Source organism: Pantherophis guttatus, chromosome 8 (assembly GCF_059756535.1).
Source record: "Pantherophis guttatus breed Tessera chromosome 8, ASM5975653v1, whole genome shotgun sequence".
NCBI lineage: Eukaryota > Metazoa > Chordata > Lepidosauria > Squamata > Colubridae > Pantherophis > Pantherophis guttatus.
The window spans coordinates 27,513,184-27,585,272 of NC_142070.1; the positions used below are offsets into that span (position 1 = coordinate 27,513,184).

Genomic DNA, 72,089 nt, shown 5'->3' on the forward strand with positions numbered 1-72,089 from the left:
TTATTTTCACATTTCTTCCAAAGCATGAAAAATCACAACAGTAACTAAGGTAATAATTCAGTGAAAATTAAGTTTGCAGAAAATATATTTAAGATTTTGACATTTGAAATACATTACTTCCCCCTTTGAGGGAAATTACAAGTTAAAACAGTTTGGGTAATTGACAAAAGGCTAATTAATTTTCAACTACCGTTTAACTATTCTCTGCTGCCCAGAATTTTTATTTTTTTTATTATTTGGTGACTTCTGGTCAGTGTTGAATCCTGGAAACTGCTTGCACAAGTCCCAGAAACCCCTGCAACTAAACTGACTCCAATTCTACTCTTTGCAAATCTTTTAGAAGTTAACATTTTCTGCTAATTAGACTTAAAGTGTATAACATGATCAATCAGTCTATAAGAGACTGATCTTATCAGTCTCAGTTCACCAATCAGTGGTGAAATCCAGCTGGATCTATCCGGCTCATACAAACCGGTAGTCCCAGTGGCAGGAGGCTTTGCCCACCTGCCGGGACATCATTATGTCCTGTTTTTGACCCGAAGCGCATGCGCTCCCATTCCCAAACCAGTAGTGAAGGTAAGTAGATTTCACAACTGAGACCAACTAATAAGCACAAATCACTGGTCTTCTTTAATGCAGAATACAAATATCTTGATTGTTCACTTTTCACTGCATAGCATTTCTAGGTCACTGATCTTTGCCAGACACAATCCCTAAAGGCACATGTTGCTATAGTGGAAATATCTCCATTATTTTGGGCTATTATGATTAGCATATTGGGCTAAATCACTGAACCTTATATATGAAGAGGCATTATTATTCACAGTAGGAAATATACTTCTCTAATTCCCTTCATAAAAGTTTGATCTGAGAAAGCTGGCTTTATTGGAGCAGCTATGTTAATAAGTAATGAAACTAAAATGTTTATATTCCAGTTGCATATATGAGCCCCGAATTAGCATGAAATCGTGCCTAAGCAACTTCAATTTGAAGATGCTAAAAATCAATGGTTTTATACCACTCCTAGGTCTGTCCTTTTTTCTCAACAAGAGGCATTATTCAAATTTGATCAGTAACTATTTACAGTATATTCAACACTCCCTAAGTGCAAGATTCCTGCATAAATAAAACATCTAATTTGGATAAATATCAGTATTTGTAGCTAACCATCCACCAATGTTCCATGAAGTGAAGAAGCTACTATATCGATTTGAAAAATTTATTGACTTTTTTGCCATACAAAACGAAGTTTTGAAGGGGTATAAGATTAACAGTTAAACATCCAACATATAAATAAAATTGCATAAAAATAAAACAACCAAAATCACCCAGTTAAACCACAAAGATAAAAATTAATTCAAAAAGCAATAAAAATAGAGGGCATTATTTATAAATGTTAGGATATTTCTAAATAATAATCTCTGGAAGATGTCAGGACAGAGATAATCTGTCTCGCATAGATGTTGGGATAAGTTTTCATTGATAGTGCTATTTTGAAATTAGTAAAGTAGTACAAAATTAAACATCTGGCACACATAAAAATTACCACCAGTCAACTGCAACTGTTTCTTTGGAACAGTTTATATTCTGCAATGATACCTTTAAAATTATTTTAAAATATGTTGTTCCAGGTCCTTAGGAATGGCTGGCTGATTGTGTGACCAACCATAATCATTTATTAAATCTATATGTACCTCACTCATAATGACTCTGGATGGCAAGAATGTAAAGATGGAAGCCAGTGAAGTGAATATTTATGACTACCATTGAACTTTAGCTTAAGATGGTAGGAAAGTATGTAGGTAGGTAGATGAATAGATGAAAGAAAAGGAAAAAAGGTAAAAAAGAAAGAAAGGAAGGAAAGAAAGAAAGAAAGAAAGAAAGAAAAGAAAAAGGAAGGAAGGAAGGAAGGAAAGAAAGAAGAAAGAAAGAGAAAGAAAGAAAGAGAAAAAAGAAAAAAAAAGAGTAGGAAGATTCCACCAACTATGGAAGCTCATTGAATGGCTGAGTTGCTCATTTCCTTTGTAGCTCAGGGAAAATAGGAAGTGTGCACCAATATGTTCTCCTCAGTGAAAGGCAAGATATAAGTACAATAAAATCAAATAAATGATTTTACTAATCAATTAACTAATAAAATAATTGATTTACTATAGTTTGCATCCTAATAGAGAGTCTTGAGTTTCTTCATGGTAATATTTGTCAATGAAACCTCCAGTTTATAAGAAAGGGCTTCTAAAGATGAGTCCTGTCAGTTATCACCTAGATCAATTGGCCCCCAACATTTTGGGGACCCGGGAATGGTTCCATGGACAGATTTTTCCGTGGACTGGAGGGGATATGGTTTCATGTGCTGCCTGTATCCTGTGGATGAGGTTTCAGTTGTTTGTGCGGCCTGGTTTCTGGCATGCTGCGGACCGGTGCCAGTCCATAGACCAGGAGTTGGGGACCTCTGACCTAGATCATTAATACTTCCTTTTGAAGCATGTGTTTAAAGAACAATTTTTCTATCAACTTTAACAACTATTCCATACCGGTATTAAGTTACAAAGATAGAAAAATTGCTGGTGCTATAGTTTCAAGGCATCTTTGATGATATTTGGGTTATTGCTTAAGTCTGAATTTGCAATTGGATTACTAGATAACAATGCTTATATATGGATACCCTTAGTTGTACATAGAATACAACACACTTGGGCGGTTTGGTAAGGAAATCTGAAAATTAATTGCCTTCCAATAGTTAAAATAAGGCGTTATGATACACTTGATCTAGGCAAAAGAAAAAGCACTTCCTACTTGGGTTTTTCAATACCTGTTCTGATTTGGCAGCTGAAGGATGACTAGGTTAATATAACTTACCAGTAAATGAAAGAGTTAAAAAGTGTACAATAGAGAGGACACATTATAAATAAATAATGCAATCTTTCACATTGATATTATACAAAGCTTGCTTTTTGTTCTCATCGGGCTCAAGGTTGACTCAGCCTTCCATCCTTCTGAGGCCGGTAAAATGAGACCCAGATTGTTGGGGGCAATACGCTGACTCTGTAAACCACTTAGAGAGGGCTGTAAAGCACTGTGAAGCGGTATATAAGGCTAAGTGCTATTCCTATTATTTTTTTACTTATTCAGGTAATGTTTAGTCGGTAAATCCCTTGCAACTATTTGCAAATATGAAAGCAAAAGCAAGAGAATTGTGAAACTTAAAATGAGTATTATTTTAAATGCAACTTAAAAAGCTGATAATAGTTGACTGAGACAAGTCTGCCAAGGAATGAAAGCTTTTTTCCTTCCTTCTAGATATGTTGTCATGAAGATACCAGGCAAGACGTATGGTAAGGATATTACAAAAATAAAAGTACTTTGCAAGGAAAATTAATTTCCTTTTCAAACGTTGGATCTTTTAGGTGATAGTGTCTAGAAGAAAAACCTCTGAGACTGATCTCTCATCAATCAAGCAAGAAATAGGGCCTATTCAAATAAACATCCTCTTCATATCCTATCTATTCAGAGCTCCAGAACCAACATTTTCAATTGGACTCGAAAGCTAAGTAGCAATTAATACATTCCAGTCAAGTGGAATGATATGTTCAAAATCACTATGTCTTTTTCTCAGTGCTATGAATTGACTGGAGTTTAGGATATATCTTCACATATAGCTCTGCATATAACATAACTGCAGTAATCCAGGTTTATTTTATAAGGGGAAGCTAAAATAGAAGTATTGCTTAGAACAGGGATGTCAAACCCCCATCATCACGGCATTGTCACGTGATGTATTGTGACTTCCCCCCCTTCGCTAAAATGGGCGTGGGTGTGGCCATAGTGTGACGCATCTGGCCCAGAGGCCGCGAGTTTGACAGCCCTGGCTTAGAAGAAAAATGGAAGAAGGTTGGTGTTATGGAGGAAAGAAGTTGAAAAACTGTGGTTTGTATTCTAAGACATGGGAAAACATCAATTGTCTATTGTTTGGTTTCATAATCCAAACTATAGAAAGCAGATCAAAGGTTTAAATACACTATCCAGCACCAGTTGCTCAAGTTTGAAAGAATTAGGCACTGTGCAAGTTATTAATTACAAGTCGTCTTTGCAATTAACAAATATAACTAAAACAGTTTCTACAATTTCCAGGATTACTGACATCCAGCACAGCTGGGATAGAACAAGTTGTCAATGTGTATTAAAAACAATGTTTAAAAACCTGCCCAACATAATCTAGTGCACACTGAGTTTATGAATGTCTAATACACTATGGCAGTTTATGGGGCTTCATTTTACAATCTTTCTTACTATACTGTCAATGCATTTGCAATTCTCAGGAGATTTTAAGGAACATTTGAAAACCAAGAATCCGTTTTTATTACATTAAAATAGTATAATGGAATTCAAAAGACATTAACATTTAAAATATACAACCTGTCAAAAGATCAAATTATACACAAGAAACAATAAAAACAGGCAAATGTTATTTTAACTTTTATTTTTGTGACACTTTTAATTCCATTTTAAGAAGTTTAAGAACTTTTTATACTCCTTTCAATGTGTTATCATTTTACTTTGCGTATATTTGGTTCAAATACTTTTTTTTTTTTTTACTTTTACATTGTGGTTGTTTACAAAGGCAAAACTTTCAAAGGATTTACTTAGCATTTTTGGTCTTGTTTCTCATTACTATGACCTCTATATTAGCGGAGCCAATTTTGTATGAATAAATTAACAGAAAAATAGTGAATGCCAATTTATTCTTGTGGTAGAAACAGGTGTGGTACCAAATCTGGCTTGCTGTTTCTGCTTCATTATATAAAGACAGATTTAGGTTTAGCAATTGGAGAGTTGATTAAAATGGCATTTGATGCAGAATCACGATCCAGTAAGCACAGTACTTTCCTTGAGTCTTTTCTCTTTGTATCCCTAATGTTCACAATCTACAGATCTACCTCAAGTTACTACATATATTAATCTGGTTGTATGGCAAAATATATTCCTTTTTTACATGGATATTTATTATTTCTTCCTTTTCATAAAAGCTCAAAATAAAAGTAATTGAAGTATCTGACTGATTTGCAAAACTGCTCACTTACACAATATATAATACAGCCAGTGATGCATGGAGGGAATTCCTTTCGTCTTTTCTGTCTTATTATATTCTATTTAGTACCCAAGTCCCTTTATTTATGCCCACCCATTCAAGATGTATTTTCTGCCTCAGTGACACATCTTCATTTAATGAGTTTTGGTGCCAGCAGCAATAACAATTAAGCCTTTGCACTATGCTTCCTAGCTTTGTCACTAAAAAAGGAATACTCAAATTTAGCCAAAAATAAAAAATAAAAGAATACAGGCCCCCAAATAGTTCTGACATATTCATAGAAGAAAGGTTTAATTAGAATTTTGTATAGGCACTATTATTATATATTAGTATGACTAGGAATGCTTCTTGTGACTCCTATTTACTAGTAATTAATTGCACTTGATTTTCCTATTTCATGAATTTATTCTAGACCATAACTTCTAAAAGTATCATAACTTCTAAAGTAGGTCACTGGTCATACTGACAGCAGAAGAGAAAAACAAAGGGAAACACTTGGTAAAGAAAATATGGCAAAAGGAAGTTGGAAAATATATCTTTCTCCTATTGTCCTACACCAGCATAATTTACAGTGATTAACATGTCAGATTAGGATTAAAGAGACCGAGTAATAAAAATTCACTAGTGACTTTGAATGAGGCACAGAAGGAATACTTATTGAATCAGAAAAAAACTGGTGGGATAGCAAATATCAAGATGATACTTCAATTACTATTATATATAAAAATATTGTACTATCACTAATGTAGAAGATTGTGCAATGATGAGAGCAGGAATAGCTGGAGTTTTTGGGTTAGACATTTTCTAATCTAGTTTTATAAAAGTTGATATCTAGAATAACATTCAGATCACGTTTCATAAAGATTGGCCTGTTGAAACTGCTATGCCAACGAACAAAAGGTGGCATACATAATTTGTTTCTAATTATATCCATGTGCTATAGCATGATGCAGTTGAAATATGAGAGTTCACCAGATACAAACACATTGGCAGAATATATTTGTTTGGGGTATCCTTGGCAAAAAGCATTCATTCCTGGCAGAAGGGGTGGAAGGGAATGAATGATTAGGTTTAGAGTTTATAATGGGAAGAATATTAGTGAACTATTTACCCAAAAAATTGTAACTTAGCTACTGCGTTATAATGCAGTAAACTGCATTATTGGATGCATGGTTTATAGAATACATAGTAAGAGATAGATCTGTTCGTACCCAGTTAATGGGATCACTTCTCTAATAATTCAGATACAGTAACTACAAGTTCAGGAAAAAGATCTGTAAATGAAGCTGTTTTTAAATAATTGTTAGTTAAATAAAATGCTTAAATATGATTATTAATAAAGTACTGAGAAAGTAGTTGAATATCTTGATGGAGCATTCACACTGACATATAAGAAAGCCTACTGGTCACCTTCTTTTTTGCAATCACATTATATATACATCTAAATGATGTATGTATATATAATTATCTAACACAAATTATTTAAGTTTCCTTAACTTTCTCTAGCATTGAAAGAATGTAAAACCAATTTCAACACATCACAAAAGTCTGAAAGGACAGTTGGGTTTCAAAATCTCCAGTGGTTCATTTAAAAGTTATTATAGACACTAATGAAACTAAGCCAACAGAAATCTGGCTAGACTTCAGGGCAATTTAGATGGCATCCAGTAACTGGAAAACAAATCTCTTAACATCTCTTCAAAAATGTTGTATCTTCCATTTTTATCTAACTTTCCTTTTTATAACATTAGTTAGTGAATATCCGCAACTGTTATGCCTAACTTCTAATGTATTTTCAGCAGGCTTATTTTTTCTGAATTAAAAGATACTGAATGCTATACCACCTTCTAAATTAATTAGGATTTTTAAATTATTATTTTCTTCAATATTTTGATCAGTAATTAAATCAATATAGGGCTACCTTTTGAGAGCCGTATCTGTTCTTTATTATCTAAGCCTGCTAAGTGAATAGCCAACATTGCAGAAAGGAATCAATATGCAGTGAAAGGAGCAATGGAATTAGGCCTTTAATGATGGAAAATGAAAGGTTTTCTGAGGTAAATTAACTGTCTGGTGATTCTCTTTCATCTATGGCCAATTCCAGTCAGTGTTGGTGGGAAAGGAGAGGCTGAGTCCTAAGCCCTTGAAATGTGTAGTGCCTCAGAACGCAAGCCTTTTGTCTTTCCTTTTAATATCTACATGAAATTGCTTGGGAGGCCATCCATCAGTATGAGGTGTGGTCTTATCAGTATACTAACGATAATGTGTAAGCCAATTATATACCATCTCTACCCCTAGTTGGACAGATGATGCTGTAGCAATGTTGGCCAAGTGCTTGGAGGTGTAAGGGTCTGAATGGGAAGGAATTGGTTTTGGCTCAACCCTGGCAAGGTAGAGTAGTTCTCCCCAGATCTACATAGTCTTTGACTATGGATGGGGTTGCCCTCTCTCAGACTGAGTTGGTGCACAATTTGGAGATTCTCCAGCTGGTCAAGAAATAGATGACAGCCATTGCACAGATTCATCTGGTGCACCCTTTTCTGGGCCAGGTGGTTTTGTTCATGGTCACTCATCCCTTGGTCATTTCCCATTTAGATTACTGCAATGTGCTCTACCTGGGGCTGCCTTTGAATATCACCTGGAAGCTATAACTTGCTGTCAATTTCCTTGTGGGTACAATTCAAAGTGCTGATTATCACCTTTAAAACTCTACGTGACATAGGGTCAGGTTACCTACAGGCCTGTCTCTCCATAAGACATCTACCCATCCTATGAGATCAGCTAGGGTAGGCATACTCCTAGTCCCCTCCCTGAAACATTGACACTTTTCCTGCCCTATGCAACACTCTGTCCTTTGAAGTTCAGCAAGCCTCTACCTTCCTAGTCCTCCAAAAAGCACTGAAGATCTGTCTTATCTCCCAAGAACTAGAAAAGGATGCGATGAGAGAAGATTTAAGAGAGAACATATGTCTGAAGTAACTTTGATGTCAGGTTTTTAATGTTTATTGTTTTAATACAATTTTGTATTATGTTGTTTTATTATTCATATTGTTTTAATTGTTGTTTGGAAACCACCCAGAGTTTGATCTAAGATAGACGAATATAGAAATGCTTAAATAAATTATGGATTGATAGATGTATCGTAAGAATCAATCTTGCTACTTTAAATGAATCTATGTCTCTCAAACCAAATGAATTATGCACCAGGGTATTGAAAGAACTAGCAGGAATGATCTGTGGACTGCTGATTGTAATCTTCAAAATCTTCTAAAGACTAAAACTTCCAATAATGTGCTGGAAGACTTATTCAACACAGGGAAGAAGTATTTGGCAAGCTATGGATGAGTTAATTTAAAGTCTGTACTAGAAAGATAATAGAATTGATTGTCAAACAGCATGTCTGGCAGTATATAGAAAAAAAAATGGTACTTTACAAGGAGAGAGCACAGAAAAAAAATTACCTTATAAGGAGCCAGCATCGTTAGTCAGGAACAATTTTTTGGGGGGATGAATCGCTCTTTTTATGGCAGAATGATTAGTTTAGTAGAAGAATGGGATATACAGTAGATTGATCTTGATACAGCACTTGATTAAGGATCTCACAATGTTCTTGTGGATATTAAATAAATGTGAGCTAGAAGATACTGCAGGCTGTGGATTTGCAACTGATTGGATAATTAAACAAAACAGCTGTTTGTAAATAGTTCTGCTTCAACCTGGTGAAAAAGTATCAAGGGACCCATGCTGCTCAACACATTTATTAATGATCTATTGGCAGATATAAAAATAATACATTAATTTTGCAGATGACCCCAAGTGAAGGGGTTGTCTAATACTTTAGAATAAAAAACCATGAATGAAGTGGTTTGAGTAGCCTAGATATTTACTAATGACAAATATAAGGACTTGCATCTGATAACAAAAATTCAAATACAAAAATAGTGCATGTGAAAAGCATATGCAAAGTAAGGAGGTTCCTCTTGAAACTAGCAATTACTGGATATGTCTTTAGAGTTGTAATAATGTTCCGAATGAAGTTTCTCCTCAAGAAGAAATGGCAGACTAAAGATCACTAAAAGCCAACGACTATAGCAGAATGAAGAACTGGCTCTTCATAATTCTCTGCACAAGGAGATGACTTGATATTGCTCAGAATTGCTCCAGATATTGGAGTCAGTAATTTTAAAAAGACACTGGGTTCTCATACTTCTTTCTATAATCATTTTTGGAAATTGTCTGCTTTTCAGCTATTAGGGACCTTTGGATTGATATGTTTTATATCATCGGGTGAATTCCCCTTAATATTTAGTGGCAGAAATATTAAATACAAGTTTAATGACTTAAAAATTAGGAGGGAGGACAGAAAGGGATAATTTTAAAATATTATAAATGGACTAAGGTTCCAGATAATTTAGAAATAAGATTTTGGAATTAATTATAAGAATCCTTCCCATGGGAAAATACTTTTGACTTGAATTTTGATTTTCAGAAGTGGACACTAGAGGAAATTAGAGGCAACAATTAAAGAAAAACAACACTTAAATTTGAATTAAAAATAGAATGTTGCAAAATATTTTAGTATTGGATAGTATTTGAAGAATAGTTTTGAATAATGTACACAGATGTCTACCTCTATAGATTGTGTTTAAAAGATGCTATGGAAAAAGAACAAGTTTTACCTGACAAGGCTGAGACTGATTTGAAAGTGGATTTAAAAATGACAGGCTACAAGAATGAAATGAAATAAAATATGGACATACAAAGGAACCAGCAGGTTTCTTAATAGTTATAAAGGGTATATCAAACTAAGAGAGTGACCTGAATAATTTCCCTATGTTGGATTTTCAAAAAATGGTTGCTAAAGTTTGGAAGAATTTTGTGAAAAAGGAGAAAGGAAAATACTAAATGCTAAAAATACTAGTATGGAAAGAATTTTAATAATTGTGAACAGAATTTTAATTCAAATTTGAATTGATTCCTATACTGTTTATGACCCTTCTTTTGATCATCAACATGATCCATGTTGATCAAAGTAACCAAACTAAAAAGCTATGTTGCAAAGATTGCTAATCCACTTCCTCCTCTAGTAATTAGTGACCAGACTAAACTAATTAACTTATGCAAATAATAGCAGACAGGGAAAATCCTTTCACAATACAGAATTTCCCCAGGAACACAAATTATGTACCTGATGACCAAAACCACCACATAGGCACACATCAATGAGAAGCAATTCACTCAGCAAAATAAGATAACATTTCCACCACACCTGCACACCCATCAAATTAAACATTACTGAGTGCAAGTTCATATAAGCACCCACCTATCCTATAAATATTATCAGCCTCCGTAGCACAGTTTGTAGCTACCTTCAAGGGCTGCCTGTATGCTCTTAAATAAATCTTTTCTTCTTCAAACAGCTGGGTGTACTATCGTTCCTATGCAAATCCCAGCTTGAACCGGGGTCCCAAAATTCTTATGACACTAGTTAGATTTATTCAACTTAATATGCAGGATTATCAGTTTACAAACAAATGATAGTCATTCTGCTTATTATTTACTATTAAATAATTTGTGAGTATCTAAAACCCTGCAGTTCAGAAATTTAAAAAGTATAGTTGCCTGACAGTTTAGTGAAAAATCAGAGCACTTACTTGCTTGACTTTACTTTTTTAACTCCAGATTTATTTTCTCCATCTTCTCTAATCTCCCATTTATCAATATATTGCCAAAGCTTCCCTAACAGGATTAATAGGTGAAGAACACTTGACTGTCCAAGAAACAGGCATTCGATTTTTTTTAAAAAATGTGCAATATATATTTTATGTTTGCTAAGTGGAATCTATCTAGGCCTGGCATTGTAATGACCATACATGTGCTAAGGAACATGTATGCTTAAATGCCTTAAGGCCTCCTGGCTCATCACTGTTATACTTTTGACAGATGAGGGAGACTGTTTTAGGAAAGCCTTATTAATTTTTCAGGTGGAATACATAGATTGACAGTTGTGGTTATTCCCTACAATAAGACCATTCAGATAGTACTCAAGGCTAAGCAGAACAGAAATGGGATTTGACCTTTCATGTATCTTGTAGCAGATCATAAGGAATCAGTTAACACTTGTATATTTGAAAGCTTACTCCGTGTATAGTAATATATACCTACATGAACAAGACATACACAGGTGGTTTTGAAAAAAAAAACAAGTTATGTGCATAATTATTATTAATTATTATTCTGATCAATTCTTGCCTATTTTGCTTGGCAATTGCCTATTTGGATCTTCTGAATATTAATCAGAAGTCATTTAGGTTTAAAGTTCCAGAACCATCTCAGCCATAGAAGCTAGTAAAGAGGAAGCAGATTCTGAACAAGCATAAAGATATTATTAGCTCAGGTTTTGTGGATCTCTTTGATTCTAAAGTATAAATCAATGCATTCAAAAGAACAAAGCTATTAAGTTTGTTTCGATTCCGTGTCCCATTTTTCTTACTCTTATGTCATGCTATCCTACTTTCACAATTTTGTGACTTTTAAAGACTAAAAGTATGTGTGCCTATGTGTATATACACACATGTACACTCACATACATGGACACACAAATGCACACACATGTATAGACCTACACACCTAAATACACTACAGATATTTAACTATGGCCTTTTTGTGCACAGCTTTTCTCACACTGAGATGAATTCATTTGAAAAAAAATGCCTTTTTAGGGTACTTTCTCAAATACAATCAGAAAAGAGACTCAAATTAAATTTATTTGTATTTTTTAATACTACAAATAAGCCTGTGTTTTTCTCAATTATTTTGTTTTCAGGTATCTTACTTGTTTATTATTATTATTGATTGAGTCTCGAAAGTTACACTTGGCCAAATCCCCTTCAGATCCCGTAAAATAATCTGCACATTCTTATGATACGTTGTCATTGATATGCATATTTTGAATTGTTAACTACATTGCAACCTTCTAATACTAGCATAAAACTATTCTATTCTCCTAGATTATAGAACTGCAAATTCATATTCATATGTTCATATAAACATAAGCAAAAATATTTCTTTAATAAGACACTTTTATTGCTTTAACTGTAGTTTAGTTTTTTAAAAATGTATTTATTTATATGCCGCCCTTCTCCAGAGACTCAGGGCGGCTTACAATGCGTTAAGCAATAGCCTTCATACTTTTATATGTTTTATACAAAGTCAGCTTATTGCCCCCACAAACCGGGTCCTCATTTTACCTACCTTAGATAGAATGGAAGGCTGAGTCTAACTTGAGCCTGGTGAGAATTGAACTCGCAGTAATTGCAGGCAGCTGGAAGCTAAATACTACCTTTAACAGTAGCATTAGTCTGCTGCACCACTCAGGCTCCTTTGGGTTATATGACACAGTAAAATGTATTAATTTAGTTTTTTAAAAAATAACCCGGACATTAAATAAATACAGATGTTGATTTGTTGAATCAGCCATACTTAAAACATAAATGGCTCATTTTTAATGGTTTACAAGCTGTAGGACAGAATTCTGGGAGTTGAAGTCCACAAGTCTTAAAGCTGCTAAATTCAAAGACCTCTGCTGTAGGATCTTATGGTACTGAGTTTGGCCTTTATAACCAGGTTCCACTCAAAGGAACACAGCATCATGAGGTAATTGTCTCATGCAGGTTGCATGTAAACCTTCTTCAAGGATAAAATACAAAGCAGTTTGTGATATTGCTTGTCAGGTAGGATTGCCGGGGGTGGGGGGTGGGTGAGGAATATCAGAAGTCACATGAGCAAAGCCCCCACCCCTTTATAATATGCACTGTGATGCATCCAAAAAGGGGATTTCATTCATCTGATCATGGCTACCATTCGACTTTTTTTAAACTTGACCCTCTGTGGGTGCCTCTCTTATTTGTTGCGTTGTTTCTTTTTTTTTCCTTATATCTAGATGTTTGATTTGTTGTATATTAAATAGCTTTGCATTACTTTTAGCATTTCTGCATGGCTACTTTCGAACCTTTTTACAATTTTGAAAATAGAGTTGATCTCTCTGTCAATCTAGTTTTGCATTGTGTTTTCTGGCTGTTTTCTGGCTGTGGCATTCTGAAGAGTGAATCCAGGAAAGCCAGAGGAATCATTCATGTTATGCATATCTCCAATCATTGGCAGTGAGACAGAACAGAGAGAGATCAGCAATGGGGCAGCAAATTTCATGCCAGTATAATTTTTTTGCTAACTCAAGGATAGATGGAGAGCACTTTAATTCAGTAATGGGGAAACATCCAAAGCTTAGTTGTACACTGCTATTTCCAATTTTCCAGCTTACTGAGGCTATAATTTTATAAGCTTACCTGGAAGTCTGCCAAACCAAAGTACTGATTCAGAACCTATGTGAGATGAGCTCCCCTCTCCCACACATATTTATTTGCATGATATCATAAATGGGTGAGGATTGCAAGCAATGTTAGTATATCCAGGTTTCTATGGTCTGGGAAATGCTGGTTCAAGGCAGTGAATGGTGCTTCAGGCATATGAGACTCAGTTCATTCTTTTACCATAAGAATTTTTTGCTCAGTCCACTTCTCAACTCCTAGAATCCACATTATCTTTGTGTGGTTGTATTTTGCATAGGATAATACCATCAATGTAGAACACCTCCATGCTAGCATTAGGAGCTTCGAAGACAACAGAATTTGGCCACCATGATAAGTATAGAAAAGCTGGCAAATTTATTTACTTTATCAAATGTATTATATCTGCCCACTCCAGAAAATTATGGGAGGCTTACCAAACCAAACAATTAAAACATGGCAGCACAGTTTAAAACTGCCATACCTATTAAAACACAATAGAAAACACTTTCAAGGTTACACAAACATACCTTCCCAGGCCTAGAAAGAAAGCTAGGCCATATGGGCCTTCTGGAACCCTGGAAGAGTGGACACCATATGCATTTCTTGGGAAATGCTGTTCCAGCAGGCAAGGGTGGCAACAGAGAGAGCATGCTTGCTTGGTCCTATAGAAGTGTTAGCAAACCTGTTCATCACTGAGTGCCGAAACGGGAGTGCGTGCATGGGGGAGCGCTGGAAACCAGAAGAGCAGCTCTCTGGTGCGCGCATGTGGGAGCATTGAAAACCGGAAGAGCAGTTCCCTGGTGCACATGCGAGTACCAGGAAGCTGATCTTCTGGTTTCCAGTGTGTGCATGTGCACTGGTCACCTGGTCTTCCAGTTTGTGGCACACATGCACATGCGAAGACTAGCTGGCTGGTGTGCATGTGCGTGCCAGAAACCAAAAGGTCTGCTTCCCAGCGTGCGCATGCCAGGGAGCTGCTCTTCCGGTTTTCAGCGCTCCCGCGGATGCGAAGACCAGCTGGCCGGCAGACAAGCAACGGATGACAGCTGGCATGCCCACTTCTGGCCTGCATGCCATAGGTTCGTCATCACGGTCCTATAGGATAATCACTTTTAATTGAGTGCACCCATTCTGCCACGATGCACAGAGAAGGGAGAAACAATAGGAAGTAGGCAATCTCTCCAATAACTAAATCTTATGCCATGAAGAGTTTTGTAGATAATAGCCAACCTTAAATTCGCAGCCAAATGCAGCTTGCAAAACTGTGATGACACATGGCCATAGCAAGAAAAGCCCATTATACATTGCAGCTTCCTTTCTTAGGGTTTGTGAAAAAGTGAAGGTGATTCTTTTTAGGCACGGATCAAAGAAGCTGAGTCAAGACATTCAGTTTCTGTCTGGCAAGCAAGTTTGATTTGCTGAAAGTTCTTGCATGAAGTTAGCCAGAAAGCACATCACTTCTTGGCTAGTGGCTTCCTGTGAACTCATAAACATGGGAAAGATTCCAAGGCACTTTGCTTGATACATGAATTCATGTACACATCAAAGCCGCCTTCTTTTTTTCTTTTTTTTGGGGGGGGGGTGAATCTCATATACCATATTTTTCAAAGTATGAGACACACTCCCCCCCCAAAAAAAGTGGGTGAAAATTTCAGTGTACCTTATACAGCAAATTTATTTATTTATTATTAAATTATTATTATTATTAGGCTTATATGCCGCCCTATCTCCAAAGGACTCAGGGCGGCTCACAACAATAAAACCACAATAATCCATTATACAAAGTTAAAATGCCTAATTAAATCAGATAAAGCTAAAAAACCCATATAAAACCCCATCAGTCCAGTCCGGGAGACTCGAATAGCCAAGCTTTTAATTTGCGGCGAAAGGTGCGAAGGTCAGGTGCCAACCAGAGCCCCAAGGGGAGTTGATTTGAGAGGGTGGGCGTGCCCACAGAGATGGCTTTACCTCTGGGGGCCGCCAGCTGACATTGTCTCACTGACAGCACCCTGAGCAAGCCCTCCCTATGAGCGCGAACCGGGCGATGGGATGTTGTTGCTGGCTGCAGGTGGTCTGCCAAATATCCTAGGCCTAAGCCATGTAGGGCTTTATAGGTCATCACCAGCACCTTGAATCTCACCCGGAGGGCAACCGACAACCAATGCAGGTCGCGCAGGAGAGGTGTTACATAAGAGTATCGGGATTCTCCCATCACAACCCACGCGGCTGCATTTTGCACTGAAGCCTCCGAGTGGTCCTTAAGGGCAGCCCCATGTAGAGAGCGTTACAGTAGTCAATATGGGAGGTGACTAGCGCATGAGTAACTGTGCATAGGGCATCTCGGTCCAAGTAGGGACACAACTGGCGCATCAGATGGATCTGGGCGTATGCCCCCTGGTCACGGTTGTTGGGAATGTTGGGAAGGGGGGTTGGTGAGGCGCCAATCAGCTGTTTTAGAATGTGCCATGGTGGTGGTGGTGGTGAACTGGCCGTGGCAAACAGGCGGCAGCAAATGGACCACACTGAATGGGCGGTGGCGATGAACAGGCTGCGCCGAATGAGCCACAACAAACGGGCCACAGCAAACTGGTGGCGGCAAATGGGTTTGCTATGCTATCATTATATTAAAATATTTTTTACTGGAGAAAGAACCTTTGTAACAAGTGAAATCTTAGTCAAGTCTGTCTTTGCTCTTCAGAGATTTTATTTTGTCTTTCATTTGATTAGAGCTTGGGGTCAGAAATGAAAGTATCTTTCATAAAACAAATTGGGCTGGCAAACCATCTTCACTTTCATTTCCAATAATTGTCAGACCTGCCACAAACATAAACCTCTAAGTAGAAAACAATCCTTGGTTCCATTTGCTGAGAAAGTATATTTTTATTAGAGATCAAGTATATTGCAGTAACGCATAGCCAGAACTGAGATTTGCACTGCAAAATCCCTATGTTATATTTCCCCCTCCTTTCTCCTCCTTAACTGTCCTTCATTTCCCATCCCAAGGTAACCGATTAAAATCTTAAAGCTGTTTTCCTAATGGTCAGTTCAAGCATGCTCTGGTAAGCCACTCCTTCCTTTTTCGAACTGGGTGACCTTGAAGCAGCTTCTCGAGATGGCATAGTATGTACTTTCGGTTTCTCAAGCATTCCCCCCTTCATCCCGCATATCAATGAAGCACAAGCAAGCCTGAGGTGGCAGCTGACAATAATCTACTGTTTGTTTAAAATGACAAGCCGGTTTTCTCAGAAAATCTGGATGTATTGCTCAGAGGAGTATCTGTAATTTATATCTATTTAAAAAATTCACCTATCTCTTGCTGACTTTGTGGTACATATGTATTTTAGGCCAGGTGAATTGCTGAAATAATGGAAAGGCAGGAACATATAAATCTCCAAGTAATAAGGCAATGCTTACATAGTTCTTTTTAAAGAAATCCAAATCCAAATTCTCAATTACATCTTCATAGTTCATCAGTGTTGCTTCTTCGTGTTATTGCTACTGTTTGCTTGGCAATATGTTGTCATTGATATTTGATTTTAAATTGATATAATTAAGACAACAGCAGCTGACTCCTTTCACCCCGTGCAACTAAGAATAAAACCAGCCAATCACCCAACTCCTATAAAAAGATATTGTACTGCTTGGGATGCAATGTTGGATTATTTAAAGATGTTATCTGTGATAACAGCAGGATAGCTGAAACTATTACAATATGCTGTGAAAATTTTACACTGGTATAAATAACTTGATTCCAATTTGAGCAGACTGCAAAGAAAATTAAGAACAGAGAGATTGATGCCCCGGAAAGATCAATGATCCATCCAGTCTCATATTCTGCTTCTGACAATGGCCTGATGATCAGGAGAAGAAATATACACAGCCAGTTGTGGGACACTGTACCAGAGGGAAAAATCTTTTCCTATACCCAGCTGGTGATCAGTATCTGTTTAAAAGCATGAGAATTGATGGCCATTGTAAATTTCAGCCTAGCTGAATCTAAATTGGATAGTTTCTTATTGTCCCCAAACTGCTCTTTGCCTGTCTTCCTCAAAACTACAGTTCTGTTGACCATAACTAGACATTGTTTCTTTTTAATAGATGATGGCTGAACATGCTTTTCTATTTTCATGGCCTGGCAAGTTTACTGTTAGATTAATTGACGTTGAAGGGTTTTCCTTAAAAAATTAGTTAATGAAAAGATTGAAAAAAATAATAATCATAGCACCATCTGGCCTGGGGCGGCTAACATTGCATGCAATAAAAGTACCAAAAAGAAAAGTTGTTTATTTATTGCATCAATCATTTTACTGCCAGACTGGTAGTTGTAACTCCTCCTCTTCCTCCTTCCCAAGTCTCAAAATAATTAAGCTAGTCTTGGGTAAAATGTTTGTTCATTAGGTATGGTATGTCCCATTTCCTGCCTGCCTCAGGCGAGAAAACCAGGAGCTATATACTTCCTTTCCTCATTTCTCGGTTACTCGGTACATTTCCTTGTTGCAGCAAAGCTTTGTTGAAGTTCTACTCCATTCTTCAACTTTACTGCAAAAGCTTTTTATGGCTTAGAGACAATTTGAAGAAAGATACCCAGTGTAAAAATGACAGAAATTTATGGCAGTACTATGTCTGCTTATTGTCTCTTTCTTCCAAAATTCATAAACTTTGATCTAAATGGAGCCCTGTTAAGATACTACAGTGTCCCAGCACTGACAATTACACAGTATTAAGGAGTGCCTACTCACTTCAGGTTGCATGGCTAACTGAATAAATTACAGAGAATATTATTTTAAACGGGAACATGATTGAACATTTCATGCCATTGCCAGTTGGGCACATGGCACAGAAGGTATAGAGCAGATGATCCTCACATAGCTATTGGATCTGCATGCTCTTTAGCTCCAGGGTTGTCTCATATATTTTATCCATGGTTTTATCTGCAGTGGTTAGAATGCAGCATTGCAGGCTAATTCTATTGATTGCCAGCAGTTCGATCAGGCGTGAAATGTAAAATTTGTTACTACTGGTTCTGTGGGCGTGGCTTGGTGGGGGGAGGTAATATGACTGGGTGGGCGTAGCCAACTTTTTTTTTTTTTTAACTTTTCAAAGCCTTTTTTCTAACGCTTTGAAAAGCCTCTGCCGATCAGGCAACTCAGCTGGGATCGTCAGAGACTTTTCAAAGCATTTTTTTTATCACCTCTTCAGCCAAGAGGTTGCAGAAAAAAATGCTTTGAAAAGCCTCTGACGATCCCAGCTGAGCCGCACGATCATCAGAGGCTTTTTTTTTTTACTTTTAAAAGCATTTTTTCATTGGAAGAGGTTGTAGAAAAAATGCTTTTAAAAGTAAAAAAAAAAAGCCTCTGATGATCATGCGGCTCAGCTGGGCATGGTGGGGGGTGGGGCGCAGGGATTTTTGCTACCAGTTCTCCGAACCACCCGCCGCCATCGCTACTGGATCGGGCGATCCAGTCCGAACCGGGAGCATTTCACCCCTGAGTTCGATCCTCATCGGCTCAAGGTTGACTCAGCCTTCCATCCTTCCAAGGTTGGTAAAATGAGGATCCAGATTGTTGGGGACAATATGCTAACTCTGTAAACTGCTTAGAGAGGGCTGTATAGCACTGTGAAGCGTTGTATAAGTGTTATTGTTGTTACTCTTGCTATCCCTACAGTCTGTGATTTCTATTTTAAGATTTGTAGTTACCTGACGTTTTCCCACTGTTTTTCCAGAGTTTTCCTAACTAGGCAGAACTTTTTGTTAGAGTTAGAGGTGTACTAACTATGAAGATCTTCATGGATTTGGAAATACTCTTATCTACTTCAGTGGTGGGTTTCAAATTTTTTACTACCGGTTCTGTGTGTGTGGCATGGCTTGGTGGGCGTGACTTGGGCATGGCAAGGGACGGATAGTGTAAAATCTCCATTCCCACCCCACTCCAGGGGAAGGTTACTGCAAAATCCCCATTTCTTCCCGCTCAGCTGGGACTTGGGAGGCAGAGAATAGATGGAGGCAGGGCCAGTCAAAATTTTTACTACCGGTTCTCTGAACTACTCAAAATTTCCGCTACTAGTTCTCCAGAACTGGTCAGAACCTGCTGAAACCCACCTCTGATCCACTTCCTTTAACAACTTCATCACTGATACAGGAGGCATATTAGCCTGGAGACCTGTTCCAATAGCAAGACCTCATCTCTTCTTCCATATTCTTTTCATCTGGGACACTGGAACTTGCAATGGATAGAAAGAAGGGTTAGAAACATCAGTGTTATGCACAGATTTCTTTCTTTCCCTATATTTCATATTCCATACCTGTTTTCAAATTTGAAAAAGGTAGTCTCATTGATATATAAAGCAAAAGATCCCAGGAAAGTTTAGTTTTCATTTATTTCATAGACATGGTTAGTAAAATTGGTATATAGTAGTATGAAAAACAATTGCCACCATAATTCAATCAGTTCAGCAAAAAAGATAATGATGCTCATGACTCCATCAGAAAAGCACTTTAGTAAAAATGGGATTTATGGGAGAGTAGCTCAGATGAAGCTGTGGCTTACTGTAAAGAATATGCATGCTTGGCTCACATTGTCAAAATAGTACTGAGATGACTTTCCAGGTTTCTGGATAAATGTTCTAAGGCTAGATGAAGTATTAGTATTATGTCTGTTGGAAACCAACTTCGCATTGCACAGTAAAATCTTATACCAATGGTCAAGCATGCAAGTGGTGGTATCATGGCTAATTTTACTGGTCAGAGACTAGAATGTTAGCTATCAATGAAGGAATCTTGAATTTTCCTTTTCTATCGGAGAATTCTAAAGGGAATTGGATGTTTGTGATCCACATTTTTTTCGCTTACCTTTAACAATAGGTAGGATTGTTTTGGCATATTTAGAGATAACAAACTGAGAGGTCCTTGGTGCTCTCTGAGCTTGCTTGTTTTCTTGCAAATGTTTCATTACCCTAACTAGGTAACATCATCAGTGTTTGTCTCATTTCAACCCTGAGTTACAAATATTCTCCTCTATTGGTAAATAACAAACTCCACTGAGATTTTCCCCCTTCATATGTTGGTTTTCAATGCTGGCAGAAATCCTTCATTTCTCTGCAAGTAATGGGCATTTGCTAGAGCCAGTTTGTTGTAATATTTAAAGGATCAGGCTAGAATCCAGAGACTATAAGTACAAGTGCCGCCTTAAGCACAAAGCCAACTGGGTGACTTTGGGCTAGTCACTTTCTCTCACCCCAAGGAAGCAGGCGATGGCAAACCACCTGTGAAAAACCTTTCCAGAAAACTGCAGGGACTTGTCCAATTCTCAGTCTCTGAGAATTGGACCCAATTGAACAAAAGGGAAAAAAGGGGGCATTTAGTAGGACTGCAATCAATGGCCACCAAGGCTCCATTACTGCATTTTAGCAATAACAATAGCACTTAGACTTATATACTGCTTCACAATGCTTTACAGCCCTCTTTAAGTGGTTTACAGAGTCAGCATATTGCCTCCCACAATTTGGGTCCCCATCTTACCACCCTCAGAAGAATGGAAGGCTGAGTCAACCTTGAGCCGGTGAGACTCAAACCATGAAACTGTGGCAGCCAGCAGTCAGCAGAAGTAGCCTGCAGTACTGCATTCTAACCACTGCGCCACCATGGCTCATTTTAAAATGGTGATCTGAGTTTTTCAGCCACTACTCCCTACATTTTTTGTTTTTGGAGAATAAGTTGTGCAAAATAGATCAAAGCAATGACTGGCTGGTCGAGAAAATTTGACTTTGCATGAATGAATGGGTTTTCTTGGGGGTCAATTTAACTTTAAATTTGACATAATTAGCCTTGAAACAGGCTCATAAACATTATTTTGGCAAATTGTTTGATTGATTATATGTGATCAAATTGTTTTCAACTTCTAGCAACCGCATATATAGATTTTCTCCATGAAAATCTATCCTTAATCTGTTCTTCCAGGCCTCAATGGTGTATTTATTACTATTGTGATTAAGTCCATCTAAATTGCTTCGAATTGTCTTCTTCTCTTTACTTTTACCTTTCCCAGCATTGGAATCTTCTTCAGAAAACTACTTCTTCACATAATGTGTCCCAAGTAGAATAAATTGCATCTGGTTTGTACGTGGCTTGAGTGAGATCTATGGGTTGATTTGTTCAATTATCCATCAGTCTATTTTCTTGGCTGTCCTTGGTATTCTAAGGAATCTTGTCTAACACCAAAGTTCAAAGGTGTCAATACTATTTTTATCCTGCTTCTTCAAAATTTAATTTTCACTTTTACAGAAGAGAATACCATGGCTTACACAACTCTGGTCTTTGTAGTTCAGTGGTGGGTTGCTCCCGGTTCGCATTGGTTCAGGAGAACCGGTAGTAAAAATCTGTCATCGCTCGCAGAACCGGTAGTAATGGCTGGCTTGCCACGCCCCACCAACCGGTCCCCCGTCGCCGCTCGCTCGCTGTCATGTTCTTCATGCATGCGCATCCCATTGCCTTGTAAGTTCAATGGGATGCACATGCGCAAAGAACAGGGCGACGATGGCAGCAGCTTTTCCCACCAGTACTTCTTGCCAGCCTGTGGAGAAAGTGGCTGGCAAAGAAGCCTTTTCGGAGGCTTCCTAGCCACCTGCTTTCCAGCAGCAGAGGCTGGCTGGGGGCTGCAGAAAACTTGGGTCAGCTTGCCTTCCCGACTCTGGACCAGCCGCCGCGGAAGCCAAACAAAGAGGCGGTGGTGGGGAGGAAGGCAGGCAAGCGGGCCTGGCCATGGGGACTGCTGGGAAGGCAGGCTGGGAACTGCTGGAGCCGCCCGACTAGCTAGGTCCCTTCCCCGTAATCCTGCCCTGCTTGCTGCTTTCCGACCTGGCCAGTGGGCGGGCGGGTGGCCCTTTGGGGAGATGGAGCTGAGAGGGGGGGCGGCAGTGGCAGTGCTGCGGGAGGGTGGGCAGATGTCCCAGGGCTGCTACATATGTGCACCACATGTGAAGGGAGGCAGACACACCCCACTGAGGAAAAGAGGCAGCGACACAGTCCTGGCTGTCACCCAGGAGAGGACCGTGGAGGGGGACACCCACACAAACGCCCTTGTTGCCACTTCTTTTGTTGTCGGCTTCTTGGAGCTCTTAAAGTTGATCGTGAAGAGCTGAAAGACATTTCCTTAGATCACCACCAAACTCACTGTTGGAGTGTCAGTGATCTAAGAAAACATCTTCCAGCTCTTCACAATTGACTTTAAGAGCACCGAGCAGCTGACAGCAAAAGAAGCAGCAGTGGAGGCAACAGGTGTGCATGTTGTGTCCCTCCGTGGTCCTCCCAGGTGACAGCTTCGCCGCTGCCTCTTTCCCTTTGAGGTTGCAGCCGTCGGGCGGGGACGAAACGGCACTCGGTTCCACTCCCGGGACAGGAAAGGTGAGGAGCAGCAGCAGCTGCAAAGTTGGAGGCTCTTGGAAGTGGGGGGAGGGAGGGAGGGAGGGAAGCGAATCTCTTCTTGGTCCTGGGGGGGAAGTTTATCAAAATCCCCCTTTTTTACCTGCATCCATGTAAGGAGGGCTTTGTCCCTCTCTCCCCTCCTTAGTCGCTTCCCCGCTCTTCGTCTGACCTGGCACTCTTAACGCGGCGATCCTCCTGCCTGGCAACTGCTTGCCGGGAAGCCCGTGAAAGGGCAGCTGAGGGGCACTGCCCCCCGGGACTCAAAAGCTCCCTTTCTGCCTTTGTCAACAGCTGCGCTGAGGCCCCTTAACTCCCAGACCCCCCCCCCAATACCCAGATCGTCTGATTGTAGGGAAGTTGCAACGGGTGATGGGGAAAGCTCAGGCTGTCTTTGCCTCCCAAATTACAGACGGAAACATCTGGGCAAGGTGAAGTTTCGTCCACCTTGTGAGAGATACAAGAGACAGCAGCCCTCCAGATGCAGGGGGCCTGGAACCTCCAGCTGTTATTCAGAGACCGAAGTCCTAAATGGAGGAGTTTGTGGTTTGATGAGGCAATTAAAAGAATGGCTGTTTTTCTAGACGTGAAGGGTTGCCCCTGTTTTCCAGTTTGGGCTGCTCAGCAAGCAGGCTTTTATTTTGTCAGCCCAAGGGGTGGGGGAGGTATGTAGGAAATCGCCCTGTCTCTGCAGCATCGGTCATGTGACTGAGTTGCTGCCCCACCTTGCCGTGAGTGACTTCGAGTTGGCCACGCCCACTCAGTCACATGACAACCAAGCCATGCCCACCAAACAAGCTGCACCCACCAAACAAGCCACCCACAGAACCGATAGTAAAAAATTTTGGAACCCACCCCTGTTGTAGTTATATACATTTCATGGCATTTGAATATTTTTTCAAGGCCTTCATGGCTGTTATAACCACTGCTAGTCTGCAGTATATTTCTTGACTGCTTGTTCCTTTAGTGTCGATAATTTAGCCTAAAAGGCAAAAACTATGCACCAGTTTGATATATTTATTACCAATTCTAAGGCTGGTAAGTTTACTTGTTGTCTTCAGTTTGGTTTTCTTTATATTTAATTTTAGTCCCATTTTTTTTCTCACTGTGCTCTTTGATTTTTACTACTAGGCTTTGGAGATCTTGTGCATTTTGGGCTATCAGGGTAGTCTCATAGCACATTATTGATGTTTCTTCCACCAATTTTAAAACCACACCCATCATCTTCCAAACCCACTTCCTGTAATATATATTCAGCATATAGCTTGAATAAATAAGAGGATAATATACAGTCTTGTCACACTCCTTTGCCAACCGTGTGCGAGTCTGCTTTATGGGATGATGCCTAGGGAATAACCAGGAGAAAATAACCAGGAGAAAGTAACCAGTTGAATTACAGAGCAGAAATTGGAAGTGCCAAGGTGGAAAATATGGAATTTACAAGGCATTATTATAATAGAATAGAGTAGAGTAGAATTCTTTATTGGACAAGTGTGATTGGACACACAAGGAATTTGTCTTGGTGCATACGCTCTCAGTGTACATTAAAAAAAAATGCATTTGTCTAAAAAACATAAGGTACAACACTTAATGAAATTATCAAGGTCTCATATTACTGCTGACTTGTACCAATGCTTAATGTAAGAATAAGGTTTGGAAAAAAATACTGTATATGCAGGCTATCCCATTTCAAAACATTAGCCTACTAACAGATTTCATTAAATCATTATATTACTATAAAAACTAGGTAGGAGATAGCAATTGAATGTAGTTTACCTAAAAGAAGCTAGCTAGAATCTTAAATATTTAATCCCATGCCCTCTTTTTACATCCTTGATTTTAAAATTCCCATCACCCCATGATTTATTTATGCTTGTTTCGAATGGACTTTGTTCTCACTTGTTCTAGGTGATTGATTTATTGATTTGCTGACTGATTAAGTGCCATTAAGTCAGTGTCAACACTTAGTAATAGTAATAGACAGAGCTTCTTCAGGATGATCTATCCCCTCCTTAGTCCTTCAGGTCTTCCAGTGATACACTCATCACAATTTAATTGAATCTATCCAACGCGCTGTGGTCAAGCTCTTTTTCTCTTTCTCTTTTTCTCTTTCCTTCTACTTGCCTAGCATTAAAGCCTTTTCCAGAGAGATAGCACTTTACAACATCTCTTGTCTAAACTTGGGTCTTTTTTGTTGGTATCTCAGTGATTGATTTGTTCTGGGATCTATTTATTTGGTTTCTTGGTATTCTCAAATGTTGTCTCTAGATAATATGGAACCTTGTTGCAGTGCTAAAATTGAATGTGCTAAGATAGCAAATTGCTTACTATAAAAGCAAGCACTTTGATCTCATCGTTAGTGAAATCTAATAATCTATTTTACATAACCTCGGGAAACCGTAATACAATTAAGCACTCATCTTTGCCTTTTGATTCTCTAATAATACTTCCTCTTTCACAGTAGTATGCATATGAAATAATAAAATAGTCAATATTTGAGATTCCCATAGCTAAAAGCATTGTTTCCTGTAATTTCTTTTCTCTCTAATGTTAGGAAGAATTTGAAACTATCACCACTACACATTATTCTCTGGTATATTCACTAATATCCACTAATTAAGAAGCAGCTTGACAAACAGCATCCTCACTTTCTATTCTAAAATGAAAATATTGTATACTCAGGCCATCCTTGATAGTCTATATTCCCACTGTTTAACTAGAATTAAGATCCTTCACTTCTGCATTAATTCTTTCTCCTTGGCCTCCTTCTCCTTCAAGTATTGTTATTATTGTTAAAATTAGTATTCCATTTAACATTTGGAGGGATGAAGAAGAACAATGGCATATTATCTGAGGCTTTGTTTGTACTATTTTGTACTGTATCTATTTTGCCTGTCTATTACTTTTTAAAAACTAGCTTTTATTGCTATTAACACCACCAGTATTACTCGTTCAATCAGTTATTGTTTAATTTCTTTAGAACTCTCTCCTTCAACTTGTCTAGAAGTCAGGGAATTGTAATTCAATGCATAGATAAATATTTATGCTAGATGTTGTACAGAATTACTACTTCACGGTTTCCAAAGTGCTATCATATACAATGAGACAGAATCATAAAACCATAAACAGAGCAAATATGCATTACCTTTCTTAAATTCACTTCTGATCAATGTTATAGGATCAACATCCTTAGATGTAGAGCTAGGCTCTTGATTATCTTTTTGTGGTATGTTCTTCAGGATGGAAAGGCGCCTCCTCTGGTACTGTGAAATGTAAATGATGGGCAGTACTAGTTGCATGTGATGCGTTATTCTCACAAGTCTATTTTAAAAGTTTGAATATACATATTTAAGGATGTTCAACTGGCATGAAGTTAATAGGTTGCCTGGATCCTGCTGTACCCTGCCAGGTGCTTCCACAGGGCATGAATATGAGAAAAAAAACAGTAAAAACGGCAAACAGTTAATCCATTTCCTCACAAAGTCTGTAATGGTTTTGAGAATATCTCTTGCAGCTATGAAACTGTGAAAGGTGTCGTGTATTTTGTGGAAAATATTGCAGTACTCGGGGTTGCAAGCGGGGATTGTTCACTTTTCACTGCCTTAGTTACTTTCCCTGGAGAATACAGCTGAGAGCAGAAATTCACCAGTAGTTGGAGAGTTCAGTTCACCAGCTGCTCCCTCTTCCTATCAATCAACTGTAGAAATTGTAAAGATTCTTGTAAGAATACTCAGAAGCCTCATATCCCGGCAAGATCATGACATTACAGTTTAAGAAAAGTTGAATAAGCAGATCAATAAGTTGTCTGTCTTGTTTATTATTAACAAAGTAAAGGTTATTCACTTCTTATGAGCAGATAGAGGCCCCAGTTTGATGAATTAGTCAACCTTTTTATTTTGGTTAGTTTTCATTTTCTTACCTTCTTCTGGAAGGTAAATACATTTACAAAAATTCCTCATCTAGCTTGAATATATATTGTGAAGATATTAGGCACTAGATATCTTCAGATCTATTCATCTGTTTCTTCAGATGACAAAAACTTAGATCTTAGACTTATACTTCTTAAAAATGAGTTTAAAAATAAGAAGAAAAATTGTGATTCTTTATTTATTCAATATATTGTAACCAGCACCAATGTGAAAAATCAAAATTTCAGGTTAAAAAGGGGACAGGCACTTCCCCCCACCCCCATAAGATGCATTTTCTCTTCGTATTCCACTTTTTACAACCTGACAGCTCAGCCACATCCCGGTTGAATTCTTCGTTTTTTTTGTATCACAGCAGTTAAGAAAGTGAAAAATCATTAAAAACCTGTCTCCATTGTTGTCTTCAATAGTAAAGCAGTTTTAGATGGCTAATTTTTTAAAAAGGATTTTTTGTTTACATCCATAACATCTGGTAACATATGAAGGCGGCACAAATCACTTCACTCCAGATGTTTAATAACTTGTCTACATATTTTTAAAATACAGAAGAATTCTTGTCATTCTTCAATGTGTGGGTTTCTCAGACTTTAAAATGAAAGTTCGCTTTATAACATATCTTTTAAAACAGGGGTCCCCAATTCCCCAGTCTGTGGACTGGCACTGATCCACGGTATGCCAGAAACCAGGCTCCACAAACAAGTGAAGCCCCATCCATAGGATGCAGGCATCACATGCAACCACACCCCCTCTGGTCTATTGTAAAACCTCTCTCCACAGAACCAGTCTCTGGTGCCCAAAAGGGTTGGTGACCACTGTTTTAAAGCACAATTTTTAGTAACATATCTTTTCCTAGATTTTTTAAAGGTATTTTTATGAAATCTTTGAAGTGTTAGGTGGACTTCAAAACTAACATTTGCTTAGTTATGAAATCCAGAGGGAGCAAAACTCACTAAAGTGTTTCCAGAAAAATTCATGATGCAGTCTTTTACATTGCTAATGGCAGCCTACAGGGAAACAGGCTTAAAAGAACTAGCAACTGTTAAAAGCACTTTCAACATTATAGTCCAACTGTGATAATGATTAAGGCATGGCTACATTCTACACTAACAATGTCTTATTAAATAGGATCATTATTATTATTATTTTAGTAATTGTGACTTTTCCTTCCTAAAATCAATATGCATAGTTTATTTTTACTCATTATTCCACAAAAGGGAATGGGGAAGCTATATTCCCCCTCCCTTTCTCCTAAACTGCCTTGGTCCTCTAGCATTGTGTTATCAATAATAATTTCAGGGACTTCCGGTCTGGATCTGCGGCACCACAGTCGGGGAAATAGCGGGCTCTAACGAGCCCACGAAAACCCCGACTGACAAACAACCGTCCGATCGGTCTTCGGACCGTTCCTCATCTTGCAGGGATGGGGGTTGAAGAGGAGCACCTCGGTGTGTCAAGACGAACAGGCAAGTTCCTTGGAGGCCAGAGGGAATCCTCGAAATCGGCGGTGGGGGTAGGCAGCCATGGCGGCTGCCACAAAGCCGCGGCAGACCGGGACACAAGATCGTGCAGGAGAGAAGAAGAAGAAAGAGCAAGTAACTCGAAGCCAGGTGAGTGACACCAACCCAGGCAAAACAACAGGATTATTTGGCTTTTTTGAAAAAAATAAGACCCCAACTTTAAATAGCGGCTACAGATCTGTGGGGCTTGAAGATCAAAAAGGAAAAAAAATGGAAATAAAGACCCAAGACAGACTTTGTTTTAGTAAATTTGGAAGAATTGACTTTTAACAATTTAGAAAAGTGACTTTTTTTTCTCTTATTTTTTCTCTTATTATTTGGAGCGGATTGGAGAAATGTATCTTTGGGAGTTTACACCTTTGAAAGTTAACGAAGCTAATGAAGAAAGACAGATGGATGGCTACATAATTGCCATGGAGTCTGCGGTGACTAAGCAGGAGAGTGGATTGAAAAGATTTCCCTTTCCCTTTCCGTTTGGAAAAGAAACTTTATAAATGGCTTTTTACTTTGGATTACTTTGAAATTAACATTAGATATATGGAATTTGGAGATGTCTATTCTGTCCTGGATGATTTTAAGAAGAAAGAAGGGATATTTTGGACATTTGACAATGGAAATTAACAAGCTCAGCAAAAAAAATTAGGTGTAGCGTAGGAATAAAAGACAGGAAGTTGATGCATCACACATGGAACAGACATAAGCATTAAAGGGACAAACAATTTTTTTTAATTTGAACAGATGAACTTTGAAATGGAACATTTATGGACAGATAGAAAAAGGAAGAAAAGGAAGAAATAAAGTAGATAAATTTAAATGTAACTAAATTGAAATGTAAAATTTAAAAGCCTAAAGGTATATATGATTTTTGGATAAAAACAGGAGGGTTTTTGGAGTAATAAAAATAGAAAATAAGAGATGGCAATTAAAATAGAGGATAACATATAGGTAGTTAAAAACAATAGAGTATATTTTAATGTGAGACAACTTTAAGAAAATTTACTGTTTGATGTAATATGTTTTAATTTTAATATGCAAACAATGATTGGTGATTATGCTTGATTAAGGTTTTATTGAACAAACTATAAGATACACAGATTTTAGCAACAAACTGATTTAATTTAATATATGCTGGAAATGATGATTATTATGATTATATATTGAGAATTAATTTGAAAGAGTATGTTGGGAAACTGACACAAAATAGATAACTATATTGTAAGAGAAAATTAAAATAAGAGGGATGAATACCAACTAGATAAGAGTTTGAGACTCGGAGGAAATATGTTGGAAATTACTTACAGGAGAGTTGGAGGAGACTATGCTGGAAATCAGCCAAACAAAAGTGGGAGCCCTGGAGGGGACTATGCTGGAAATCAGCCAAACATAATATGCTGGAAATCAGCCAATAAAATGCTGGAAATCAGCCAAACAAATAGGAGGAGAGTTGGAAGAGATTATGCTGGAAAATATGCTGGAAATTAGCTAATAATGGCGGTAGGCTTGGAGGAGACTATACTGGAAATTAGCCAAAAATAGTTGGTGCTCTGGAGGAGACTATGCTAGGAATCAGCCAAACATAATATGCTGGAAAACAGCCAAACAATAGAGGGAGGTATGGAAGAAAATATGCTGGAAATTAGTTTAAATAAAACATGTTTTTGTGATAAACCTGTGTAACATGAAAACCGTAATAGATGATAAGTGTTTTTAAGTGTGTTTAAGATACTAAGATTCGAGGAAAAGGGTCAAAAGATTAAGAATTAGATAGAATTTTGTTTTATAAAGTGTAATAAAAATAGAATTGTATTGAATTTGAAATCAAGATTTGTGGTGATAAAATTGTAAGGTAAATAATTAGAATAAGAGGTAAGAATATTGTTAAAAATTATTTTGACACTGATGGTAAAAGATACAAGGTGAAGAAAAACAAGAGGATTGATTAGGATTGATATATAGATATAAAAATGAGTGAAAGTTAGTTTGAAATTAAAATTGTATTGATATAATGGATTTGTTTAGGTGAAGATGCTAGACTTTATGTTAAAATTTGTTTTTTTTTATGTTTTGAATTTCTATCCGTAAAAGATGTAATGGGAAATTGAATGGAGCTTGTTAAAGGAACGTAAGCATGGTAACCATCTATGACCGGATCGAGACTCTGTTCTTGAAAGTTATATTTTATGTTTATGTTTGAAATTTTTTTTTTACAAAAAATAATAATAATAATAATTTCAGTTGACCGTGTGACAAACCTACTGTGAAAGGCAAGTCCAGCTGTCACTTGTCTAGCTTCTACTAGATACCCAAAGTACAATAACCAGACCATTTTAAAGCCTTAAATATTTTGTTCTTCAACAATGTCAGCCTATATGTGAAAAACTATGAGTCAACAATGGGACTAAATTGAGAGCTTTACCAAAGCAGGTAAGACACGGGGAAAAAAAATAGTTCCCTTCAGTCAGTAAATCTGTCAGAAAATGGTCTCTTGAACTATTGGTTATTTTCTCCGTTCTAAGGATTTTGCTAGTTCAAGTGCCTTAAAACTAAACTAAAAATGACTCATCACATTGACTTTTCAAGGAGATGCCATGTTATAAAATGATACTGACAGTTTCTTCTGTAATTATTTGAAACTTACACTACTGGAAAACCTTAGCATTAGGTGACTATTCACAGTATTTTTAAAAACATTTGTAGCCAATTTTATTTATAATTAACTTTTGGATTTTTTTTCTTTGCGATGGGCAGAAATGTGATAATGCTGTTAGATTGGGGAATATTTGGTGATGAATTTGCTTTACATCTTTTTCCAAATATGTTTATATTTGAAATATATATATTTGAAAATTAAGATGTAGATATATAATAACAAATTCCCCTAAAACAACCCGTTTGCTGCTTTTGACTTAATATGAATGGACTAATTCTTTATTGTCTCTGTTGTTAGTGGAAATTTAATTTTCTGTTTACTCAAAATCACTTTTATTTAGAAATCATGTTTTCCAATTGTATCCAAGAAACGTTAAATTTGCATTGCTGAATACGATCCATTGCCAGATGTTGAAAAGGTAATCTGAGGGTTAAGAATATTTTTTTAAAAAATACAGAATCTTTATTAATGTAATATCTTTATTAAATGCACTCAAAGTAAATAAACTTTATAGAAACATTGAATTTCTACAAATTATTCATAGCTTTCTTTTTTGTAACAGAAGATGGTGTAAGTAAGAATGCTATCTATATAGGAAGCTACATTTGCAATATACAGCTTGGCCTGCATTCAAACAGTGCAAGTCCCAGTTCTTGCTTGATTTAAGTTTGATCATCTAAACTACTGTATATAGTAGATGTATGTTTACAAAAAATACACATACAAATATATTCAGAATATAGGGAATGTTTTTATCAAAACCCATTCCTATGAGACATTACATTGACGTTGAAGATTATAAAGTCAGGTGAGCAACGTGTACATAAATTTTATTTGCACAATAAGTTAGGTCTCAACTAGAGGTGGGTTTCAGCAGGTTCTGACCAGTTCTGGAGAACCGGTAGCGGAAATTTTGAGTAGTTCGGAGAACCGGTAAATATCACTCCGCCCCCATCTATTCTCTGCCTCCTGAGTCCCAGCTGATCAGGAGGAAACGGGGATTTTGCAATAACCTTCCCCTGGAGTGGGGTGGGAATGGAGATTTTACAGTATCCTTCCCCTGCCACACCCACCGGTAGTAAAAAACTTTGAAACCCACCACTGGTCTCAGCAGCAAATTAATGAGACCTGTTATTTGATGTATTATGGATTCTATTGAGAAGCAATTTTGGGAAATGGACTGTTTTATAAATTGAAATAATAAGCAAGCAAGCATGCAAGCAAGTTTAAGAAATTGATCCAATGGAAGCAAATATAGAACTTTTCATATTGAAAATTAGGCTGTTTATGTTTGTCCAGTATAGTTTAGCTTCTTAGAAACAGCAGCAACAGCAATTTGAATGAATAACCAGATCTAAATGCTGAAGAAGGAAATGGTGAATTCAGTATACGAATGGCTTGTTAATAAATGCACATTTGCGCTGGACTAATCCAAAATAATTATTGGCAACTAACATTTGAGTAAACATTTACCTATATGTATTTTATCCGTTTTGTTATTCATAGATAAATTTTGTACAGATCTAATTGTCTAATTTTGTTATACTATCCTTATTTCAGAGTAATTACATGTAAAGATAATGTTGCTTTATATTCAGTATCATTTGAAGTATCACTAGCTATGAAGAGCAATTTAAATCACAGATAAGAAAACGATTAGTAAGTCCTGCTACACATGTGTAGGGGAACCAACGGGAAGGCTTTGCTGTACTTCAGAGCCTAGAATAGAATAGAATAGAATAGAATAGAATAGAATAGAATAGAATAGAATAGAATAGAATAGAATAGAATAGAATAGAATTCTTTATTGGCCAAGTGTGAAAGGACACACAAGGAATTTGTCTTGCTGCATACGCTCTCAGAGCACATAAAAGAAAAGATACATTCGTCAAGAATCATAAGGTACAACACTTAATGATAGTCATAGGGAAACAGTCAATATATCTCTAATGCTATTGTCATCCTAAATGTTAAAAAACCATGCTTTTCTTTACTCTTTATCGCTAGTAAGTTCTCGGCCTGAACACTTCAAACCTTAGGCTCCAATAACTTGGAATCAATTATGCAAAGCCAACTCATTTCAAAATGAAGCAGTGAATTACCTTTTTCTTGGGGTTTTTTTGGTTTTGGTTTTTGCTTTTTTGAGGAATCTTTACAATTTCCTTGCCTATAGTCAGTCTTAACTTCTTCTGTTAACTGTATTATCCACTGTTCAATATGCTGTTTCTCTATGCAGCTTTGTCGAATGCAGCATAGATAAAAACAATTATCCATGGAACATACCTAGGGATTAAATTCAATTTCACATGTTAACTTAGTTGCCTATGAGCAAATAATTATATTAAGGCCACACAGGATCATTATTACAGGAAATGAAAGAGTCAGTTGGCAAGATTGCTTGGAAAGGAAATCTGGATATACAAATGTGCACATTTAAAATGCATTTGCTTCATCCTTTAATGTTATCGCATACTTTAATTTTAAATCAGATATATCATTTCAACTGCGTATATTTACTTTGTTTCCTTTTTTAATTTTGCTTTGAGATTTAGCTTGAATTTTAAGGCAAATATGAATAATATAAGCATTAGTTGTTTACAGACTTTTTGTGTTGCTCTGAAACTCATCTGGACATGATTGTCAGAAATTGTGAAGCAAGTTCCTGCCATTCATAGGCAGAAAATACATACAAATTGAAATATAGCTTAACTAACAAAGGTAAATTTAAAAAAATCAATCTCTCACCAAAACAGGAATAAATGCAAACTCTCTACCCTGCCTGTGTATCTGAACTTTGTCCATTTTCTTGTGTCTCTTCATGTAAAGGAGTCCCTCCGGATTTTACTCTACGGGTCAGTGCCATCTAAAGGGGGCACTGCTCATCTCCGTTTCAAGGCCACTGAGCCAGCGCTGTCTGAAGATACTTCTGTGGTCCTGTGGCCAGCATGATGTCATGGAACGCTGTTACGTACACTTTGGTACCTATTTATTTATATACTTGCATTTGTATGCTTTTGAACTCTGCTAGCTCCATTCAGTTGCCCAGTGTTCTGTCCCCATCCCACACATGCACCCCCACAGATGGCCCGGAGTTAATAAACCACACGACAAAATCTTTGAAGATAAAGCTGGCAGCAACCCAGTGGCTAGCTGCCAATTCAGACTTTACTCACACAAAACAAAGATTAGACTGCAAGCATTCCGATAAAGCAGGCAAAGTTTCCGCAATACAAGGATTAGTCCAAATGCAGTCCGACAAGGCAGGCAGAAGTCCAGTAACGCAGAGATCATGGATTATTTCTAGTTTTTGCTCGCCACAAACTGAACCGGCCACCACACCCACTTTTATACCCTGTGGGGTGTGGTCCAGTGACTCAGCTAATCTCTGGCACGCCTTCCCCTCTGCTGCGCATGCTTCTCCCTGCGCCTCTGCCGAGGGTCCAGCCAGCACTTATCTCCCTCGTCGCTGTCCACCTGTGGCTGCGGGGACGTGCTTGGCTCTGGGCCTATCTTTTGGCCTTTGTTGTCCTCCGGAGGCATTGCCAGAGAGGAGGGTCCTGGAGAGGGAGGCCTTGCCAACTCCTCTCCCTCACTCTCAGAGTCTGCATTTGTCGATAGCCCAGGCTCAGGCAACGGAGCCACAACACCAGACTCTACCCTGCAAGGGTTTATGGTGTCGTTAAAAGAAGATGATAATGATGATTTGTATGCTTTTAAATGGCTAGGTTGGTAGGAGCTGAGATGAGGATGGGAGCTCACCCCGTTGCATGGAACTTGGGTGTCAAACATGGGGTGAAAACTTTCTAGCCAACAAATCTGCCACCCCTTCAACTATTAGGGCCATATTAAACAAATATCTCTCAATTTCATCTTGCTATTCATTGGTATAGATATCTTTAAACTTTAAATATTAGTTGCAACCAAACTGCCTACTTTTCAGAAACAGCTTGTAAAGAATAGCAGAGAGAAAACTTTGATGAAACACTCTGGTTAAGGTTCAAAGATGCTTACATGTTTATAAAATGTTCAGAGGACTATGAGAATTTTGCTGTTTCTGCTAGTGATTCAGAGTTTATTCTTTAAAACTTCTAGTCAGATCCACTGAATCGAATTAACTGGAGACGAGGGAGGCGTGAGGAGGCGTGGCCAAAACAACTCGACTCAGTATCTGATCAGACCATCTAGATCATCCCACTCCTGACCCACTCCGCAGCCTACGGTAAGACCAACGCCTCTTTTGTTGTTCCTATAAGCTTAGACAATTTCTTCCCTTTGCTTGTTGTTTCTACTTTTTTTGTTAATTTGATGTTCTGTTTTATTTCTGCTTTACTTATTCAATGCACCTAAAATAAGAAGCACCAATCATAAAATCACTAAAAACATTTTTAAAAACAACAACATTGATTATATTCTGTGGTATATGCTGCTTGTGAAGCAATTATGATAAAAAGCCTAAGGAGATCTAATATATAACTAGTTATAGTTTTGACGTATTATTAATGTTCATTGCAGGTGTAGGAAAATCTTTTCTACTAGGTTCTACTAATATTAGGGATAATGTTTAGGGAGTACAGCCATTTATTTGACCCCTTTGTTTTAGTATTTATTTATCTATCTATCAAATTTGTACTGCTGCCCATCTCATGAAAAAGTAACTTTGGGTGACATACAACAAAACTATAAAACTGTTAGCATATTTTTAAAAAATCTTAATAAGAATTTTTTTAAAGAAAAGAAATTAGGGGCCTGGTGGCTCAGCAGACTGAAAGCATTGTGATTAACACCAGCTGTCTGCTATTACTGTAAGTTCGAATCTCACCAGGCTCAAGGTTGACTCAGCCTTCCATCCTTTCTAAGGTAGGTAAATTGAGGACCCAGTTTGTGGGGGCAATAAGCTGATGTATAAATATACAAAAAGTATGAAGGATATTGCTTAACGCATTGTAAGCCGCCCTTAGTCTCCGGAGAAGGGCGGCATATAAATCAAATTTAAAAATAATAATTAAAGGCTAGGAAGGTATAAAAGATGCTAACAACAATTGGGCTACCTCAGTTTCTCATTAGTCATTGGGTCTCCAGCCTGGTGGCATAACTAGGTTTTAGGGACTTCAATAAAATCAAGAGAGTGGAGCCAGTCTCACTTGGAGTGTGTGTGTGTTCATAATGTTCTACATGGGGCTCCCCTTGAAGAGCACCTGGAGGCTCCAACTGGTCCAGAATGCGGCCGCGCGGGTGATTGTGGGAGCGACATGGCGCTCCCATGTAACACCTCTCCTGCGCTTCCTGGCTTCCGGTGGTCTTCCGGGTGCGATTCAAGGTGCTGGTTACCATCTTCAGAGCGCTCCATGGCTTAGGACCTGGGTACTTGCAAGACCGCCTGCTGTTACCAATAGCCTCCCACCGGCCAGTACGTTCCCACAGAGAGGGGCTCCTCCGGGTGCCGTCGGTCAAACAATGTCGACTGGCGACCCCCAGGGGGAGAGCCTTCTCTGTGGGGGCACCTGCCCTCTGGAACGAACTGCCCCCCGGGATACGGAGGATTCCCGACTTGCGCATCTTTCGCCGTGCTCTCAAAACGTTTTTATTTCAACAAGCCAGGCTGGCCTAATTTTTTTAACTTTTTAAATTTTTTTAAAATTCTAATACGGGTGTTTTATTTGAATAGCTGGGCCAAATTATTTAATATGCTTTTAAATCATTTTTAAATTTTATATTTGTGTGCTTTTACTTTTGGCTGTACACCGCCCTGAGTCCCTCGGGAGAAGGGTGGTATATAAATTGGAATAAATAAATAAATAAATAAATAAATAAATAAATAAATAAATAAATAAATAAATAAATAAATAAATAAATAAATAAATAAATAAATAAATAAATAAATAAATAAATAAATAAATAAATAAATAAATAAATAAATAAATAAATAAATAAATAAATAAATAAATAAATAAACAAACAAACAAACAAATAAAGTGAGTACCACAACAGAGAAGACCTGCCTCTTGGGTCTGTCAAGTATAGCTTCCTAACAGATGGGACTATAGCATGCCCCTTCTGCTGGTTTTGCTGGGATAGGAAGCTATAATTGGAGAGAGATGATTCCCCACATACCTGGCCCTATGCCATGAAGGGGTCTAAAGGTCAAAACCAACACCTTGAATTGTATCCCAGAAGCAGACTGGGACTTAAGGAGCAGAAGTCATTGCATTTTGTACTGTGAAGCTTCCAGATACTCTTCAAGGGCAGCCCCTTGTGGAGTTCATTACAATAATCAAATCGGAAGTTAGGAATTCTTATGAGAGGGAGTTGGAGAGACTCTGACTGAATCACTGGGAGGAGTCAATGGGGAATTAATCTGAAATCATTACATAGGCACAAAGAGCAAAGTCCAACCCTTTCATCCTTGAATACTATTGAAACTTATCTAGTCTGGCCCAAGTGCCAACTGCTGGTCTGGGAAGATTCCTGTAAAATAGGCATGAGCAATAAAATAACTAATTGAACTCTTCATGCGTTGCGCTAGTAGTTTGTGGCTGACGAGTATAGGATTGGAATCATACAGGTGGAGAAAGATAACCTGTTATTTATTTTTCTATTTGGCTTTCTCTCATGTTTTTTTTACATAGTCACACAATCCAGACTTCTTGCAAGACACATAGATTCACCTACCTACACTCATATACTGAAGCTCTCACATGAACCTATCCATACGTATATATCCATCTGTCCAAATACATTCTTCCATTAACCCAACTTTCCTAGATCCTGAAAAATAAAATGTAATCTTTCCCATGTACTACAAGCAAGAATAACTTGCACAAAGTGAGATATAATAGGAACTGCTAATACAGCCAAGAAATAGTTTATGGGCTAGAAGGAAAGGCTATATGATATGTGCTAAACTTGTTATAGTCTAAGCCACCACAAAGATGCTTCTTTATTGAAAATAAAATTATTGTTTGTGCTTTTGAGCACGATATATTACAGAGTCCTCCTCAGCTAACCTTATGAACCTTTTTACTTGCAGAATTTTTTCTATTATCAAATTGCACTTTTTTCTGCCATAGGATAACCTCAGGCTAGGAGACTGTACTGACTATTGATGTTAGTTTTCAGGAGCTAAAGAATAAACAGATCTAACCTTGCAAATAGCACCATATTTCTTATATCTGCTGTAAAGGAAAATTGGAAGTCATCTCTTTGAATTTGTTTTTGCACTTTTGCTTTGCTTTGCTTTCCATTCTTTATTTGTTCCTTACTTTTATTTTAATTATTAGTGTTGTTAGTTTTTTTTATTTCTTTAGTTGAAAATCTAATAAAGCTTTAAAAAAAAAGTAAATCGCACCATATTTCAGTAGTATGGAGAATCTGCCTTTTGAATAATTTCAGTCAAATAAGTCTACCATGCTGTTAGTGTTTGTTTTATATTTATTGGATTTATATAGCTGTTGTACCCACAAAAGCAACTCTGGACAGCTTACAATTAGATAGAAGCATAAAAACCAAGGGACGAGAAACAAAACAAAACAAAACAAAAATACATATAAAAGAAATACAGAACAATGAAATAACAAAGCTCTGTCCCTCCCTCCCTCCCTCCCTCCCTCCCTCCCTCCTTCCTTCCTTCCTTCCTTCCTTCCTTCCTTCCTTCCTTCCTTCCTTCCTTCCCTCCCTCCCTCCCTCCCTCCCTCCCTCCTTCCTTCCTTCCTTCCTTGTGATATGCTGACCATTCAGTTCAAGATAACTCTGGCCAATTTACAGTGTAATAACTGTAATGGACTAAAACATATAGGAAGCCATCTTTGGCTGCCATTTTGGACCTCCAAATTATGAATCTGTCATGATGCTTTTTTTTGTGGTATTTTGTCCAGAGATCTTCCCAGGCCTAGGAATCCTTCTGATGCAGCTGTAAGCTGAATCAGGAAAGAATGGTTTGTTTTTACATTATAGAATCTCCAATATCCCTTCTCTATCAGTTTTTCCTAATCTCCTTGGCCAGCTTGCACTGTCGTGTTCCAAAATAATACCTTACACACACACACACACACACACACACACACACACACACACACACACTTTTAAGAAATCATTATTGCTCTCTAAATTTCTGTGACAATGGATTAATCAAGAAGAAAACCAACCTAGAACTAAGGAAAAATTTCCTGACAGAACAATTAATCAGTGGAATGGCTTGTCACCAGAAGTTGTGGGTTCTCCAAAAGTGGAGATTTTTAAGAAGAGATTGGACAATCATTTGCCTAAAATGGTATAGGGCCAGGGATGGGCTGCTGGGGGTTCAAACCTAGATTCTGTGCAGTTCGGATAACCCCCAAATCTCACTCCTGGGTGGCCCCGCCCACCCCTCCCCTCCAGGGTGGGTTCTACTTACCTTTACTACTGATTTGCAACTGATTTGGAAGCCTATTGGGAACCAGTGCACCTATGAAGCATGAGTGTACTGAACTGTACCATAACTATGTACTGTTGAATTCTGAACCAAATCCTGGAAGATTTTAAAGGCAGCCATATGTAGAGTGTATTTCAATAATCCAAACGGAATTCAAGGCATGAGTGACTGAGCAGAACCTCCTGATGTAGAAATAGGCAAGTTTGGCAGATGTGATTTATCTGTATATTGTAGAAGATTTCCTGGCCATGTTCATTATCTGCTCTTTGAGCAGAACCTAAGATTCCAGTGGAGTTTATTGTGTTCTTGCTCAACTGTGTATCATAATTTAAAGGGAGATTGTATTCAAATATTTCATATAATGTCATATCAACTGTGAGGTACTATGAGGAAAATAGCTAATAGCCTCTCAATAACCTGATTAATTTAAGGCAGGGGTGTCAAACTTGATTTCAATGAGGGCCACATCAGGGTTGTGTTTGACCTTGGGGAGCCAGGTTGGGTGTGGCCAGCTCAATGTCACTTGTGTCGGGGGTGCCTGGGGTGGCCCGAGCACTCTGCCAGTGAAAATGGAGTTTGGGAGAACTACACGAGGCCTGAGTTCCATTTTCGCTGGCAGAGGCACTGCAGGCCTGTCCTTTGCTGTTTCCAGGGCGGCCCTGTGGACAAGATCTAAGCACCCCACAGGCCGGATCTGGCCCACAGACCTTGGGTTTGACACTCCTGATTTAAGGAGTCAGGTCCAAAAATTATTCTGGAAAGAAATCTAATTGAGTCTTGTGGGTGTCCCCCCCCCCCCAAATAAGGCTATAGAAGAAGATTGGTTAGTTGAAAGAAATAAGGAGACATATTTGGACCCTGCAACCCTTCAGTACTTAGAATATTGAGGTAGATATGGGTAACTCTACTAAAGATCTAAAACATCACCCAGAATAGAATGGGAAATGTGTTCTTTGATGTCTAACAGAGCACCATTTTCTTTAAGAAAGGCAAACTTTAGGTACTATCATAAATTCATACTAAAAAGCTTTTAATCTGACAGTGTTTCTGTTTTGTAGGAAGGTTGCAATTTTCTCACAATGGATATGCTCATCCTCAACTTGATACTTTCTTGCTGTATGGACCATAGCATACCTAGTTAGATAGCCATAGCAATCTAACTAGGAAAGCTATGTTCACCTGTAAAAATAGTCTTCCAAAAATTAAATGGATTAACACCTGCACTTTTACTGGGCCTTTAGAATGGCAAATTTTTTCTTGAAAAAAATTCTGTTCTGCTCAAAATGTATATTGGGGAAACAAAAGAGCTGAAACCTTCTGTTCTCAGTCTTTGTTACAGCACTAAGACTTTTGAGATTTAATGTTAGTACACAAAACGTTTTGCTCACTTTCATTTCTTCTTTTTTACAGAAGCATTAGTTGCATAGCACTTTGAGAACTTATTTCTTCAACAGCTCTGAACCTCCTTTCAATTCAATCTCAGCTGCAACAATCATTAAAAACAATGAGCATGTCTGGCGCAAGTAAACGTGCTCAGACTATCAACCATTCACTAAGTACCTGGCATTGGATCCATAAGTATAACTAGATTCTGACACGGGAAGAAAAGCTTTAGCACTCATTGAAAAGACTCAGCTTTCCATGCAAAGGCGTTAAATGATGCACCTTTGGCAGGACCGAGGAAAAAACTTTTTGAAGTGGTATTGATAGCCTCATCATTTATACATGCTAATTTTGCCTATTTAGGATACCACCTTTTTGAAATCACAGATTAATTAACTCAACTTTAAGCTAATATGGTAATGATTTGTGGTGAGTGGCAGATATTTCCCTGTAATTATGCATGAATCAATGTGTGATTTCCTAATGAGCTTAACTGAGGAAATCATCCTTTTATGAAAAAATGCTTTATTTCCTAAAATGCTAGTAACACATTTTTAGTAAATTAAATCAAAAGCTTCTTACTTCTGTAACATGCATTATTATATATTACTCACTCCTTTATCTGGCTACAGAATGCAGAAGTTTAGTATTACTAGAAAAGGCCACAATAATTCATTATATTATTTTCCTCACAACAAAATATAAAGTATATTTAATTTTATACTTCAGTTCTGATGAAGAGTTTATGCCTTCCCAAGGGCTAATTCTTTGGGCTGTTTAGTTATTAAACTAGGCATCACAGAAACAGATTTTTCATTACCTTTCATCATGCAGACTTGTTTACTTAGAACATGAAATGAAACAGAACAGACCTTTGCTAACCTTCTAAATAATTTTCTGCCTAATTAATTATTTGTTTATTTGATTCTTTGCATCCTGAAAATGAAGAATTCATCTTCTTGTCAAAGTGAAATTTCCTGACAAAATAGGAGGAACCTCCATTTGTGCAGACAGGATGATCCCTGACCATAATGAAGCCAGATTCTCCAAAACAAAATTTTGCATTTCTGGAGATGGCACAATAAGAGCTCTTAATATAATGTATGTCGAAGGGGAAATAATTTGATTTAATTTCATGTATGCTTTGATATTTTTCTAGTGAAATCAGTATGGCCTCTCCTAAAGATTAAAAAAAAAAAAACAACTAAGGGAGCAACAGAAAAATAATAGCAAGTAAATCTACTCACATGTAATCCCAAAGGTGCTTTTTCAAAGAGGCAACTGGGCTTTCTGGTTTTTCTTTGAAGACGTTTCGCTTCTTCAGCTTCTTGGACGAGAAGCGAAACATCTTCAAAGAAAAACCAGAAAGTCCAGTTGCCTCTTGGAAAAAGGACCTTTGGAACAACCATGAAATGGATGACTGAAAATCTCCATACATATTCATATGTAGAAAAAAGATTGGACTCACAAGGTTGCAGATCTTCATCTCCTCTTCTAGAACTCCTCTGGGGCTCCCCATTTCTAAGCATAGCCTTTCTGCCTTGGTGCAGCTGCTTGGGGATTACCCCTCCCTGCCCCTGGTGGAATTCAAATTTTTTTACTACCAATTCTGTGGGCGTGGCTGGGTGGGCGTGGCTTAATGGGCATGGCAGGGGAAGGATACTGCAAAATCTCCATTCCTACCCCACTCCAGGGGAAGGATACTGCAAAATCCCCATTCCCTCCCCACTCCTGGGGGAAAGATATTGCAAAATCTCCATTCCCACCCCACTCTGGGGCCAGCCAGAGGTGGTATTTGCCAGTTCTCCGAACTACTCAAAATTTCCGCTGCTGGTTCTCCAAAACCTGTCAGAACCTGCTGAATAGCACCCCTGCTCCCTGCTAACTTAGATAAGTGGGACCGGCAGAGATCCCATAAATTGACAAAGTAATAGAAGGTATATTGTGGCTGTTGTCTTAGTAGCATTGCTTCCTGGCTCTGCAGCATTAAAGGATGTGATTAGAGAAATCAGTCTCTTTGGAGTCTGATTAATTACTTAAAGGATTATTTAATTTAAGGGTTTTTTTTAGAAGAAAAGCGGAAGGAGAACAAACTCTTTTTTTGGAACTTTATGAGTCAAAACATTCTGTAATAAAGAACATGAAATATATAGCTGATAAGTGATCTCCAGAGAAACCTCCCTCATAATAAACTAATAGAATCAGTTTAAGGTTATAAAATTTTGAGCATAACATAAGATTACATTGATTTGCTAATTTTCAATGGGAGTTTGATTGGCTAGACCTAACTTCAAAGTTTACCAAAATGTAAAGCCAGCATAGAGATAAAAAAAGATAGCTATCAAAGTATCATCAAAATATGAAAGACCTTTAAAAACACAAGGTCAAATTAAAGCACAAACCCTTAAGATAGATGTTTAGTTAATACATTTATTCATTTCTTGAAGACAGAGTTCCTGAAGCCAAGGGTCCCTCTTGAGTCTCTAGAATCCCTGAATTTCATGTACAGGGCTACCTTAATACTCATTGTTAATTGGTTCTGGGATATGCAATAAGTACCAAAAACGAGTACCAAACACATCTTTCCCATAAGAAATAATGTAGTGAGTCATAAGGCAGCTGACCCCAGCAACTTCTAGTTTGTGCACTGAGTACCAAACAAATTATGAGTGCTGAGACAAAATATTTGCATCAGAATTTGAGTACCAAATTTGATGAGATTCAAAGCAGTTGAGTGCCAAGTACCACTAGATTGCTATGCTTTTTTCCCAGAGATCCCCTTTCCTTCCCTAACTTCTCATATTTAAAACAACCATTTTCCTTTCTAGAAAGAGAAACGTTAAAAAAAAAAATCTCTGAGACCTATATGCAGGTTTTAACTTTCCTGCTTGAGATAAAGATTTAAATTCAGAATGTTGCCTGCATGACATACACTTGACAGTTTAAGATGAGGGTATCTCTGGAATATTAGTGAATGCCAAGTGGCTGAGTTTATAACTTCCCCGATATCCTTGTAAATATGCATTACATCTGTAGTACATATTCATGACAAAGAATAATTTTTCCTAGAGTAATTTTAGGAGGAGAGCTGTATTAGGTATGGTATGCAACACTCAGGAGGATTCTGGTATCAATTTTTAGACTAATAAATTGTTGCATCAAAATAAATGGGGTTTCAGCAAGTCACAACAGAAAAACCAATTTTTAACATCTAAGACAACAGACATGGCAATAATGATATATTGTTAGGCGAAAAAGATTCAGGACATTGAAAAGAAAATGTAACCCTAGAAAACTAAAAAGGAAATAGATTGAGAAACGGTATATGCTTCATAGTTCATATTCATAGTCTTTTCAATTTCTACAACTTCCTAATTTTATTCTCCCCAGTTACACACAGCATAAATCACATAAGAAGGATAAATTCTTCAATTTTTAGGGACAGTAAATCATTTTCATTTCTGAGACATTCCATAAAATTTCTAGACAGCTTTAGTAGATAGTTCCTCTTGAACCAAGAAAAATATTTCATCTGCATTCAGCTGCAGTGAGGGACACTTATATTTCTTTAGATAATTCTCTTATATGTTTGAGAAATGTTCAGTGTAATGAGTAAATTGGTATTGGACATCTGTAAGCAAGCTGCAAAAAAATAAATAAATGCCAGACTTGATTGCTAAGACTGAGCACCATCAATTTAGAAGTTGGCCAACTTAACAGATGCTGATTTCATCCACAGACGGAGCTGCTGTATGTCTGGGTTTTTACAGAATATTGAATTCCTTCATATTTTGGTGCCAGGAGGATTGCACACTAATTTTCTTTTCAAGCTACTGTACACAGAAAAGGATGTCCTCCAGTTGTTGCCAAGATTTCTTCTTTTGTATCAAACAGTGTTATAAATAGAATGAAGGCTACTTCAATTTCTTTTCTCTCTAGGGATCAATGTATATGATCAGCTGAGATGTCTACTAGGAATAAACATAACGATTCATGAATTAGGCTACAAGGAGAGTAAATGTGGAAACTTCCAGTCAGGAACAAATCCTAACTAAAATTCAACAATTGTAATTCATCATCTACAAACAATCCAATAATTATATTTTAAATGTGTGAAATATAGAAGAAATGAAAGAAGAAACGCATACTTAAAATATGTTGTACACGACTAGAAAATAAATATTGTCTCACACACATTATTTTTCTGTATGCAGTTGTCCTTAATATTTCAATAATAATATCAACAGTCTGCACCATAGAGGTTACAACCATTTGTTTAGCAAGCCGTTGAAGTTACAATGCAGGAGTGGGTTCTACTTATCTTTACTACCGGTTCGCATTGTGCCCACATGCTTTTGTCCAAATCATTGATGAAGATGTTGAAGAGTACTGGGCCTAAAACAGACCCTTGGGATACCCCACTGCATACTTCCCTCCATGTAGATGGAGTTCCATTGAAGACTACACGTTGAGTGCGGTTGGTCAGCCAGTCAGCCAGTGGTGATGCTGTCAAACCCACATTTTCTATCTTATCAAGTAGTAGGTAATGTCTACTTTATCAAATGCCTTACTGAAGTCCAAGTAAATTATATCCACAACATTCCTCTGGTCACTTTGTCAAAGAATGCAATAAGATTTGTCTGGCATGATCTATTTTTGACAAACCCATGTTGGCTTTTGATTATTACTTTGTTTGCCTCTAGGTGTTCACTAATTCTTTGCTTGAGGTCAGCTGATAGATCTGTAGTTTCCTGGATCTACAGTATTTAGGAAGCAGAAAGAAAGGAATGTCCCTTCTAAAAAGTCATCCTGCATACCTGAAGCAATTATTTGACAAGTGAAACAAAGCCTGAAGGATTCCCAGCTTGGAAACATCTAATTTTAATGTTTTACCCAAGTATCTAACTAATGTCTACAGGTACAAAATTAACTAAAATCTAAATTCCAGACTGCAAATCTTGTAATGCTAAAGCACGTACAATTGAGTTTAGAATTGTATGTCTCTCCGAAGGAAACACTCAACTTGATTCATCCAGCATACTAGTTTTGTTTGGGTTCAGCCTTTGGGTGGGGAGTTTAATTTATAGATTGATATGCTGCTCTTCAAAATGGAGGTTTTCTACGCCACATTCTTATCATGTTATATAAGCCCTTACAATTTTTGACAATGGTTAATCAAATTAGCAAATATTTCAACCTGATGATTTCTGCTGCTCAACTTTTAATGCACCATTCTGTTATATCAATTCTCCATTCTCCATATTGTAACACCAGCATTTTTTGAAAAACTTCTGCCTTTGCAAACTTACCTCATTCTGTCACTCTTGTGAATGGAAATCATGAATGGAGCCTCTGGAAAAGAGCTTGAGAATATTTTTGGTTTCAGGGCAGATGTGCCAGGATTGGCAGAGTTGCGAAAATTCATGATATAGGATAATCTGCCCTTCCCCCCACCCCCATTGAAACGTGAGATTTATTTTGTAGTATCTAACTTAAGGTGACCAGACGTCCCACTTTTGGCGGGACAGTCCCGCTTTTGAGCAATTTGTCCCGCGTCCCGCGGCGTTTTAAAAAAGTCCCGATTTTTCATTCTGCCTCCTGAGTCCCGGCTGCCTCCTGAGTCCCAGCTGATGGCTAGAGGGAAAAAACCTGTTTAAACTCTTGCCGCGGGGCTTCAAAGGGCCGCCCTACGTTGATTAGCTCGGCTTCCCCCTCTCAGCTGATTTGCGCAGGGCTCTGCTCTTGCTAAATTGCTCAGCAGTTTTTTTTTCTCTTTGTGCAAACCAAGCTCAAAACGAAACTGAAAGTAAAACAGGCTGTTGGCTTTGCTGTTTGCTTGCAACGTTGGAAAATTAGGCAGCAGATTTATTTTCCTTTTCCTCACCAAAAAAGGTAGGTGCAAACAATGGGAAATTATTTAGGGCAAAAGAGGAGAGTTCAAGATTTTAAAACACAAAAGAAAAAAAAGCTCTTTTTAACTAGGGAATTGTAATAATTGAGATACTATTAATTGTATACTGTGTTGAAAGCAGAAATGGTTAAGTTGTGGTTTGGAGGAATATATGGGGGAAATTATTTGGTTTATTATTATTATTATTATTATTATTATTATTATTATTATTATTATTATTATTTATTAGATTTCTATACCGCCCTACTCCCGAAGGACTCAGGGCGGTGCACAGCCAAACAATAAAAATTATTATTGGTAAGTATAATTAATTGATTTGTAAGAAATTGGATTGCATGGAAATAATTGGAATATTCATGTTCATATTGATTAATATACAAAAAAGATAGTTATATAACTAATTGATTTATATTAAAATGTTGAATTTGTATTAAACAACTGTATTACATAATTACATAATTAACCAATGTGAGGATGGATATAAAAATAGATGACAATGGGAAGGGGTATAATATAGAATAGAAGGGAAAAATTGAATTTGATTAAGATTAGAGATGAGGATGAAGGGTAATATTGTTTTTTTAAAAAAATAGATGAGGAATAAATATGGCAAAAAGGAAATATAGAAATTGTAAATTTAATTGAAATGACTAAACACTGTTTAAATTTGTGAACCAGCCAAATATTCTGTTCAAAGAAAATACATTGTATGTTTGTATGTGTGTTTCTAATTATTGCTATTTATTCATATTTGTTCTCTTTTATTCTTTAAAGTTTAACAATTCATTCTTTATCTTAATATCTTTATATTTGTTTGGGGTTGGCTTTCTTCCCTTTCATCTTTTTTATTGTACAGCAATCTTTCTCCTCAAAACTACCACCTCTCTTTTCTTTCCTTCTTACTTTCTCTTCCCCCCACCCTCTTCTTCTCCTCCCTATTTCCTCTTCCTTTCTCCTTCTCCTCCTCTCTTCCTCCCTCTCTTACCGTCACTCCTACTCTAATTTCCCTTCCCTTCCTTCATCCCCCTCTATTACTGTATCCTTTTATGCATATGGACTACTCAGAGGGCTGAAAAAGTTATTTTTGACTGGTCCTCACACTTTTGATCAGTCCTCGAACTTACAACTGTCCTCACATTTTACATTTTTGCCCTATCTTGTCATCATGGTGAAGAGAAGCAGTTGTGAAATGAGTGACATGGTTGTTAAGAATGCTGCACGGGCATAAATGTGAGGATGGTCATAAGTGTGAGGACCAGTCAAAAGTGCGAGGACCTGTCAGAAATGACTTTTTTCAGCCCTCTGGTTAGTCCTTTTGTGCATATGGACTACTCAGAGGGCTGAAAAAGTTATTTTTGACTGGTCCTCGCACTTTTGACCAGTCCTTGAACTTACGACTGTCCTCACATTTTACATTTTTGCCCTATCTTGTCATCATGGTGAAGAGAAGCAGTTGTGAAATGAGTGACATGGTTGTTAAGAATGCTGCACGGGCATAAATGTGAGGATGGTCATAAGTGTGAGGACCAGTCAAAAGTGTGAGGACCTGTCAGAAATGACTTTCCAGCCCTCTGAGTAGTCCCTATACACATAGCCATGGCCACCCGGTCACATGACCAGCTAGCCACGCCCACCCAGTCACATGGCCTCCAAGCCACGCCCACACAATAAGCCACGCCCACAATGGTGTCCCTCTTACCAATGTTAAAATCTGTTCACCTTACCCTATACACATAGCCATGGCCACCCGGTCACATGACCAGCTAGCCACGCCCACCCAGTCACATGGCCTCCAAGCCACGCCCACCCAATAAGCCACGCCCACAATGTCCCTCTTTACCAATGTTAAAATCTGGTCACCTTAATCTAACTAGTATGGAAGATATTTTATTTATCTCTCTAAATAGCTGTCTTTGAAAAAAGTCACAAAAATGTGAAGTGATGGAACTGTTGAATGAATGATTCTTGTTTTATAAAATTATATAAAAGACATTACTGGCTGTTTCAAACAAGTTTGGACAATGCAATCCACAGTTTGTTTCTGCCAAAAAACCCTCACAGATAAATACCTTCAACAATAAACATTTCCTATTTAAAAATACTTCATCTTGACATTTTGTAATTAGTTTCTTAGCAACAGGACTTCATACTAAAAACCTCTTGCTGGGTAAAGAAGCTGTATTCAGAATATTTTTACTAATCTTTAATTTTCCATATGTTTTCAAAGGCTTAATTCCATGTGGGTCTGCCCCTAGTGAGTGTTCAAAAGTCTCAGGTGTTTCTCCCCAAATGGGGTATTGTGTTACTTGTTAGTAACACAATAACTAGATTCTGCATAGATCTGCTGCCATTTTCCTTTTATAAATCTCTCAGCAATTGCTCTAATATTACTCCCTGCTCTTGTAAACTATGAGCAGTTCTTCCTAAAAAGAATTTGAACGTATTTTGGGAAATTGTTCCTCTGTAGAAGGGAAGTATCCACTTTGGATACTTCTTCTTCTTCCTCCTAAGTTACAAAGTTGGTCTTGTATAATTTTTTATCACCCCATAAATCATACCATTTAATTCTACCTAAGTCTTCTACCCATAGAAAGCTACTATTCACAACTCTCTGATTGTTGTACAAACAAGGTTTGCAGCAAATCCATCAACAGTGGCCATTTTAATTGGATTTGTTCTTTTGTGGGGTTGCTCCAGAGGTAGCATTCAGCAGGTTCTGACCAGTTCTGAAGAACCGGTAGCAGAAATTTTGAGTAGTTCAGAGAACCGGTAAATACCACCTCTGACTGGCCCCGTCCCCATCTATTCTCTGCCTCCTGAGTCCCAGCTGATCGGGAGGAAATGGGAATTTTGCAGTAACCTTCCCCTGGAGTGGGGTGGGAATGGAGATTTTACAGTATCCTTCCCCTGCCACACCCACCAAGCCATGCCCACAGAACCTTTGTAAAAACTTTTGAATCCCACCACTGGGTCGCTCATCTTCTCTCCACCCAATATGCAACATTTTTATAAGCTCCTTTGAATGCACATATGGAGTAGGTGACATCATGCCCAGCATAGTGTTGGAATAAAAAGAATCTTTGCTTGGCCATGTAACTTAGTTTTCATAGGCTCATTAGCCTGCCTGGGATAACAACTTATCTTGCTTATCCATCTTCGATAGTTTCAGAATAACTTTTTTTTTGTTACAGTAATTGATGACACTCCCAAGTACGTTAGGAAAAGAGCAGGCAGAGCTGGAGTGGGTGTTAAGCGCATCATCAGCTTGGAGTCATTACGCTGCCACAAATTATCTAACTCCAGCGCCTCTTGAATTCAGTTGATCTGGCACTAATTTAATATTGAACGTTAGGTAATTAGATTTTTGTGCATAGGCTTGGTAATAAATCTTTGAACTGTAACTTAATGTATGGTCCTGATCCTTTGTGCCTGATACGTCCTCCTTTAGTCTTTATTCACTAGTGAAAAAGTAGTCTACATATAGCAACCAGAACTGGGATTGGCAACTCAGTTGTTAAGGGAAGTGGACTCTAAGTGTACATTACAATTTTAGAATCTTATCTCAGCTTCCTTTTGAATTACAGACTTGTGGAGGTCATAAATGCGAAACTGGTCACAAAGTTATTTTTTTCATCATTGTTGTAACTGGAAATAGTCACTAAATGAGGTAATCAGTATATGAAGCATACCTGTATTGCTTGTCCTGTTCATTTCTCTGATTTTTCATTTTCATTCATTCCTTTTTCTCACCAAATAATGTCTGATGGCAGAATTCCATCCGATGGCAGAATTCTGTTTCCAACATTTAGTTGGGGCCATTCCACTCTGAATTAAGTCTTGTTTATTTGCCTATTCATAAAGTCAGCAGGAGGTTTGAGGCTTTGGGCTGCTAATTTCTAACTGTGAAATTAATTTGCTGGTGAAAGCATCCTCTGTTATCAGGTGTTGGGATCATAATCCACTGCTGGCATCTGATGCTTTATGGATTGGATTCTGACAGTGCATCTGCTTCTGTGGTTGCAAAGGTAATGAATAAAGTGCGTGAAAATTTTGCTTCCTGTTCATCAAAGTGAAATGTATTTAACGATATAAAAATAAAAGTTTGGATTAACAAGTTTAAACATTAATGCATTTTTTAAAAAAACGTATCAGTTTATTTTGCATTCTTTCCCTTTCCTGGAAGCATAATAATGAATTTATCTGTACTTCATGCACAGTCAGATAAATTATTATGAATAATTATGCCCTAACCAATAATAATTCCGTACATTTTAATTTTATGGAGAATTCTACCCTATGCAGTTTCTTTGCCGCACTCATTAATTAATGCACTATCCATTCACCTTCTAGCAGTGCATTAAGCTTGTAAATAACATCTGTTTTGTATTTTTCTTTCTCACTCAGTGTTATGAAAAAAATGATAGAACTTCGCAAAAATCCTTACTGGAGATTCTGGGTTGCTACATGAATACATTTTTGATGCAGCTGAATAATTTCCAGTTTATTTTAATCATCCTAAATTCAGCCAGTATAAGGTTGAATAAATGATGAGAACAGTGTAGCCACATTGATCACTATTTTATTTATTTTATTCAGAATAGGTATTATTGTGACTGGGTTATTCTTGGAACCTGGAGATTACATGGACTGATCCTTCCAGTTTTTTCGGCATGATTTCAGAAGTGGTTTGCCATTGTTTCTTTCCAGGGGCTGAAAAAGTGTAACTGCTCCAAGATCATCCAGCAGCTTTAGACATAAGAGAGACTAGAACTCACCTACTTACATAAATACATACCAACAAATAAGATTTTGTTGGCACAAATATTATTCTCTGCATAACCATCTACTGTAAAAAGGTACAATAGTCCAGTGTCCCAGTCCATATGTCCATTGACAAGGGATGGGGAGAAATGTAGCAGATTTTTCTATCTTATTCCTGCTAATATATCTTTTTTGGTCCTTGCATTTATTGTCTCCATGAAGAACTAGTATACATTAGTGCAGCGAACCTATGGCATGTTTGCCACAGGTGGCACGTAGAGCCCTCTCTATGGGCAGGTGAGACATCGCCCCAGATCAGTTTTGCCGCGCATGTATGCGTGCCTCTTGTCGGCCAGCTGGTCTTTGGGTCTCTGTTGCTCATGTGCGGGGGGGCGGGGTGCATGTACAGGGGGCGGGGCACATGCACACGCTTTGGGCACTCGGTGCCGAAAAGGTTAGCCATCACTGCATTAGCATTCTGGGAAACTAATGCAACACTAAAAAAAATATATATAATCTAATTTTCTGTTATCAAAATGACAATAATGGAGCATTCTGATATTACTTAGGAAATATTAGATAGTATTCCATGCTTACTTCATTGTACATCTCAATAAATTTAATCACTTCTAAATCCATACAACACTTCCAAGGAGACTTATCTACAGTTGTGTTGTAAATTATGTTTAAAAATAAATTGTTTTAAATGTTTATTTGTAACTCACTTTAATTCACTCATTAATTTTAATGTCACTTAGTTAAAATAATCAATAGTTATTTGAAGAAATCTTTTGAATTACCCATGTCCATGAAGTTAAACAAGAAATACGTAATAAAAGGAAACAAAAGCATGAACCAACAGATAATAAATCAAATAAGAGCAGATACAAAACAGCAGATGGTTAAAAATATGAATATGTATGGGACTCCAAACTCCATATTCTTTTCTACTAAAAGAAAGATCAGTAGTTCACCTTGTACTAACTATTGTTGGCAATGTTAAAATTAGACTTTTAGAATTTTAGTCATCATGAAAGCAGTGAGCTCATATACATATAGTTCAAATATATCTTACCCACTGTAAGGCTGATTGTGCTTATAATATAATGTCCTCCTACTTTAGGTACGGTTGTTAATTGACAAGGCATTTAAAGGAATTTTTCTTTCCTGGAACACTGTTGGTAGGCATTCTAAATGTTGAATTAGATCATGGATTATATTTCTAATTACAATATTATTTTGTTCTGATCTATTGAGAACATAGCATCCAACAAATACTGTGTACTGTAAATTTCTCAGAGATACTAGAACTAGGAAGAAAGAACATCAAGTGGGGGATGATGTTTTGTGTTTCAAATAACATTCAAGACTCAAGCGATGATTACATAGAAATCCTGTATCCTGTTTATTATAGTTATAGGTCTCCAATTCAGATTTTTCCATATTACAGTTATTAAATATTAATAATTATTGAAAAAGCCTCAGAACAGTTTTATAACTGATATTATTGCCACATCTTAAATAGTACTGATTTTTAAAACTGGTTTTTAGCAAAAGAAGATCCAACCCCAGTTTGATGAGGAATATGCAAAAGTTCAGGAGTCCTTAACTGACAATGTCAGTTTATTATTTGTTTGTTTATTTATGGTCCATATCTAAACACAGGCTTTAAATAGGGATTTTGGAAACTTAAATTTCTTTCAAAGGTTCCGACTGCGGTTTGAGCAAGATGGCTATTCTCTCATCTCCCAAAACTCTAAAGTCACCAGAGACTGCTATTTTGTAGTACCCTTATGAGGAGCAGCTGTCTGGAGCATTTGTAGTGATCTCAAATCCTCTCCTTGTCTGGAAGGTTTCAATTGACTGGTCTACTCACTGTCTCTTTATTCTGCCATTATTGTTGATTCTGTTTTTTGTGGAGATGTCTTCAATCTGCCATTTCTTCCTCCATAAGTCACCAATGTAACTGCTGATTTTATATAAGAACAATGAATACATTATTCTTGATTTTATTTCATAAATCAAAAAAGAAGTACAAAGCTTTATTGAAAAAAGAATAAAAGGGATGTTCAAATAGGTTATGCAGACAATTGAGCTCTCCAAATTGGGTGATGATATTCCATTTTGGAATATCAAATTTTTAGTTGGTCATAGACCAACAAATAAAACTCAAAAGGCACAGATGATTCAGATAAAAGGAAAAATATAGTTACTCTAAAATATCTAAAAACATTAGAGTTAATATTAGCGTTAATACTACCGTAAGACTATAGAACAAGAAATAAAATATTTAAAAACAGTTAGAGTTAATACTATCATAAGACTGTAGAAAAAGATATAAAGTCAGATTGATCCAATAATAAAATCTTGAGACAAAATAGATCAGAATGGATATTTATTAAAGAGTGGAAATAATAATTCCTGGCGAGCATCTGCATAGAGAGGGCAATAGAGAATAACATATTCTACTGATTCAATTATTCCTTCACTGCATGGACTTAGTCTCTGTTTTAAGGAGATTTTTTGGTGTCTTCCTTCAACAATGGTTGTTGGGAGGTATTAAATCTGGCTAAGGAATAAGAGCTTCCTGAATTTTGGGATCATTATGCAACTGTGATATTTGGAATGTTGTATCTGACCTTGTGCCTGATCAAAATAAATAATCCGCCATCCTGCCTCCACATGGAAAGTTTTTTTATCGATCCATTTAAAAAATTGAACATTTATAACTCCATACAGGCACAAGATTGGACCCTTGTTTTCCCAACTGAAACTGCTAAGCTAATGTTATAGCTGAAAATGGGAAAAGCTGCAGGAGAGAACAATATCCCACCTACATTGTTAAAAATCAAGTGGATGGGTACTGGTCGGAACCAATTTTAGTGGTTTTGCTCATAGCCATCATCTGAATACTGAACATATTGCCAAAATGGAACAACTCTATTATTGGCCCCATAATTTAAAAAGGAGACAGGTCTGGCTCCCTATCCATCCTCTAATCAATTTATTACTAGTGAACTATATATAATATTATTATTTTGAAAATTAGTGGATAGCATAGAATAGGAAGGTAGACTTGCTCAAGGGCAAGCTGGATTTAGGATAAGGAGATCCACCATGGTTCAGTGCTTAGTTTTACAATGATTTATAAAAAGTGCTTATCAGCCATCAGAAGAGCTCTTTATGTGGCATTCATGAACCTCAAGGCAACTTTTAACTTTCTTTCTACAGAACAATTATAGAAGAAACTGGAGACATCATCAGTTAATAGAGGCCTTCTGGTAGTTATTAAAATGTTACATGAGAATGTCTTACATTGAAATAGGAGTCGGCAACTGAAGTCAGCTTTATTTTGGTGCTATGTCGACTACTGATGTTGACCAAGGCTGAATTTTAGCCTCTTTGCTATTTTGATCTATTTTATTTTGAATTTTAAGTTGCTCTGGTCTATTACCAGACCAGACCAGTTAGTTTAAACTAGTTATAAATTAATTAAACTAATTAATTTAGTTTAATCTAAACTAAACTAAATTTGTTCCATTACAATAATCAAAGCAGTCAAATTATATTTTAAAGATGCAATTAATTAATTCATTAATAAAATATGGAAAATATTAACCCCAAATACCAGTTAATATTACATGAAAGAAATAACAATTTGGACTATGCCAAATTGTTTAATTATCCTTCTTGATAAATATATACTTTTAAAAGAATATTAAAGTATATTAATTTTAATTTTTCTATACACGTCAGAAATATAGTATTAGTCTTCTGAGTAGCTAAAAATTAAATCATCATTGGAATCATCTGATTTCTCAGTTGATTAATCAAAGAGAGCCATTTGTTTATCTAGTGATTAAGGTACCAGGCTAGAAAGCAGAGTTCAAGTCCACCTTAATATGAAAGTCAGCTGGGTGATTTTGGGCTGGTCACTTTCTCTCCATCCAACCCATCTCACAGGTTTGTTGTTGTGGGAAAAATGGGAGGAGAAAGATATGTTGGATATGTTCACCACTTTGAGTTGTTTGTAGAAATAATAAAGGCAGAAAAATCAATCAATCAATCAATCAATTGATGGATCCAAGATTTAAAACCAATGATATTATAAAATTTACAGTATTACTTTTTTATTTGAATGAAGTCACTAAATAAGTGACTAGGAAAAAGTGCTGCAGAATATAGAAGTTTTTTATATTTGATCCAATAGTTCAATCTACAGTAGAGTTGAAAAGGTCACAGATTTTCATTGGGGAGATATCTTTACCAGTTTCTATATGGTTTATTGCTTTCAATCTTTTCATTGAAAAGCTAATCAGAGGTCGTGGAAAGTTTATGAAAAATAATAGTATTTGCCTCTGACTTCATTTTATACTCCAGTAGATCATAAGTGAATTACTTTCTTTAATTATAGCAAAATGTTAGCAGGAGCAGCAGGGCGATCCAAGGACAGAAAGATGACTCCTGCAGGTTTACATTGGCAAAGAGCAGCAGATTTTATTTTTTGCTTCATTTTGCTTTTTCCCTTTCAGGCTATTATTTGTAACAAATTGCTCTGTCTTGGTTCAAGTGGCAGGAAATTAATCTACATCAGTCCTAGAATGTCATAGATCTGTTGTTGGTTTGGGTGCATGTCTTTGCCCTGGATGAGCTGAAAATCTGTCATCATTCTTAGTGTGCCTCTGACTTCAGTCTGGAAAGCCTTATTCTCCAAGTTTCAGTGCTGGAGATTCAATAGCAGAGAAGTAGCCTAGCAGAATAAACCCTTTGTTGTTAGTTGCAAAGTCGTGTCCGACTCATTGGGACCCCATGGACAATGTTCCTGCAGGCCTTCGTGTCCTCTACCATCCTCTGGAGTCCATTTAAGCTCACGCCTACTTCTTCAGTGACTCCATCCAGCCACCTCATTCTCTGTTGTCCCCTTCTTCTTTTGCCCTCAATCTTTCCCAGCATTAAGTTCTTCTCCAGTGAGTCCTTCCTTCTCATTAGGTGGCCAAAGTATTTGAGTTTCATCTTCAGGATCTGGCCTTCTAAAGAGCAATCAAGGTTGATCTCCTCTAGGACGGACTGGTTTGATTGCCTTGCAGTCCAAGGGACTTGCAGGAGTCTTCTCCAACACCATAGTTCAAAAGCCTCAATTCTTTGACACTCAGCCTTTCTTATGGTCCAACTTTCACAGCCATACATTGCAACTGGGAAAACCATAGCCTTGACTATACACACTTTTGTTGGCAGGGTGATGTCTCTGCTTTTTACTAAGCTATCTAGATTTGCCATAGTTATTCTGAGGTTGGATTTCTTGTTTTCTGCTTCCAGCAAGTTCACTCCAGGTTTCATTTAGATTGTAGGCTTAATGCTTATTATAAGCTATTTTAATTTTAGGTCCAAAAAGATAGAACAAGAGTTTTGACGTTGGGCAGTCAATATAGTTGAATGAATAAATAAATAGCATAATATAACAGAAAGCAACAAAACACAATCAAATTAGAAGCAAATGCTTATCTAAAAGGCTTCGGGTAAACTCAATTGCTAAACAATTGAGCCTCTAACAACTATTGCAATTGCAATCAATTTAATTGGTCTTCTGGAGGTATCACATTATATGTTCTTCTTAGAAGAAAGCTAGCAAATAAGGGGGTAGACAGATTATTAAAGGAACCTGCCAGACTGCATAGAAGAGATGATATAGAAGCACATAAAAACTGTTTCTAATTTCTTCAGTAAACAGGAATAGAATCTTCTGGAGAGATGTGGGGAATTATTATTTCTAGAAGAAAGAATGTCAGGACATTATAATGGGCAAGGGTGAATCCTTTTCTATTCTATGGGCAAAGGTATTTGCTAAATATTTAGCACTCAGGAACAGCTTCCTGAAGAGACTAGATCTGTTCAAAAACTTCTTCTTAGACTGAACTGTATATTGGTGCCAAAAAGCCTAACTGACCAAGTTCTCTTAGGGTAAACTGAAGTCAAATAGTGGGGTTATAACTGGCAGTTTTGTAACTCCATGAAGTTGACTGCCTTCCATGAGGATATGTACCGTAATTATCCTGCAAGATTTGGGAGGCCAGCTTGTTACCAAAACAACAGCAACAAAGAGAAATTTGGCACAGAAATTGATTGCTGTTTTACCAAAAAAATTAATGTGGTTGGGCCTTATAATAAATATCTCAAGAATTGATTGCACAACCTCCATGAGGCTTAAAACATGACACTAACAAGTCTTTGCCTCTGATAACAGTTTTTTTTTTTAAAAAAAATACAGCGGCTGGAATGTGGTTATTACATTAAAAAAAGTAAAACCTACATTTCAGATGGTTCAGAATAAAGAGAAGCTTATCTGTGCGCTCAGTTCAACTGGGTTTGATGCAGATTTTTACAGTCTTAAAACTGTGGAAGTCTTTAAGGTTTTAAAATATAAAACATGGTGTATAATTTTGCATAATTTGTTTAGCTACCTAAATATAATTTAGTTACCTTGTGAATAAATCCTGAGTAGAAATCAAAAGCTGTAATTTTTTTTCACTGCTAATTTTTGCCTTGATGGAATATATGATAAAGATTAAACATACATTCATACATACATTGATGAAAACAGATGTGTGTGCAAAGCATGCTCATGCCTTATTATACTATTTATACTTTTATGCTACAGTATATCATAAACATTGGCTTCTTCTTTATATTGTCTAATGGATTCTTCCTAGCTATAAATTCTGAATTAATAAATGTACAAAAGTTTATGAAGGCAACTTTTAATTTTGTAATTAAATATAATGTAACTGAAAACAAAGCCTAAGAAAACAGAACATAGAGATGCTAGCTGGAGACGTAGCCCAAGTAGAGGTGATAAGAAATTTCAGGAAAGTAGCATAGACAATATTAGACTCCATGAAGTGAAAGTATAAGATTTTAGTCTAAGGTCATGTAGCAGCTGTTTCTCTACAGTTGATTATTTACACCTTAGGCAAGACATTGATTACTTTTTGTGATTAATCATGGGCTAATATCTATTTACTAGGCTTTGAAGGTTATCCTTCCATAGCATAATAACCTTGCAGATGTTTTAGATATAAAATTGTCAGAATTCCCAGCCAATATTTCAATTTTTAGCATGGTAGTTCTAATGCTCAAAGACACTTATTTATTTATTTATTAATTATTTAAATTTTTATACCGCCCTTCTCCCGAGGGACTCAGGACAGTGCACAGCCACAATAATATACATAAATCCATAAAATTTAAAAACAAATTAAAACATATTAAATAATTTTGGCCCGATATTAAAACTAAAACACTCATTAAAATGTGTTATAAAACCAGCCCAGCCTGTTGAAACAGTAGAGTCTTAAGGGCACGGCGAAAGGTATGTAGGTCAAGGGTCATACGAACCTCCGGGGGCAATTCGTTCCAGAGGGCAGGTGCCCCCACAGAGAAGGCTCTCCCCCTGGGGATCGCCAGTCGACATTGTTTGACTGACGGCACTCTGAGGAGTCCCTCTCTGTGGGAGTGTATTGGCACTTAATAACAGAATAGCAGAGTTGGAAGGGACATTGGCGTTCTTCTAGTCAAACCCCCTGCTCAAGCAGGAGACCCTACAGTATACCATTTTAGACAATTGATTGTTCAGTCCCTTCTTAAAAGTCTCCAGTACTGGAGAACCCACAACTTCTGAAGTCAAGTTGTTCCACTGATTGATTGTTCTCACTGTCAGGAAATTTCTCCTTGGTTCTAGGTTGTTTCTCTCTTTGTTTAGGTTCCATCCATTGCTTCTTTTCTTGCCTTCTGGTGCTTTGGAAAATAGGTTGTCACCCCTTCCCTCTTCTTTATGACAGCACCTCAAATATTGGAACATTGCTATCATGTCACCCCTAACTGGATTGCGAAAGGCTGACACCTAACATATTGCATGGCCTGAATGCAGGCATTCCATATTAGTTTATAACAGCCCCAATTGATCATCTTAAAGACAGAAATATAAACAATTGAACAATATATATTTCTCTAAGTTAATACTTGAGCAGAAAAAGTAGAAGATTCTGAACGTTCTTCAGTCATTATCTAATGTGTGTATTATCAGGTTCTACATGAATAACAAAGGATTTCAATTAATTAAATGATAGCGCTATTATTAAATAAAGAGAGGTACTTTATCCTCCTGAAGAACACACGTAGTATTATCCATCAGAAAGAAATAATAAAATAGAAAAGTTCAGAATACATATCTTTGAATTCTACTGAAGTTAACTGTGTTCAGGATAGAAACAAAAAATAATGTTGATTGATTAATAGGATATGTTTTAATAGCAATCACTGGTGAAAATAAAATATCTATCCCATACAGTGAACCAGGTCACTGCTTTTGAAAAATTATGTGAGTTGTTTAGGATATCACTGAGCATGGGACTGAGTAAAATAATTATACAGCACTGGAATCTACACTTGATTTTCATCAATGAATTGTTGGTGTATATTGTCAGGCTTCTTTGACAATGGAGCAAGAAAAATGACTTTTGAACAATATAGTCAATTTTATAGTTCTTTTTATAGCATAATTTCCCAGGTCTTTTATCCCTTTTATTATTTTTACCATGGTTATTAATTTTGATTTTACATTGTGTTTGTAATACTATTGTGTATATATGTATATAAAACAATATGGTTAGTTTGTATTAAAATTTGTTAAAAGCAAAAGAAAATGATTATGAATATAAACAAGCACTGATTTTCTTTTTTAAATGACACTCAATTCTTTAGTGCTGTAAGTCATTTTGCATTCATAGTTCTCTTTTACAATAATCACATTTGTTTCTATTATTTATTACATATCTGTACCACAAAATTTGTGATGAAGTCCTTGGATCCTAAATATCTCCATCGTCACTGAGCCCAGAATACTATACACGAAGGCTACTGAGCATATAGAGGGGTTTGTTCTGCTATTCATAACTTACATCTTCTTTCTGCAAATGTACATGAAGACTGGTCTTCTACAGCCAGAGGAAACTACTAGAGTCCAATGCTTAATTAAATATAACTGAATTATTACTTCTAATAGTCAGCTGCATAACCATAATCATTTGGCTTCATTCTTTATAAATATATATTCTTTGTATATAATTCTTTTTGGAGAAGATTGCCCTGAGGAAATTCAGAGAAGTCCAGTTTCTCTGCCTGTAAATTAGATAGAGAATTTTTAAATGTTATTTGTGAGCACTTTCTATAAAACTGTTATGGTCATGTGATCATTTTGTACACCTACTCTATGAGAATGAAGGGCATATTTATGGGCATGGGATAGTCACATTGTTTTCAGATTATAACAAAAATGCCAAAATTAAAAAGTGAATGCTTGTATAGTCTTGAACATCATTAAATCTTGCATACATGTTAACCTTGTCTTGAGAATTAATATTAGCCAGTGAAGTAGCTGCATTTTACCATTTATTTGCAGAGGAATGCAAAGAAACAATGTGCTGTGCCGTAATTTCTGAAGTCTTTGTAAAAATCTAGCTGTGTGGCATTTCAAGCCATACAAAGACAAGTTAGCTATTGACTCAGAAATGCTATTATCTGGGTTAGGTTGGGACTTGATGAAGACAATATAGGTAAGCTATAACCCTTCTTCATGGTAAACATGTAATTTCCCCAGTGATCCACTGGTAATAACAAAAAGTTATATGTAGTTCACATTGTTTCTATTCTTTGGGGTTTAATATTGGTCACAGTGAAAGTTATTTTCATGGATCATGCAATAAATATACCTCCTAGAATCATCCTGTGAGATCTGCAAATATATAGATTTGAAAAATTAAGTAAGTAAGTAAGTCTGCATTAAATTCATCTATGTTGGCTGCTTATGAAGAATTGAGAGAAGACTTCTGATTAGATGCTGTTTTCATTAAACCTCTTTCACTCGATAGAAGTTATTAACAATATTAAAAGGTTTACTTATTGCGCTTCCGTCCAATTTTCAAATAGCCAGATAGTGTTAAAACATCAGTAAGAGATAGTCAAATAGCCAGATAGTGTTAAAACATCAGTAAGAGATAGTCAAATAGCCAGATAGTGTTAAAAATAGTAAGAGAAGCCAATGGATCAATGAAAAGGGATAGCATTGATTGAGACATTATTTTAAACTTTATGTGATTGCAAAGTAAAGATTCCTTGGTGGTAGAAAACCAGTTTAGCAGATGGTTGCAGTCACATTGCTGTAATTTACCACTTGAGAGATTTAACTGTAATTGTGACCCTCATAGTGAAATATATACCTACGGACTGTCTTGGATAAACATTGTTGTATAGAAGAGGATTCGTTTTATTCTCCTGGCTTTGTACGAAGCTAAAGGTAAGTAATGGTATCTCTCCCTTTAACAATATTTTCATTAAATTGATTGTTGATAGCTAAAGTTATTGGCCATAATTAATAGACAAGAAGACTGGCATACAGTAGTATATCTCAGTATCCCAATGCTGGTGTTCTTCTCAGTCTGTTGAATATTCATGCTGGGCAAAGCTTTCTCACCATACTTCCTCAGCCAAAGGATGTATTAGTTCTTGCCCAGATAAAAGCTAGTACTTCCTTTTAAAAAAAAAACCTCACCCCATAATTATAATTATATAAGAAGGTTTACTGTTGAAATGAAGCTGGCTGCAAGAAATGAATTAGCATGGGAGTCCATCTGAAGGAAATGGGACCACCAAGTTTCCTGTTTCTTTGAATAAAATGCATACAATTACAAGCTGCTTTTCAACAGAAAACACAGGAAGCTTGATCAAAGACTGTTTTTATTTCCATGTTTATCCCTAGTTAAAAGAAAAAAGCCAAAGTTTCCTAGAATAAAATCTTTGAGAATCTCTTTCTATGTCTGGGTGGAACATGCTTTATTTTATTGCACATTATATGAATAATAATAATCATTGCCAATAGAGAATCTCTTTGTATATTTTTTTTAAAAGTTAGACACCGGAATAATATAATGCTCACATTTCTCAGGGCTCAAATCTCATTGTTTGAGACTTTGTTCATCTATTAAAAAATTAGGGATTTAAATGTCTAAAAACCATTTTAATATACATAAATATACAAATGCAGATTTTGTAATGAAATATATTATTCATTGAAAATATTTAAATATAATTTTAGCATTTTTTTAAAAAAAAAGTGGATTATTTTGGAAACAGAGTAGAAAATCTTACTGTATTCAAAGTTATATGGGTTTGAAATAGGTGAACTATCTTAAATTCCCTTAAACTTAGGTATATTAAAGAAGAGATCTTTAGTTCGTGGTTACTTATTGTGTTAGGGTTTATTCTTTTTCTCTGCTATACTTTATAATAATATTTAATAAACTACCATTCATTTTGCAACTATATATGACACTTTGGACAAAGTGATGCTCTCATTTCAAAGTTATCTGTCCCCGTCCCCACACACACACAACACAGCCAGCCGAGGGTTAAGGAAACACTTTGGAACGCACCCAGTTCTTATCTCCCTCTTGGCAGCGATAAACACACCGTCTGCCAAGGGACTTTATTTTCACAAACAGACAGATAAGATACGAACGTTCAAGAAAGTCCAAACAGAAATAATATTCCTCCCAGCAGTTCCGGACGAGGCTTTAGTGACTGTCCAAGGTTTACTTTGTTCGTCACAAAAGATCCTTGACCACTACCCTCTATTATATAGTCTCTGGGGTGTGGTCCAGTGACTCAGTTCTAATCCCTAGCACGCCTCCCAAGCTGCTGCAAACGTTTATCACGCCTTCGGAGGCGTGCGTCCAGGAATGATGTTTCATTATCACTTTGGTTCGAATCAGCTGTCTCTTCTCCCTTGGCCGGCACTTGAGACAATGCCAGAGGGGAGGGGCCTGGAGAGGGAGGCCTGGCTGACTCCTCTTCCTCATGCTCGGAGCTTTCTTCCTCCGATGGGACAGGCTCAGAGGGCGGGGCCACAACACAAAGTAGACCAATATAGCTTTATGGATCATGGCTATTTGGCCTTCAAAGACATGAATTGTTTTCTCATTTGAATGGAAATTCACTTCCCTGAATCACTTCCCATTCTTTTGTGCAATAAAATGCATAAAGGAATGCAATCCAATGGCCTAAGAAGGTATGGAAAAGTGTTTCTCAACCTTGCAACTTAAAGAACTCCCAGAATTCTCCAGTTAGCATGCTGGCTAGGGAATTCTGGGAGTTGAAGTCAAGACATCTTTAAGTTGCTAAGATGGAGAAGCACTGTTCTATAGACGCCGTATGCTCTCATTCCAGAGGCTTAGAGAGTTGATATTTGAGTAGGGGAGTAGAGTTGGGGAAACATTGAAGGATATTCAGACATTGAAAGATAATGCCTTTGTGCCTCCCAACACTGTGACTATTGTTAACCTAAAATATAGAATTACATTTTTAAAAAGTTAGGGGCAAAAAAAAAATAAAAGTATGATTTTCTATTCTCAATTCCATCTTGGGTCTCTTCTCAGCAGAACATTAAAAATGCTTCAGCCTCTAAACTCAGACTGCTCCCACTGAAAGAACTGGATTGCCCTCCATGTTTCCCAAATAGAATTATCCATAATATATTTAGCAGCTTGTGCTGATGTTAGGCAATGCAGATGGCTCTTCTTTTTTTTTTCTAGGTATGCAACTGAACCAGAAATATTTCTATCTAGCCTCAAGTGGGTGTGTGAGTCAGCTCCAATAGAAAGTAATAAAGGCACTGAATTTAGCAGAGTAATATTCACAGCAAAACAATGCCAAAATCAAGGATGCAATCTGTTCATTGGCCATGCTATCTTTAAAACAACTTGCAGAGCTACGCCTATTGTTTATGCCTATGTTTGTGTATAATATATGGATTATTAGATCAATGAAGTCCTCTTTGAAACTGGAACCGCATGTTCCTAGATCCCTATTATGACACTGATTATGTTATAATAGCTATGGATTTTCTAGTATTAAGCATACCCACTTTCTTTAATATTAACATAAATATTCCTCACTCTAAATTTATCCAAATGCCTCAGATCAATGCAATACAGAGAACAGAACAGTAAATAAAATCTACCAGAGCTATCAATAGCAATAGTTTCTAACAGAAATTGTTCTATATATTTAATATTGTTAGGATGATGAGAATATACATAGACATATCACCAATTAAATTAAATTTATTTTTTGTTCTTTTGTTCAAGCCTCAAGAAATACAATATTGTTTCTCCAGCTGTGTTTCATTTCATATAATTGTTGATTTGATTATGGTTCAACTTTATGTACTTTTTTTTATTGTTGACTTTTAAGCTTGACTATGGTTGCTCCTTATCATAGTATTAATTCTATAGATTGCTAGACATACAATTAAGCAAGGGAAAAATATGGATTGGAGAAATGGTTAGCCAGCTCGCAGAGACAAGAGGAAAGAAATATGTTCCTCAACTAATACTATATTAAAGGAATAGTAATAGAAAACCATACTCTCATGGGTTACATGTTGCCATGGACACTCTCCATTGTGTCTTGACTGTTTTTTTAAAAAAAGTAATCCTTTTAATTAAAAACAAACCAATCCTCAGTACTTTATGGCATTTGCACAGTAATGCATTATCCTCCAACAAAATATTTGTTCAAAAGAATTCTTCCAGGCATTAGTCATCCTTACAAAATAAAACACATGGGTGCCTGCACCCCAAACATTTTTTTAAAGAAAATGTAGAAATCAGCCTAAAAAGAAAAGTGGTGAAATAGCAGGAACTTCCTGAAGAGAGAGAGAGATAGAGAGAGCAAACTGATCAGGTTGCCCTCTGCCAACTCCTTTCTCCAATTTTCTCAAAATTGTAAATGACAAGCAAAACAATGTTTGTTTCTCCTTGACTCCAGAAATACTCTGTGGAGGATGGGAAGCTTCTAAATTGCAAGTTTCTAATTGCAGGGTTCTCGTTACCTATCATTCAGCCTGATGAAAAGTTTGCTTGTTTCTTTTTAATTAGACTCAAAGGAACTTCTGATAGTCATCTGTAAACTATGCAGTGTTTTGTAGCTTTGGCAGCACATTGCCACAATGGGAAAGTCAAACTCATGTTGTGATGATTATGAAAAGGACTGGAAAACTAATCAACTTGGACAGGAGAAAAACAAACTATCACCCTTTCTGATTAGAGCATTGCTGTCAAGACTATTTATAGAATCCAGATTATGATCTTTTCCAAAAGAAACAGCCTGCACTGAATGCTCCACTCCACTCCACTCTACCCTTCCCTAATCTGATAATTTCCACATGGGTTGTATTTAATACTTCTAGCTAGCAGAGTCAAATAAATTCTGGGATTTGCATTCTTAATAATTCTGAGAAATGTTATGTTGGCAAAAACTGTTCTTTTATGTAGTCACCTCTGTAACCTTCAGGGAGTTACATGGACTCCTTACACAGCAGTTGTCCAATTCCATCATGGTACTGTGATTCCAAGTGTTCCTTTAAATGATTTAGAGGAGTGGGCGATGACTCAATAAAAAAACATTTCCATCCAAAGATAAAAAGTTATGCCATCATATTATTTTATACAGGCATCTCATATGTCTATTCATTTGATGTTCAGTTTTATAGTTGAAATAACTGAAACAGTGCCTCTAGTATCTATTTCTGGGCCAGTATTTCTTTTCCATAAAATGCAGATATTCAGAGATTAGAGATAGAGGACTAGAATGGGACAATGAATGCTCAGGAAAAAAAAAAGCCATGAAGAAGTTTAACATGGATTTAGTTACCTAATTGTTTTTACACTGCCATATGCTAATATTTATGCAATTTATCATTCCAAAAATTTGCCTAGAGATTCAAATTAAAGATGTATTATCCCGCCCAACAGATGTGTTGCAACTTTCACAATTTATTCTAAGGTATCTCCAATGATCTAAACATGAACAACTTTTTCCTCCAGTCTAGCAAACCAAACAACATAATAATATTTACTGTTTCCAAATGAGAATTGTGGACTTCTTTCCAGATCTTGTAATAATCAATTGTTTAGACCAGGTGTGGGCAATTGTGGCTCTTTTACAACCTGTGGACTTCAACTCCCAGAACAGCTGTCTCAGGAATTCTGGGAGTTGAAGTCCACAGGTTGTAAAAGAGCCACAATTGCCCACACCTGGTTTAGATCATGCTGACTGGGGAATTCTAGGAGTTGAAGTCTACAAGTCTTAAAGTTGTGATGGTTGGACCCCCCTGGAAGCATCCAGGTTTAGGGTGGGGTGGGGAAAATATTTTCTCCTTTTAGGAAGTCTTTAAAATTATCATGCCAATAACTATCTCCAAGGTCACCTTGTTTGACATCTTCAGTTTACTCAGTTTTTACGTTGTTCCAAATAAAGCAAACTTTGTTTCATTAATATTTAAGAGTAATTCAGATTGTTCCAGATGAATTTAAAGTTCATTTAAATCACTATGATGATAATATTAAGATTCTTCTCTGCATAATCTCCTAACATAAATGATTGAGATGTCTGCATATAAATGGAAAGCTAAATATGATAATGCAGTACAAAGTTTATCAATAGAGAATGACAAATGCAACTGATTTAAGACTAGTTCTCTCAAGACTCATCTATGCAATGTCTGGCGAAAAAATGTATAATTTAATCCCAAGTATTTTGAACAAAAACATAACACATATGGATAAATGGAAATTTTTAATTGCTACAATAAGGGATACCTGAGTGGCAATAATAATATGGTTCTGCAAACAGCTTCTAAAGATAAACAGCACATGAAATATTTGGGGAAACCTCCACAACAGACAGGTTGACAATAAAAGATCTCAGCCATCAGTCAAGCCAGCCTCATTTATGTTTTTTAAATAAGTCAATCAATTATTTTAATTCTTAAATCACACATGAATCTAAACCAGATTAGTGCAAGAAGGACTGGTTTAAAATATATATCCAAACTGAAGCTTCTATGTGATGCATTGCTTTGTAGGACTCATTATAATTGCTTGGTCCATGGGGACATCATTTGGTTGAAATAACTATGTGAAGAAGCCTTTCTTGGACTTTTTATTCCGGTGGACCCGTTGAAATAATGATCAGGTCTCGGGCGACTCTTTCATAAAAATTGTAAAAAGTGCAAAACCTTCACAGTACAATTCACTTCCAATTTACCCAATTCATGTTTTACAGTGTTTAGAATATCAGAAAAGTATCAGGTTGGAAGCTGAGTTGTAGCTTATAAAAATAACCATCACTGTGAATGCTAGCATTGTGCAATGTGTAAAGTTCAAAAACGTTTTTTTTCAATCACAATCTTTCGTGAAACCTCATTGAGAAAAACTACCGTATTTTTCGGAGTATAAGACACACCTTTCCCCCCCTAAAAGGGGGGTGAAAATTTAGGTGCGTCTTATACACCGAATGTAGCCCCGCCCACCCACTTGCCCCCACCCTTTGGCCTCTGCGTTGCAGCATTTACCTCCTTGCAAGCAAACAGCAAGAGAAAACAGCTCCTTTCAGCTTCAGCACAGCCTAATTAGTACAAGTTGATTGGATCGGCCTCCTGACTCTCAGCTGATTTGCTCTCAGCTGTTTTGCACAGGGTTCTGCTGCTTGCTGCAAAGAGGTAAATTGCTGGAGTAGATGTTTTTTTCCTTGTGCTAATCAAGCTATGCTGAAAACAAAAATGAAAGTAAAGTAGGCTGTTTGCTGCAATGAGGCAGAATTGCTCAGAGGCAGAGGGAGATTTCTTTTTCTTCTTTTCCTCACCAAAAAGGGTAGGTGTGTCTTATACTCTGAAAAATACGGTAATCTAGAGAAGCATCATGCCTTTTGTCAATGTGCAATGGAATCCTCACGCCATGGTATGACTTCACCACAGTGACCAAATTGCACCTTGTCCCAGGCTGAAAAAGTTAGAGAGGAAGGCGGAAGACAAAGATGACCTCTGAGAAAACCTTGTTTAGCTTAATTAGACCAGTGAAGAGAATGCATCAAGATTTTGATTTAGATTCCACATGTGGCCACTCCTGCTTTCCTACCCGTTAAAGGATAATATAACCAAATGACATTCTAAAGCAGCAGCCCCCAAACTTTTGGGCATCCAGGGACCAGTTCTGTGGAGAATGTTTTTTCCACAGATTGGAGGGGGCATGGATTTGCATGCTGTCTGCATCCCACAGATCAGGCTTTCATTGTTTGCGCAGCCTGGTTTCTGGCATGCCGCGGCCCATTGTGGACCGGGGTTTGGAAACCCTTGTTTTAAAGCATATAAATCCCAGTAATCATATCACTGCTTTTATATATCTGTCTAAACTACTATACAATTTATAGATATAGAATTGTTGGTACGTCGATCCTCTTTTACTGCTCTCCTTACAGATGACAAAAGTGGAACAAGACATTTAATTGCACTATAGTAAACAGATCGGATCTCTAAAGAGGCATGCACAGGAGTGAAATCCAGCAGGTTCTGACAGGTTCTGGAGAACCGGTAGCGGAAATTTTGAGTAGTTCGGAGAACTGGCAAATACCACCTCTGGCTGGCCCCAGACTGGGGTGGGAATGGAGATTTTGCAATATCCTTTCCCTAAGAATGGGGAGGGAATGGGGATTTTGCAGTATCCTTCCCCTGGAGTGGGGTGGAAATGGAGATTTTGCAGTATCCTTCCCTTGCCATGCCCACTAAGCCATGCCTACCAAGCCACACCACACCCAGCAAGCCACGCCCACAGAACCGGTTGTAAAAAAAATTGGACTTCACCATTGGGCATGCACATTAGTATCTTGGAGATTTTCAGTCATCCAGATCATGGTTTCCCCAAAGTTGCTTTTCCAAAAGGCAACTGGACTTAGCTTTTCTTTGAATACATTTTGCTTCTCATTGTTGGATGAGAAGTGAAACGTCTTCAAGGAAAAACAAAGTCCAGTTGCCTTTTGAAAAAGCACCTTCAGGATACACATTAGTAGTTCAAAAAGGAACAAGATGACTCAGCCTTCTGTCTTTGAGCTGGACGCTTGCAAATCCATTAGCCACCTTCAACATATTTTCTTTCTGTGTAAGGTATCAGGAAAATGTTTTCACCAGGGGTGAAATGGTCCCGATTCGGACCGGATTGCCCGATCCTGTAGCAATGGTGGTGGGTAGTTCGGAGAACCGGTAGCAAAAATCCCTGCGCTCCCCTCATGCCCTGCTGAGTCGCATGATCATCAGAGGCTTTTTTTTTTTTACTTTTAAAAGCATTTTTTCTATAACCTCTTCGGCCGAAAAAATGCTTTTAAAAGTAAAAAAAAAAAAAAAGTTGGCCACGCCCACCCAGTCACGTTACCACCACCACCACCAAGCCACGCCCACAGAACTGGTAGTAACAAATTTTACATTGGTTCTCACTTAAGAAGCATCATCACTACTTCCTCTTTCTAAAAAATACAGGAAATACTCAGATACCGCACTAATTCTTAAAAGAAGAGGCAGTTTTTCAGGGACTTGGTTGAGAGGTGAGGTTGTATGTGTTGCAATATTTTTAGGATCAGACTCAATAATGATAATAAAGATTAGAGGTTCAAATATATCTCTTTTTAATCTTAACAGGCATTCTATATTCACTGAATATTTACAGATAGAAGCAAGGGAAAAAGTGAGGGTGGCTCCTTATATATACAGGGGGCGGAGTCAAGGATGGGAGTGGTGAATTATGAATACATTAGGAAACAAAGAATAAGTTAACCCCTGATATCCCATATATACATTATTTACAGATTAGGGAATAAGGCATTTACATCTGACAAATCCCCCTCTAAATGCCGGTTCGCTATACAACACCAATTACATTCAGATTCAGGACAATATAAGACATATAATTTTGAAGTTAAATATTTATGCTGTTTAGAAGGTAAAGGCTTCGTTAATATGTCAGCTAATTGTTCAGAAGTATCACAATGCACTGCTTTGATAAATCCATCTTGGGACAATTGTCTCACATGTTTGAACTTTATATCTATATGCCTGGATCTATGTCCAATGGCATCGGATCTGGATATTTCAATGGCTGCTTTATTATCTTCATGCATAACAAAAGGTAAAGCAGGTTTTTTCCAGACATCTGAAATCAAATCATTAAACCATACAAGGTTATTTGCAGCTTTGGATAAACAAACATATTCCGCTTCTGTGGTTGAAGTGGCTACCAGTTCTTGTTTACCAGTGTACCAGTAAACTGGACAGTTATTTAATAGAAAAATATAACCAGAAGTGCTCTTTCTGCATGATATATCTCCAGCCCAATCCGCATCTGCGTAACAAGTAAGTTTTGGCTCTTTGTCATTACTAGGTTCTAATACTAAACAAAAATCTAATGTACTTTTTAGATATCTTAGAATTCTTTTGACAGCTTCCCAATGATACATAGTTGGTTTACTAACATGTCTTGACAATAAATTGAGAGGTAGTGCAATATCTGGCCTGGTCCAATTAGATATATAAAGAAGTGAACCTATGACTGACCTATAGAATGTATTATCTTTAAATTCAGGGGAAGACTCATCATTGTTTCTAAGGAAATCAGTTTGCATGGGAGTATCACATGGTTTAGCGTTGTTTAAATTGCATTTGTTTAGAAGTTCAATAATCTTGTCTTTCTGAGTGAGTTTGAATCCCCTTCTAGTTTTGTTAATTTGTACACCAAGGTATTTGTTTACTTTACCTAGAGATTTCAACGAAAAATGTTCGTTTAGCTTATTTACAAAGGTTTCTCTTCTCTCCTTGTGTTTTCCTATATATAAAATATCATCTACATAAATTAACACGAATTCAATGTGATCATCACTTTTTTTTATAAAGAAACAGTTATCAGCGGTGGTAGCGTTAAAATCCATGGTCTTAAGTACTTTTACCAAACAATCATACCATCTTTTGCCAGATTGTTTTAACCCATATAGACTTTTGTTCAATAGCCAGATTTCATTCTTATTAGTGTATTGACTGTGTGGTGCCCTTACATATATTTCCTTATCTAGTTTCGCGTGTAAGTACGCAGTCTGTATGTCATATTGGAACACATCAAGATTGAGTGCAGATGCCACTACCAGAGCTGTTTTAACACTCTCTGTTCTCACTGTGGGAGAGTATGTGTCAGTATAATCCTCCGGATATTTTTGTGCATAACCTTGTGCAACTAATCTGGCTTTGTATAGAGTATTGCCTCCTTCTAGATTCTTAATTTTATAAATCCACCTAGTACCTATGATTGTTTTATCTTTAGGTGCGGTCGTAGGTGTGAATACATTTAATCCTTGCAAACTTTCCATCTCTTTTTTCATAGCTAGTTCCCATTTTTCTTTTTCTTCATAAGGGAGTTTTAATACTTCCTCATATGTATTAGGTGTTATTTGTTCACCATCCATATACATTATATAATCTCTGTATTTACCTGGTATTTGATTTCTATTGTTTCTAATAGCTCTTTTAGGTTTGCTATGGTTGTCATGCAAATATCTTGCTTCCTTTTTTGTTAATGTGTCTGTCTTTATTTTGAGCTGACTATTTGTCCAAGTTTTGGTTTTGTTTGTATTTTTGTTGGTATTTTGATTCTCTATTGTTCCTTCCTCACGAGATTTTGTGTCCTTGTATTTATCTGGAAATATTTCATTAAGATGTAATTTAGACCAATTTGCTTGTTCATGGAACACAGCTGTTCT

The 72,089-nt window shown here is 37.1% G+C and overlaps 1 long non-coding RNA gene across 1 annotated transcript; it reads left to right on the forward strand.

The window, feature by feature from the left end:
- The first annotated feature begins 33,765 nt into the window (after positions 1-33,765).
- LOC117654614 (uncharacterized) lies at positions 33,766-44,932 on the forward strand. The gene is made up of 3 exons (XR_009621110.2): positions 33,766-33,923; positions 35,038-35,164; positions 44,675-44,932. It is a non-coding gene; the product is annotated as an uncharacterized LOC117654614 (long non-coding RNA).
- Positions 44,933-72,089: the final 27,157 nt, after the last annotated feature.